The sequence below is a fragment of the Drosophila biarmipes genome, chromosome 2R (genome assembly GCF_025231255.1).
Source record: "Drosophila biarmipes strain raj3 chromosome 2R, RU_DBia_V1.1, whole genome shotgun sequence".
In the NCBI taxonomy this organism is placed as follows: domain Eukaryota; kingdom Metazoa; phylum Arthropoda; class Insecta; order Diptera; family Drosophilidae; genus Drosophila; species Drosophila biarmipes.
In genome coordinates this window covers 23647326-23719202 of record NC_066615.1, presented here as the reverse complement: position 1 = coordinate 23719202, position 71877 = coordinate 23647326, and the positions used below count along the sequence as shown (strand labels likewise).

The 71877-nt window shown below is 37.9% G+C and overlaps 4 protein-coding genes and 1 long non-coding RNA gene across 11 annotated transcripts; 3 read left to right on the top strand and 2 right to left on the bottom strand.

Moving 5' to 3' along the window:
* Positions 1-22854: 22854 nt before the first annotated feature.
* Positions 22855-46434, top strand: LOC108022910 (uncharacterized). Of its 6 annotated transcripts, none has more exons than XM_050887206.1 (7): positions 22855-22975; positions 41655-42442; positions 42559-43167; positions 44915-45038; positions 45101-45243; positions 45293-45640; positions 45691-46434. In XM_050887206.1, the coding sequence occupies exons 2-7, from the start codon at positions 41683-41685 to the stop codon at positions 46236-46238; spliced, it is 2532 nt and encodes an 843-aa protein (XP_050743163.1). In that variant the 5' UTR covers positions 22855-22975; positions 41655-41682; the 3' UTR covers positions 46239-46434. The 6 variants fall into 6 exon arrangements, with proteins under 6 accessions (XP_050743163.1, XP_050743162.1, XP_050743165.1 ...); XM_050887205.1 differs by lacking the exons at positions 22855-22975; positions 44915-45038; positions 45101-45243; positions 45293-45640; positions 45691-46434 and adding exons at positions 31640-31794; positions 43324-43456; positions 43511-43653; positions 43706-44050; positions 44115-44818; XM_050887208.1 differs by lacking the exon at positions 22855-22975 and adding an exon at positions 37149-37166.
* LOC127010961 (uncharacterized) lies at positions 28454-29365 on the bottom strand. Its single transcript, XR_007763934.1, has 3 exons — positions 29278-29365; positions 29064-29213; positions 28454-29012 (listed from the first exon to the last, which is right to left on the bottom strand). It is a non-coding gene; the product is annotated as an uncharacterized LOC127010961 (long non-coding RNA).
* Positions 46435-54554: 8120 nt separating the features above from the next.
* Positions 54555-55889, top strand: LOC108022224 (ejaculatory bulb-specific protein 1). The gene is made up of 2 exons (XM_017091081.2): positions 54555-54684; positions 54743-55889. Exons 1-2 carry the CDS (start codon positions 54670-54672, stop codon positions 55709-55711), a joined length of 984 nt encoding a protein of 327 aa, XP_016946570.1. The 5' UTR covers positions 54555-54669; the 3' UTR covers positions 55712-55889.
* Positions 55890-57790: 1901 nt separating this feature from the next.
* LOC108022265 (uncharacterized) lies at positions 57791-58519 on the top strand. Its single transcript, XM_017091122.3, has 2 exons — positions 57791-57933; positions 57991-58519. Exons 1-2 carry the CDS (start codon positions 57919-57921, stop codon positions 58177-58179), a joined length of 204 nt encoding a protein of 67 aa, XP_016946611.1. The 5' UTR covers positions 57791-57918; the 3' UTR covers positions 58180-58519.
* A 2488-nt stretch (positions 58520-61007) lies between these two features.
* On the bottom strand, positions 61008-63553 carry LOC108022187 (uncharacterized). 2 transcript variants are annotated; one of them, XM_017091040.2, is made up of 4 exons: positions 63019-63553; positions 61655-61846; positions 61320-61590; positions 61008-61261 (listed from the first exon to the last, which is right to left on the bottom strand). In XM_017091040.2, the coding sequence occupies exons 1-4, from the start codon at positions 63203-63205 to the stop codon at positions 61096-61098; spliced, it is 816 nt and encodes a 271-aa protein (XP_016946529.1). In that variant the 5' UTR covers positions 63206-63553; the 3' UTR covers positions 61008-61095. The 2 variants fall into 2 exon arrangements, with proteins under 2 accessions (XP_016946529.1, XP_016946528.1); XM_017091039.3 differs by having other exon boundaries at positions 63121-63553.
* Between the last annotated feature and the right edge of the window lie 8324 nt (positions 63554-71877).

Sequence of the window (71877 nt, the reverse complement as noted above, 5' to 3'; positions counted from 1 at the left end):
TGGGACAGAGACAGCCAGTGATACATTTCTATGCTGAAGCCATAGTTGACTGAAGTCCAATATTCGGTGCGGTTTTTTAAGGTGAGATGCTGGTGAGAAACATCTTTAGTTAGCTCAATAGAGGCTTTTATGACCTGTGCGTTTTTTGTCAGTCATAAAACTTAAAAAAATTAAAACTATGTGTTGCCCATGCCATAGAAGGGCATTAAAAACTTATTACCACTTCCGCTCTTGTTTTTTAGAGCCTTCATAAAAACAGCACTAGAAGGACATTTTAAGTGGAAAGGATCAGATGCGAACTATTTTAGGGACAGAAACAAGAGAACTCAAACGAAACACACTCACTCAAAACCGCCTTAGCCATTTCCCCTTTCAACATTCGAGTAGTATATAAACTAACTGAACTGGCGAAGGGGGATGAACGCCACGTGAGCCAAAAGTAAGGAAAAGAGATGCCATGGACGGGGTTGAAATTCAAGCGTGCGCTGTAAGAGTGAACAGGAAGTAAACAAAACATCGGCTCAAGGAGTGCCCAAAGCAGGAAAAGGGAACTGAGATGTTTTTATAACGTAGCCCGAGTGAGTTTTTTACCTTTCCTTGCCGCCTGTTGAGCAAAGCCACAAAAAGTGGAAGTTCAGTTTAATGGGTAACTAATTATTGGCACACGTCTAAAAAACAAATCGTAAATAAGGAACTAGTAAAAAACGTTATCAGGTAGAAGCATATACCAGTCAATCCCCATCATAAAAAGAGTCGAGAAGCTGAAGCGTCTGCTTGCATGGATGTTCTCAGTGAGTTTTGCGGATTGACTTTTAAATGGTTTTATGTAGATTTTTATGGCAAGGACATGCTGTGCTGAACTTATGTTGAAAATGGGTCTGATCGGTATTTTGGGTTTTGTAGGTAGGCCAAGGACACGCAAAACTCGCAGGGCGGTTAATGCGAACTACCGTGGATTTTTCGAAAGTGAAACCAAACAATAGCCGAGCGGGAAACAGATATCCTTGCTCTGCATAATGTTACGTAAAATTCGAATGGTTTTGTCATCGAATGAGCACAGTCGGCTTCAGCGAAAGATTTTCACAAATATGAAATTCGCAGAAGGCATTAAACAATACTCGAGCACCCAATACTGACCCTATTGATAAGCGTTTTTGGCGTTGCGGGCTGGACCGACCGGTTCCAGTACATCTTCAGATTATACCCATGTTCGAGGATTAGTCAGAAAATTTTTTGGCATGTTTGCTTGATAAGCAGTGTACGGCTTGATATTGAGAAAGCAACTTAAGCTCAACTGATTTTAATAAGATCCGGGCCTTATCTCTTATGACTTTGTCGGCAATCAGTAAACTACAATACTATCACGAGTGGATGAAAGTAGTCTAGATTTAGAATCGCAAAGCTGACCAAAATTATTCGACAATGACTTTCACACGTGCTAAACCGTTTATGTGTAAATGGGGCAGTAGTGCGTAGAAAAGTGCGTATGGTCCAGTCTGTTGATAAGGTCCAAACTGGGGTAACTAACCTCGGGTAACAAATTATTTCTTTACTTCGTAAAAAAAGTACCCACAATTTATTTTCCTAATGGTTAAATCTTTTTCGTATTCTGGTCTGTTTAGTAAACGTAAAATAATACATCATGCTTGACTTGTCCACAGTTAATCTAAAAGCGTCTAGTTTCATTAAGAATACGAATTAACCCTCGTGGGCCATAAAAAAAGAAATGCGAAAAAAATACGAAAAGAGACACAAATTTTGAACAAATATAAGAATGGAAAGCGAGGTCTGTCAACAAATACGCAATTATTATATAAAAAAGGGGGAAACGCGAAAAAATAGAGAGTGAAAATCTGAAGCATCGAATGCAACGCATGCACTTTGAAGCATCCCTAGGGTGCATCATAGGGGTTTTTTAATTGTTTGTGCAACCCATAAGTGTGCCCACAATTTTTTAACAATTTGTAACACTCGATCGGTTTTTGTATTATTTTTTTTGAGGGTTTGGTTTGTTGATTTATAGTAAGTCGGGTAGTACTGATAAAATATTGAATGTGGTTGGCGTATGCGGACACTAAGCGAAAATTAAACACTGCTCGTAAAATTCAGTATGGGCCTATGATTTATAAGTAATCCTTAGGAAGAGTGTTGCGACCAGGATTGAAATTGTTCGCAACTTACCTTTAACCACCCGCTAATCGTCTAACCTAATCCGCGGGTGAAAACTGCGCAATCTTAGCCATGGGTTCTTAAGGCGAAAACCTTTTTAAATCTAATATTCAATGCGATGGAAAACCCCTTTCAGATGATCTTGAGGGAAATACTCAGACTCTTAGAGCAGCGATTAAGAGTCCAGCAACTTGGATTAACAAAATCTTAAGCCTGTTGCAAATAAGCAAGCATTTCCTAAATAATCATGTTTGGCTACTTATACGTACATAATAACCCACCCTTATCTCCCTTTTTATAACGTCTTCAACAGCATCCCTTAAAGAAAATCTTCCGTTTTTTACGGTCTTGGCGTACTCGCGGCACGCGTTTTGAAAAGGGACTGGATAATATTTTATATCAACTTAATGAGTATAAACCTTTGGTTCGTGGCGTCATAGCATACCAAGCGCATGCCAGACGCAAGATCATCTGAACGGCAAGGGTTAATGGGGATCATGACTTTTATGAATTTGTCGCCTACAAGCGTATTCGGTTAGTCAGGGCAATATAATTAGGAACTTAAGATTTACTTAAGATCTTTTTTTAAAACGGAGACAGTCAGAAAACGGATTGAAAAGTACATTATAAAAACAGAAACTATTTAATAAGGAAATAGCCTTTTATAATGTTAACAAATTAAACGATTTTTTCTTAATCAACTCTTTTCTTGTGAATTCGGGCAAGTGAATAGTTCCTACTCATGAAGGATTATGTTAATCCGATGTGGTGCACATAACCAGGAAAATGCGTAGCCGAACACCTAGTTACGGTGAACCTAGGAATGCACGCGAACTATTAAGAATGTTTTTTACAAAAGCAACTTCATTCAGGATAGGGTTCGTTAAAAGATCCGATACCCAGGACTTGGCCACTTAAAAAACTCTAAACAACCATAAAACCGCAGGTAGAAAAACTTATAATAAAAAATAACTTTGAAAGCGGAAGTACTTCCTTGTAAAAAAACGCGACCGCTTGCATTTGTAAAAAAGTCAAGTCAGTGTTATAAAAAGGTGTGGGAAATAGTGAGACGGATTATCGAACTAGGTAGGATCCCATGCGGCGAATTCGTTTACGATACAGGACGGCATGCAAATGATCAAAATTGATGGCCGGGCCTTGTTTATGATGCAAGGATCCTTCGCCATGCGACATTCCTAATCCGGATTTAGTTCAGTTTCGCATATTTTTTGCATTGTTTGCATTTTCTTATTTTTTGTTGTTTTTAAGTGAAATTTGACTTCTTAATTGCCGACAAACCCAAGGCTGGTATACTTACTACCTGTGCCAACAACGAGTCTCGGGTTCAAGGGGCAAGGAAGGAACCCACGCTTACAGGTAGATCAAATTCTTGCGTTGCCGTCTGCCCTGCTTAGTGTATTTAGGAATTCCATAATTATGATCCTCATTCGGCCCATAGGCCTGCCTTCTTGCGAATTGAAGAAGATGAAAAAACAAAGCAGGCCGAGTCGCGAAAAAAATCGCGCCGCGCTCTAAGCCGGAGATTAACCAAGGGATTTAAGGAAAATCCGTCAATATTACGCCCCTTTGCAGGGGATCAAGCTTAATCACCGTGCTTAAGACAGGATTATTTGTCTGAAAAAATTTAATCCGTTTTTGAAGGTAGACATAACATTTTTTCTATCCTAATCCATGGCCCAGCTGCTTAAAAGAGGTAAAATTCTGGAAAAGAAAAAATAAATTGGAACAAACTTCTTTTTATGATCACGCATGGCGAAAAAGTTAAATCCCTGGATTAAGTTAAACCAGTTGGCAAGATCAGTTGACCTGAGCAGGTAACTCGCTCATTTCCATCCCGGAAAATGTTGCTTAGCTACTGATCCAGTGATTAAGCTGGGATTATAGTTAACTTAAGGAGCCCGATTAGACTTGATCCACGATAAGCGCCAGGAGATTTCGGGTCTGTGGCGCAATAAGAAAACCGCATTTCCGCAGATTATGATTAATCTCAGGATTACAACTTTAGGCACATTTGAAAACTGTTTAGCGTCGATGCTGCGAGAGAAAGGGTTTATAATCAATGGGATTCTATTGAAAATGGGTATTCTAAAAAGCCTTCTCGGGTAATTCAAAAATCCTTGTCACCAATAAAAATCTGAAGAACAACTTGACGAGTTTTTGCAATGTACTGAATAAAAATGACAAAGTACGTAAAAGAAAACCTATAAAACTCAAAAAAAATCAAGAAAAAATTCAGTTGTGAAAACATATCAAAAACGCCCCATTTATTTTTTTTTTGTTAAATGAGTCTATAGCCGCGCTTCACATAAAAAACAAGCCTCAATAGATGCTACAATTTTTAGCAATTTAAAATGAATTTGTAAAACCAATTTTGCATTAAGAGTTTTGGTTTTAAAGATGTGTGTATCATTTTTTGCATATTGAACTGTTGTCTATCCTTTTGTCTATACATATTGAACAAATTATTTTTTAAATTACATTTATTTCATTATTTATAATATTATGAACAGCACATTGTTAGAATGTTATGACATTGCGGGTTAAGTTCTCTCCACCAGTGTCCTTTTAATTTTTATCAAAAAAATATAGCTCCCAAATGTATAATTGGCAACATTTTTCATGTTTTTTGTCCCTGGCGCGGAATTTCTTATCATTTAAGTAGCGTTGCCCGCTGGGCCTGACACGCAACTTTTGGCTTATGAGTATTGGGTTTCTTATCAATCTCTGCTCCCGCTTTCTTTCTTGCACTATACTGCTAAGCTCAATTATATTAGGCAAAAATACCGACAACAACATTAAAGCTGTTGTGAGCAGCATAAATTTTGCGAGTTGAAACGCAGCGTCAAGATCAAGGATTTTGCTATCCTTATCAGTAGGTCGTACAATGCACCCGGAGCGCATTTTAGTCAACCAGGCTGTTATCAGCGCCAAAGCTATTTGTTTTTTAAAGAACTCTGCCGGAACCTCCTTTCGTTCATCAAAGAGTGGGGGAACGGTATAAATTCACATTCACATGGCAACAGAAATCGGCAGAGAAAGTCACGTAGGCAGCAATCGGTCAACCCATGAACTATGAATAACATATTAGTACACACTCAAAAATCACGAAATATAAAAAAAAAAAATAGAATCCCTTCACTCTACCAAGATTTTCCCCTGAGAAAGGTACACATTTCTGAAATTCTTATTTTTTAATAGTAAATAATAATAGTTATTTTTTTTTTATAAAAATAGTATATTAATTTATATTTCAGAAGCAATCTAAACTGTTTTAAAACATGGTATTGCATGTACAATGTCAAGTGCATATCATCTGTAGAAATATACATAACTCATCCTATGCTGGCAAAAACGCAATGGTCTTCATCGTATCAAGTAAATTAAATCTGCGGGAGATAAGGCCAAATTTCAGTCATGGCCGTTCATGGCAACGGGACGCGGTTAAAAAATTAGCGCCTAAAATGAAAAGGTGCTCTGAAGATGTTGACATGATGTCACTCACATGTTCGCAAGTCAATCCAATTAAACAAAGCCACGAATGGAAACCACAAAAAGTTGAGGCGTGTCAGGATAATCAGGCGGCAATTGTTCGGCAATTAGACAGTAGGGAAGTCGTAGAAAAGTTACCTAAAAACTCAAGACACGCATTAAAACTACAAAAAGTAGAAAAGTATCGCATTGCACATTGGAGCAGCTTTTCAAGTGAAAACTTGAGGGTTGGAAAAGTCCTTTGTTTGTTAGCATTACCTGTCAGCATGGCTGATCTAACTCTTGTCATTTTTTTCGAGTAAATTTGCAAAAATCAAGCTGTAAATTGCATTGATTTCATGTTGACAGCTGGACGACAATTGACATGACGAGGGGTGGGAATAACGACCACACGCATAGAGCAAGACCCCGAATTGAAGCCGGCATTTGTAAGCAAAGGTTGTCAACAAGCGCGCCAAATAGCATTTTTAACGGCCAATCCTTTTTAGGCTCTGGTCAAAATCAATTAATCATATAGATTGCCACCTACAACAAATAAAGTAAGTCCCCGGGTGTCATTAAATCAAACTACATGATTTATGGATGTCGCAGGAAATAGCTCCTTTTCTTTTCTTGCGCTTGAAGAATTGTATATTTCACAAGGCTCTGATGTGCATTTTTTCTCTTGTCAATGGCCTTTAGTTTTGCTTAGATCGGGAATCGGGCCAGACCATTAAAAATTTACAAGGACTCTGAGCCAGTTGGCTAACTTTTCTACTGGCAGATTCATTAATCATAATTTTGGCCTGGCCCACTTCAACAGACTGTTTATTTCAGGCTATTCGAGGTTACCCAACAAAAGACTAAATTGAACACTACAGTTGAACATATTCAATGCCTAAAAAATTGCTGGTGTTTGGTATTGCGGCACTCTGTTAAAAATTCTTGTCATGCGGCTTCGTTTCAGTTAGTCAACTTTTGAGAAAAGGCAGTAGAGATTTGACTTGCTTGTTATCTAAGCAAACGTCCCAGCAAGAAGCAGATGCGTACTTTTGTTTTATTATTTAAGCAACCTAAAAATTCTATGCCAACGATATATAAAATGATCGCAAGATCTCAAAAAATTTCAAACTGGCGCTTACATATAAGAAACCTTAAACCTTAGTAAGCTATTAAGGCTGCTTAGGTGTGAACGAGAAGGGGGTATAATGATTTCAGTCAGAAGTTTACAATGCAGTGAAGGAGACGTTTCCGACCGGCTATTGGGCTGAAAATTTCCCAAAAGTCCTATTTCTATTGTAGGTATTATATAAGTCGAAACCAGCCCGACAACTTTATCTTATAGCTCCCATAGGAACTATCGGGGGAAAAAATTAAGAACAAGAAAGGAGGGCAGCTTTATGATATAGTCGTCCGATTTTTATAAAATGTAATTCAAAATTCAAAACCAATTAAAAAATGCTATTTCTAAGCGTAGGAGGTTATATGTTAAGAAACACAGAATATATAATTTTTTCATATTATTTTACCACTAATTTTCCGATCGTTCCTAGGGCAGCTATATGAAATAGTCGTCCGATTTTGGAGCTTTCTGACATATTATGGAAAATAATTTTTTATATTTCTAAAAATTTCTAATTCAATTTAATACAAATCGTACTACTCAAAAAAAAAATGAAATAATTTTGTTTTAATATCACTGAAGTCAGCAACAATTCTTAGAAATTGTGTTACTTAAAAATTGTGTTACTAAAGTTGATTATTTCTTATAACTTTAAGGGTATCCAAACTTCGGCTTGCCGCAGTTAATTTCTTTCTTATTTTCTGAGTAAATCTGTTAAGTACTTTACTATTTTGTGTGAACACGTTTGTTCTATGTCCTAGGCAGCTAATTGACATGTCACCTGAATTTATTACATAAATTATCGATTTGCCGGTTGGTTCTTACGTGATATTACAGAAAATTAGCACCCCTAAATTTCAAGAAGATTATCCTTTTGATTTTTTTGTGTTTGATCTACCGCGCAGGAATATTTGAGCACGCATGGTACGTTCATACTGCCCTTTAGGTCTCCTTTGGTGACAAGTAGCTGAAATAGGGCATCAAATTTCGTTAGATCTGTACCGCAATCCTTTTTGTTGTTAAATAAGCACGTATTTATTGTATAGTTCACTCTGAATTATACCTTTTCTTATGTGTCATTAATGACACTTGCAAAATGTTTTATTATGCTAAAATACCGATCTTACCACGAAAGTCATGTTACGAAAAAGTGAGCTACAAGCAACGATAATCAGTAAAGTATTTTTACAAAAATGGATGGTAAATAAGCTGACGGAGTTTCCATGCGATTCGAGGGGAGCACCATGATAACCCGAAGTCAGACTGGTCAGTGATTGTCTGTCGGTGAAAGCAAATGCATTTCCGGCTATGTTTACTCAATTGCATTTTCAATCGGCTGTCACCGACTAAGCGACAGATAAGCAATGAGAAATTTCCATGGCGGTAGGGGAGACCGGGGTGGAGATGTATTTTAAAATATTGTCATTGAATAGGCAAATTAAAATGTAGCTGAACTTGGCCTCTTTGTGTAGGTAAGGTCAATGCGTGTCTTATCATTTTAAAACCACTCTAAAGTGACTGTCCATTTGGTGAGGTTATATGTATATTTGCTGTGTGGCGCCAGTCAAAAAGGGGACTAATGAACTTAACCTAGCACGGCAATGCCTACTTTTGATTGAGGGCTGTGGTAGTTTGCCAAAAGAAATTTTGTAAACCTCTTCTCTGGCTCACAAAGTCGTAACCAAAGAAAATCCTTTGCAATTTCGCCAATTGAAAATTCCGGTTACCTGCAAATGAAAATAGAATACAAAACTGACCCTAATCTGAGATGCCCCAGGAACCCACGCGAACCATGTTCAATCTTGCGCAAAGGGATAACAAATTTTAAGCACATGGGACGGCAGGATATCTTTTGCCGGCCTTCTGACCAGGGTGCCGCTGGTGAGAGGCGAAGACGAAGAATGTGCGCACTGAGGCAAGCATGCAAAATGTGAGGACTGCCTTCCTTAACAAGGAAAACAAGTTCATGCGGTAGAAAACACATATGCCTCGTTGAATTTTATTTTTCTACTTCTTGTTTGTTAAGCGAAGGTTCTGGTCCTTATCCCTCGAACAGAAACCCGACACTTGGGTAACTAGGACATAAAACACAAATAAATCAGAGAGGCGCTCGATAAAAGTAAAAACCATTTCCGGTATCAGCGTGTAGTCCAGGCAACTTTCGATTTCGATTGTGTATCAGGCGCAGGGAGATTTTCTATAATTTCCACGTCAAATCGAGCACAATAGAGGGGCGAGACACGCCCCTAAAACATTCAAATTTCATTTCCGCGAAGGCAGGTCCCTGGGCAACGATTAAACGATCAAATTTGTGGTTTGAAGAATGAAATCGAAATTTCCGGCTGTGTATTGTGCGTTCAAATAATGATCACTTATCATATTGCAAAAAAGGTGAAAGTAGATTTTATTAGAAAGTAATTTGCGGTTTTGCTGCTCTTCATACCGGAATTTCGTTGTAACCATTTTGTGAGATGGCCCGCATAACGAAAATGCTTGTTTGAATTAAGCTAGCATATCCGTAGTTACCATTCTTTAGGGCATTATCATTGTCATTCCTCCCCGAATAGCTAGACATTTAAATTGAATTTAACTAAATATTTCCGTCCATGGCCATTTTCAATCAATTAATTTTTACCACGGCTTTCGTAGATGCTAATTTACTGTAAGTAGGCAATCTGGGGAGGCCATCATTATATGTAAGTGGTTTCTGCGGCAAGAAAACATAAACTTCGACTTGTCGAAGCTGTTTTCATACCCTTGCAGAGGGTATAATGATTTCAGTCAGAAGTTTGCAACGCAGTGAAGGAAAGGTTTCCGACCCCATAAAGTACATATATTCCTGATCACCGTCACTAGACGAGTCGATCTAGCCATGTCCGTCTGTCCGTCCGTCCGTCCGTTTCCACGCATACTAGTCTCTCAGTTTTGAAGCTATCGGGCTGAAACTTTCCCAATAAATCGGACGACTGTATCATATAGCTGCCATAGGAAGATTAGTGGTAAAATAATATGAAACAAGAAAGGAAGTTAACTTTGGCAAGCCGAAGTTTGTATACCTTTGCAGTTATAAAAAATAATCAAGAATTTTATTAAATTGAATTCTAAATTCTTAAAAATATACAAATTTTTATTCCCAATATTACACCAAAAAGCCCCAAAGCTATTATTTGTTTCGCATTATTTCCCACCAATTATCCGATCGTTCCTATGACAGCTATATGATATAGTCGTCCCATTTTGATAAAATTTAATTCAAAATTCAGAAATAATTAAAAAATGTTATTTTCAAGCTTATAAGGTTATATGTTAAAAAACACAAAAGATATAATTTGTTAGTTGGCGTTGGAGTACTTCTACCTATTACAAACTTTCCGACGAACCTAGTATTCTCTTTTACTCTACAAGTAACAGGTATACAAATTGTATCCGCAATACACAATTGAATAAAAACTCTACAGCTACCCTTTCAGTTTATTGTAATTAAGTCACCGAATACGTATTATCATTTCATCAAGGTTAAAGTAATTTGATCAACACACCAACCGTTTCTCATTCAAACTTATTTTCTGTATTTCTTAATCCTGTCCTGCGGAGTAAATCAAAAAATATCGAATAACTCCTAGCCGTTCCCACAAAAAAGAACAAATGGGAAACTATCAATGAACCTGCTACCGATCTTATCTAGTGGTTTTGAGTCATTCCACCGGGAATTCCGAAACTGTGAAAAACATTTTTATTTTTTACTTATAATATAAAAAAATTTTATCTTTGGTGTTTTTCAAAATATAACCTCCTAAGCTTGGATATAACATTTTTAAATTGGTTCTGAAATTCGATTTTAATTTTATAAAAATCGGAAAACTACATCATTTAGTTGTGAATGAAGCGGTCAGAGAAATAATGAAATAATATTTTTCTAACACCACTAAAGCTAGCAACAATCCTTAAAAATTTAACATGGTGATACTAACAGTGATTATTTCGTACAACTCCAAGGGTATATAATCTTTGGCTTGCCGAACTTAATTTCCCTTCTTGATGTGTATATATATTTGTTAGGATTTTTTTTTGATAAGGAATTTTTTTATTTTTATGAGAGTACATTCAACTGATCCATAAGGCACACTTCTTAAATCACATAGGAGTCACCCGAACATGTTTTATTCTACGCCCCGAAAGTTTTCCCTACTGTAAGGAAATACAAACAGTAACTCTTTTGTCTGGATTTCAGCTAGTCTTCTTGTCCGCCCTGTCAGATTTCTAATGCTTTTGTTTGCTAACTACGTTGTCCAGTAAAAAGGTTTGAGTGTGCACTCTGAAATTTTTGCAACATGTTTCACATTATTGATGATGAGCCGGAAAGGGATTCTATTATATTCGTTGCATTGCAGCATCAAACTCATAATGACCATCGCATAAGGGATTTGTAGAAGATCTCTGCTTCGCCACAGGATATCGTTTAGCTCCCACATGGCTTGGTAAAATCTTCGCTTGACCTACGGGGTTTTTGTGTCGGAATTCTTCCAAATTAGTTCACTTGGTCAAGCATAAACCAATGATTAATTAAGGTGCAACGTGATTGGGTATGTGTTTTACCCTGCCTAAAATGTTATTATTTAATATGCATCGTAATGCACTGAATATCAATAGTAGACACCCATGGGATCTTCCTTCGAAATGTGTTGCAATCACTTTCCCATGACATGTACGAGCTGCAGCCCGCATCCTTGCAACATTATATCCTTTTTACATGTGTGGGAAGCAAACACTTTCTCTCGCCGCTGGCAACTCCTAGCTCGTCTCACGTTACACATTGTACATCCTGTCGCAATCTGCAAAGGATTGACAATGACTTTCAGCTGACAAGTGTCATTGTAGAATATGCGGATGCCCGCATCAGAAATGGGATAAACAAAAAAGACACCACAATATTGTGCATGTACTGGAAATAGTTGTGGAAATAAAATCCAAAGAATAAAACTTAGTTGAGTGCTAAAAAGGATATTAGGTCCTAAGTGTCGTCAAATCGTAAAAGTGGCCGCTTAGACCAAAGCAGACTTCCTTTTACGCCTGTTTAACGCCATTTATATACTCTTCAAAATAAAAATATTTCATAATAATAAATTATTTTTCTTTAATAAAGGTTAATTAACTTATTTTGTCTTTTATAAAACTCTGCTAAAATATACACTATTAAATGTTAAATTACTTAGTGTAATACAAAGTAGGTACGGCGCTGAATGAAGTGATAGAAGCTCGTATGCAATTATTTGCAGACCTCAAAGCAACTGTCTGTCCCTTATAATTTTTTTGCTTACACGCGCAATAAGTTGCGTTTATTTCACGCATCTATTTTTCCTGTATCTCGTTTTGTAGTGTTTTTATGGGGCGCATTGACACATTGTTCTATTTTGGCGCAAATTAGCTGCCACCCTTGAGTAAGTGCCGGTCAAGTCCAGCTTTTCGGCTTCATCTTCAATTTTTTGTGGCGATGAATGTTTTACGCACCGCGTCTGACATTAAACGCACTACTATGTGTGCGCATAAGATTTCTTTGAAATAAAAGTAAAGTTCGCCTATGGATTAAATGTGTAGTCAGGGTTTTTCGTATCTGGCTCTCAGATTTGCGGCGTGTTCAGAAGGGATAATATAATGTAAGTGGTTTTTTTGTGACCAGAATTTATTGGTTGCCTGGTGTCAATTTTATCTCCATTTAAAGTTGGGATCTCCCTATGGTATTATTCTACATTCCGCGTTTCAATTCAGAAGTGCTATTTTTGTCGACAATTCACTTTTTCTCTTGGGGTCTCCCCTCTCTGTTAAATCGAAATTCATATCCGACAAGCGTGCTCAGCGCCTGCTGCATTTCAAATGTTAAAAAGTTCAAATATTTCTTAAAGAAACCCCAAGCAAATGTCTCATTTCCTGCAACAATTGTCTCCATGTGCTCGTCATTTGGGGAAACGAATAATATTTTTCCTTGGCTGAGCAAAGGGGAGGAGCTAAGAAACGCAAAGAACTCTTCTTGGATGCGGCATATGCATATGTTTAGCTCTGCATATATTCACCTTTGTACGACCTTGAGTGCGTGCCTAACGTAAGGGGCCGGCCGAACTATTATTCATAAGGGAAATAAAAAGTGGTGGTAAAAATCGTATATCTTTGCACTTAATTAGTTGTAAATCAAAGCATTAAGACATATTTGCTTCTCCTATACACGGTTCGATTCAGTGAACGTACTCTTGTGGCTTTTACTATTTAAAACGCAGCATAGACTGCGGCCACAAACGGACTTTGCATGAAATATAATCTTTTGAAAGCCGGACAACAAACAAAACCCAAACACCTGAGCCGGAGAACACCTGTGAGAATGTTCAACAAAGCGCATAAGATGCGCAAAAATTGCATGAGTCCTGCAGCAAATAAAGCAAATACCAAGGTAGAGAATTTGAGACCACTTTACTCATAAGAAAACCACAAGGATGCTGCCGAGTTTATGAAACTGAGCTGAACAGCTCTATGAAGTGCATCTGTTTGCGTTTTCACTTTCCCAATGAAAACGAAAACCACAAAAAAAACACACATACATGTATGTACAGGATATGCGTTCGTTATGTTCTTGCCACAGAGTCCTTTATTTTAACGAAAACAATAAGCCGGACACTGCTATCAAATTGCCAAAGCTGATTTCATTCAGAGATATAACAACTTAATAATTCTTTTACATAATTTTGTTGGTATTCGTGCTAAGGTATTTATAATTTTAACCAGAAGTTTGCAACTTAATGAAGGAGATCTCTTACTCTTACAGCTCACCTTAAAGATTTTAGATTATCGAATAAAATAGTTGTAATCGGATGGAATCTGACAGTTTATCATTATGATTTTATCTATTGCTTGAATCAAATATTTTCGATGTCAAAAAGTTTGCCGAGCATTGAAAATACAGAACCGAAATGTAGCTTTCAAATACAACATTGCAGATGAGAATGACAGTAATCTGTTGCTATTGTAAGCAATAGCAATTGCTCTCACATTTAAAACATGATATACATGATGTTTTACGTAAATAAATGATCCCAACGAAGATTTGGAATCGGAGCCCAAAACTGCACATCTATGATGCATAACTTAAGGTATTGGATTCCGATATACAACAAACAAACTTTTTCGAGTTGGGTATTGTATTTCATTTTATTTCTTAAAATCTATCTTAAAATCTATTAGTTGATTAGTTACATTGATTCGCTGAGAAAGGGTTTTATGCTAGTCGAGGCAGCAACTGTTTAACATACATGTGGGAGAAATAGTAATACTGACTAATTTGGTATGGTTCGGCTTTCGCACCTCTGCTTCTGGTTTCGGCGTCACTCTTTAGCATCGATATGATCTGAACCGAAACGCATTCAAGCTACTGCTAAATCTGTGCGCCCTCGAGCACTGAGGACAAGTGTACAAGCCCTCGACCCTTGTTAGCGTTCTCATTTATGGGCGAAAGGAGAAGACTTCACGTGCTTCATTGCTGTGCGCCAACCCATAACAAACAAAAATGGCCGCCAAAACAGAGACTGAAAACAACACGCATGTGCTCCAATTTAACACTTTCGCTCTCTTTCGTTCGCACGTGTCGCCCAATTTAACCCTTTTAATGCCATCTCCGTCTGCTTAGCGTCTGTCGGCCATTGACTTGCTCTCTTTTGAGCGGTGGGGCTGCTCCAACCAGCTCTTTTCATCTTTTCCCAGTGCTATCCAACGAAATAAATTTATTCTCTCTTTACTCGTCATCGCGAGGGTACGCTCTTCGCCGCAACACCTCTTCGCTCAGAAAAAAGGGGAAGCACCAACATCAATGCTTTCTCCTACCCCTTGCTCATGTGCTCGCATGTGTATGTAATAGGCTTGAGTGAGTTTTTTCACTTCCTCCTCTCAGCGCCTTATATATTTTCAAGTGAAAGCGAAAGGATTTTGTACATTAAAAGGGTGAAAGAGAACGATTTGGGGTAGTTGCTTACTTTATCGATTTTTGAATTCATGCGCCAGTACATTAGGGCGGTGAACGAGTTTATCAATATTTCTCCCTGTTATTATTTGCATTTGTGTGTGTTGTGATGAAGGCGGAGTTTGCTGGATATTACCTACGAAATGGCGTTTGGTTTCAATTTTGATTCTATAATATGCACTTATTGGTGAACTCGCTCGAACTTTGTAATAAAATGTTTACCTACAAAATTCAAGTAAAAATCTTTTATTTCGCAAATGTACTTCGTTGCCGTAGGTATTTTTAAATTTGGGACCTTGGCCTATTAAAAAGGTGCTGCCACTACGACGAGTAAATCTAAACTTGTAAAACATTGTTGTTCTTATAATATTTAAATTCTTTAATTTTTAAACATTTCATTTTCTTCTTTGGTATTCAAGTCTCAGGTACCAATTACTTTATAAAAACAGCATTTCCAAAAATAGAGATTAATAATCTTCAGTTGGTGTTATATAAAAATAAAGCAATCGCAATGTAAATACCTTATACTGTAGACAAGTATTAACTAGAAATATAAGTCTTAATGCTAATGTTGTCTGCGATGCATTCTTACATGTGATCTATCGACCGTTTTTCATCCACCTTATGCATTTTTACCCTTGGTTTTCTTATAGCATGTTCATTAATAGCTAATATCCTGAAGCCACAAATAACATTAGCCCTGCGAGCCCCCAAAGCTTTGTTGTTTTGCTTTTGGTTTTCAGTTACATGAAGGAGGCAGCCGAAGCTTCAATGACAAGTGTGTACGGTCTCAGTGTGTGCAAATATCTGTCGATGAAAGTTTGAAATTAACACCAAAAATGGTTAGTCCTGCCTTGCGTAATTAATGAGTACCAAATGCCCTCGAGAAGTAAACAAGAAACTTTATCACGAAATACACTGCAGGAGAACGGACAGACAAAGAGATTGGGTTTTGTACGTTGCCAAAAGTATTATGTTCATTGTTCTGAAATGGTGATTTCCTCCAGTGCACTAAAGTTTCCGATGCTCAATCGGTCAAACTGTTCGAAATAGCCTTGTGGCAGCTTACACGAAAATGATTTTAGCTATCCTCTATCACCTTTCTCATATTTCTTACTCACACAATTTGTTTTAGTTTCTTGTGTTTTACTTAACAACATTCCCACGGACTTTTTCAATTCACACTCGATTTATTTAAATTAATTAGCTAGAAACTAATCGCTAAATTATGTAATTATGTTAAAGTTGTCTGGAAATCCTCTCTAATCGCCAGCTTCAATTGAAAGTAATCAGCGCATTTGCGTGCCAAGGGAACGGTTTTTCTTTAAAATGCTCTTTGCATGATATGTGATTAATGACAAACACAATTTCCTTCACTGTGTGACCGTAAGTGCCAGCAATACAATCCAATCCGACTACAGGAAGCGAGAACGAATCATCCGAAATCAACAATCCGTTGCGTTCTCAGCTCTTCTTTAATAACTATACATTCTTTAACCACTATACATTTTATAGTGGTATATTCAAAGCAAATCGTGTTTAATTTGTGTACAAAAGAATCATTTATAAAAATGAGTATATATTTTTGGCATCCATCTGTACAACGGATTGAGATGGTGAAACTTTTGTACTAAGTTTAAGTGGAGAGCTCATATAAAGTGTCGTGTGTGTGATGATTATGTCCCTTATATGGGTGTCTCTTTGCAAGAACCTGAAAAATATATAGGTTCCTCTATTTCAAAAATGAGCATGGACCAATTCTAAGGGATCTTAAACGAGACTCGTGTCATTAAATCCTAGGTCTCACAATGAGAATGTAGCTGCAGCTGTAATAGCCATTCGACATCGTTTTAAATGTAAGACAGTTATACAGCGTTGCATTCAAGTTGTACAATCGGGGGTGAACAGCATACCACTAGCAGCCATGATATGGTCCACTGAAACTAACGATCATCACATGCAACTTGTTAGAAGTAAATGAATAAATGTCTGGGCACTACAAAATATATTGATATTAATGTGCGATCAAACATAACGCATGCTCAGTTGATTGGGTTTTTCAGAAACAGGAAGTTCGATCAACGTCTTAATTTATGCTAGGAGGCAGCCCATGGGTTACCAATTAGTTTTAGTTTTTCGATTGAAATGCTTACCCATTTAGTGTGGAGAACGCCTACGAGAAAACCAGACGAGGCCAATTAATAGAGTCGCAAAACAAATTAACCCCAAGAAATCAACACGAAAGTTCTTATGTTCGCCGCAAGACTGACACACGTCAGAGCGTCAAGACGATAAACGCCATATGGCACAGTCTTAGCCCCGGTTCCTTAAATATATAAAAGTAGACCAAGCAAAAAAACTCGGATGCGATACAGCGCACATGCCGAGATTTTTGGTTGAGAGACGCGTGCGCCAGTGACCCTTTTTATTATTGCACGGGAAACATAGGCAAACTATATTGAAGTGTGGAATACAAACAGACGATGATCACTAAATTAGGGGTTAAAAGATCAAGACGAAGAATAAAAAAGGAGGCGAGAGAGTCAAAAAAGGGGTCCCATGGATGAGAAAAAAAACGGGAAGGGACCTCGATCTCTAAATACTTGATAATGAGTTCACATTTTCCGTTTCCCCGTTTTTATCCCAACCAATTCTTGTCCCCTCCCTTAGAGTTCAAAATTGAAATATCTTTTGAGGGTGCCTTGTGGCATTTTAATGTGCCTTATATGTCACCCTTTACTCCCGTCGAAAGAGTTCATATGAAGGACCGCCCAACGTTATGTTACGAGGTGATCCTCAAGTGGCCTCTTCGTTTATTCAAGTCGTTCCGATATCCAATTAATCATTTCCTGGACGTTTGCCGTAAATGCTGAGGTCTACTGTGACAGGTATTTGACTGAGTGTTTTAGATTAAAATCGTATTCCCTAACTTCTTAAAGATCCCGGAATTGATAATGGTAAGGTAATCTAACTTGGAATATAAATTTGGAATTTAAAAATTCCTTTGGAAAAGGGCTAAAGTAATTGTTTCATAATTGTTTAATAATCATTTATTTTCTTAAGTCCTTACTCAAATCAAAACATATTACCCCTATGGTCATGGAAAGACCTAGAGAGAGAGAACGCTATGGTAAACAGCATAGAGTATTAGATGGAGGTATTGTTTTTAATGAATGTTTGAGTTAGTTAGTGTTTGAGTTGAACTATATTCGGCGTGTAGATGAATAATTACTCTAATTCATTGAGTCGGAAACGCAAAATTCCGACAAATACAATATAGGATACAAATATATTATACTTTTATTATTTCCGAAAATCACTCTTCTAATCGTGAAAATATAGTACATACCGTTTTAGATCTCCCCCGAATAGTTAAGTTATGCCTTATATTTGGCTGCAGTTTTTCCCAGAAACAATAGCTGGCAAATATTAACTTGACACCATTTCCCGGAAAACGCCTAAAACTCAATTTACGTAAGCCCTCAAGGCTTATCAAATGGCTTCACCTGTAAAAGACACACACTAGCATCCTGTAATGGCCAGCAAGACAATAGATCGTACGGTCCCGTGACCAAAACTTATCTTTAATTGAACCGCAGGTCTTATCAAAAATCACACACAAAATTAATACCAATGCAAATAGAAAACGAGCGAGGATCGTCCTAAACAAATCGCACTTGGGTTTTAATTTTTATCAACCGCAGCGTTGCGTTTTCTTGCAACTAGGGCAAACATCCTTTTTGGTGGGCGACGTTATCCTTCTGTAAATATTGATGTCTACGCGTGCTCAAGTACTCATTGGGAATCCTTTCGTTACGACGCAATCGTCATTTGTAAGTCCGCCGACAGTCGCTTCGCTTTCATCTGGTTTCTGGGCTGCGATTTGTCTGTTAACCGTCGTCAAACATTTTCAGTTTGTAGATCATGATCCGCGGCAAATATTGACCAATTCCAATTATTCTCTTTTTCTGTTGGTATGTATGTGTCTAAAAGAACAAAACCGCACAATATTTGTAACCGGTAAATCTTACCTACATTATTATTTACATATGCTTTCAAAAAACAAAAACTAAATTTTAAATTTAAAAATTTGTTTTATTAAGTATTCATTTTATATTCTTACCATTTTATGTTTTAAGGAATTTCATCTCTGTTTTAAATCGCTATGAACATTTCCTACAAGGCGTAATTGAAGAAGGATTAAAATTCCAGCGAATTTCAATATTTTAATATCGAGATAATCGTCGTGACATCTGTTGTTCTTCTGAACAAAGAAAGTTTTTGTTCGTAGTAAAGGGACTAGACCGTTAGCAAGTGTAAGGTAAGTCGACTCTTAAGCGGCAGCACTCGGTGAGGTAACCGCAAGAAAGGTAACATTAATGAACATGTGTTTGAGTGCTTACCTACGCTAAAAGTGAAGGTGAGTAGCATGTTGTCGGAATTGATGCATTGAAGGAAAAGGTCTAGGAAAGGATGGCGATACCTCTTCAAAATGAGTTCTTTCGCTTACTTTCATTTTCTTGCTTGCAAACTACCCACTTTCTTTAATGATTGGTGTGGCGCATCTAATTGATGGCATGTGGACCTTCTTAGGTTTCCTAGATCTTAAGGGGTTGTTTCCTTAAATGCATCATATTATTGGGATAAGGCAAAAACGTCAGTTGTTTTCAGACAAGAAAAGTCATCAATACCGCTTTAGCGACTGCAACCATAAGTATAAAGATACCCAATATGTTGAAAAGGTTTTTCCTAAGGACTTAAGATACCTCGAACACACGCCATCAACAGTGCGTCCCCAATCCTAACTCCCAGTCAAACCTCCACTGAATTCCATTCGCCGCGTCATCAAATCAGGCACCAAAGGTTCACGGAGACAGTGAAAGCAGTAAAAAGTTGTAGCCTAGAAAGGAAATCAGTGTGTTGGCAAATTGAGATGACATTATTTGGTGTACCAAGAGTTCCATCCTGTAATCATTGTTGCCATACATTGGCCAACCCTTAAATCACAGTGTGCGCAATTTTGTGAATAATCCTCAAGACAATATCGAACGGCCGTAACAATATCCTTTTCATGATTATCGGTTTTCTTGTTTGACAGCAAGTTTCTAGGGCCTAAGACATTCCCGCAAAGCTCCAATCACAAAAGACTGCTTGTCTGTCTATTTTAGTTGACGCAACTGTAGTGTTGAGTTTATCGCTTGGGTTAAGATGAAAGGATATTGCGTAAATTATGAGACATTAAATTACGAATATTATGGTTTCATCGTTGAAGTATCTAATGCCGATTGCAGAACCTGAAAATGTGCTCTTTTCAGTGTGTAACTTGTTAATGTATAAAAAGTAATAACTTAGTAACTCGTATCCTTGTTTGGCAATCGTTTTTAAGCAATGCCTTCTCCCATACATCCCGTTTTAGGTCTTACATGTGTTATTTAAGATTCCATTCAAGTCTAAACGTGCCGAATTAACAAAAGTATAAAAAAGAGGAGAACAAAATGTAAAAACGCAAACAAAATATTGGACGTATTAAAATTTTAATGCAAATTGTTATTTTATGCAAGAATGTGAGCTCATGGAGACCCTGTCTCTGGTAAATCTCCTTTTGGAAAAGGACTGCCTAAAGGATTTCCTTGGTCAAACATAAGTCGGAGAAAAATGTTTTTGTGTGCTACTTTTTGCTTTTTACTTTATGTTATGCAGAAGGGTCGACCTTTGGCTTAGTAAGGACCTATAAATGTAGATGTGTGGGTGCCCTGAACTGTACGGCTTCTTTACATCACATTGCAAACCAGACCTTTTTCAATAACATACATAGTTCGCAATGAAAAAATATACAAACTTTAGCTCGCTCATACCCTACAAAGGATAATGGATTCCATTGTCTGGTATTTAAATGCTTTGCAGCTGCCCAGTGGTCTTAAATTTTAATAAGAGTTATTAATGTTTATATTATACAGTTTTTTTTTTTTTATAAATATTAGAAACTGTTTAAATTATTTTTTTCCTTTAAATTTGTTTTAATATGTTTATACATAAATTTATATACATTTATGTACAAATTTATGCACATAAGTTAATTATATTTTATTAGTATATGGTTTTCTAGCATTATTTTTTACTTTTGCAGGCGGACTACCACTGTTATATCAAGGATCGGTAACTTTTGACATCAAAATTTCAGTAACGTAAACGCCACTAAATATAAATGGAACATTATTTTTGCTTTATTTTTTCTTAAAATTTGAATGCCCTGTATGCTCATTGCTTCCATAAAAAATAGCTAATTTTTTGATAAAATTTGTTTTGAAAAGATACGCATATAAGAAAATAAAATAAAATAAAAAGCTTTTTTTTAGAGCTGAAGCGAATAAGGTAGTCACACTTTTAATACATACACACTTACATACAGTCACACTTTTAATACATACACTTTTAATCTTAATTATTATCATTTTCAATCATTATCTTCAATGTTGTGCAGAAAAAATTTACTTTATCCCCGCTGCCCCTGCTCTTATTAATCTGCGAGTTCGCTTAATCAGCTGATTGTAGTAAGCTAAGAAATAGTAGTCGTTCTACATATTTTAACTTTAAAGTTTTACTACGCTTTTCCACTGTGTATGTTCACTCACAAAGTTCGAAGGTCAAGATCTTGAAACCACTACTACCTAAAAACTTAAGATTTAAAATGCATATTCTGAGGGTGCCTGAGAAGGCACAGTGCCTATTTCTGTGAAATAATTTTATGAAGCCCAATTTGTCCTGTAAAGCATTTGATGCACAATCGAAAAATCTTTTAGACCTCTCTTTTACTACTATCCTAACACAGCTCGTTTACTGCCTACTGAGCTATGACCCACAACCGGACATGAACCAGTTCTAGGTTTGTAGCGAAGGTTAATTAAAAGTTAAGTTTGGGGCAACAAAAGTTAAGCGCTTTGCTCGGGCTACCGTTATGGTTTAGTCAATATGCTTTCGGTTAATTATCCATTTTGTGTCGTAGTTGGCACACAAACAACCCCAGTAACATAAAAGGGTTGCACGATGTCTATGTAAAAAAAATTAAGCGAAAGGGTTGACAGTTAGAAGGGAGTAAAAGAGTATATAACAATAGTTAAATGACCAATGGGAACGCAACGAGAAAATAATATGAAGAATATTGTATAACAATATTGTATTTTTTAACACGATTTTAAATTGTAAAATTGGGTTTTTACTGGAATTGGAGAGGCTAGGGGTCCCCAATCTCCGTTCGATTCCGAAAATCAGTTAGAACCATATAATTGCGGTTTTGGTTCTATTTCCGATAAACTTAAGTAAAAAAAAATTGTGTTTCAAACATATTTATTTTTGTGAATATTATGAAAGTTGTGTCAGTGCCTTTTCTCCAAACGAAACATGGTTATTTGTTATGCGCCAAACTCATAAATTTGGCTAACTTAGAAACAACGGCACCGTATTTAAAGCATTAATATCATTTTTATAGGAACTGCGGAATACATAACTAAACGACCACAATATAAAATGACCATTACGTTAATTAATGTCCTCTAATAATGGCCAGTAAAAAGCTTATGAACCTAAAACTCTATAGTTTTTAATCAAGAAGTGGTGTTAACACATATCACAGCGTGTTTCGCCATGTGCCATTGCGCCCCAATCCTCAGTTATAATCATGTTCTAGGAAATCATAAAAAATTAGCTTCCTGCTGCTAACTTTTGCAATAAAAAATCACTTAAACAACGATATATGAAGATGTGAAGAAATTAATTGAAGTTGTTATTAGACTGAATACTTTGCCATCTTGGAAGTATGGAGGAAAAAGAAAACATTTCCTTCATAATTACCTACTGTTTTCTTAATTTTAGTATTCTAATCTGGGTTGGATTTACATATTTTATTTTAAGCGAACATGTATTTATCTCCCACTATGTTCTTTGTGTACATACATTATTACAAATGTGATGTTTTATATTAGAAGTCGGGTATATAAACTTTTCAAGGCGCACTGACAGGATATTATTTTTATAAAATCTTATTTTCCATTTTCTCTTCCCATCTACAGAACGCAATTAATTAAAATTGCTCTTGTATAAGTACGTTGAAGCAAACATCCTTTACAAACAAACATACTGGTGGGGAAAGAGAAGTCGTTAACGGAATGAAACGTTAGGCGCCCAGGCCTAAGGCGTGGGTAAGTAAAAAGCGTTATCAATTCCGCGTTCTACACCGCGGCTATTTTGTCTTTAATTGCAAATTACATTTTTAGAAATTATGCTTCAAAGGCCGTCAAAGATTAGCCTGTGCTAGCTTAGGCATTTCTCCAGTGGCCCGTGCGCATGGATGTCCTTAAAAGGCGAGCGACCTTCGCCTAAGTAGAAAACAATTAGTATGCTTTTGATCCTTTGTTTACCCCAACAACAGTAAAGCGACAACGACAATACGCCCAGGCATCGTTAGCACCCAGCAGACCAGTCCAGCTTTTTTTCCTTTTTGAAGAATTTTTTAATTTTCAAAAGCGAATTCTGAGTCATGAATACCACCCACACCTTGCGCTTACGCTTTAGCTTGGTCATGATGTTTCATGCGATTGGTTGTTTCTCATATCCGTTTCATAAAATGCCTCCAAGAAGTTTCTCGTCGTCTCCACCTTTTCCTTGGTGTACAGTCGCGCGTTGATACTTAGCGGGCGTTTAATTTAAATGGTGAATTGGGGTTGGGACTGGATACAAAGCATGGCGCAGTTGTTTTCCCTAAACAAGCAACTCTAAAGATTAAAAATTTAGAGAAGGTACAATTGTTTTCTGTTCTTCCACTTTATTTAAAATATGTATTCATCTTGTTCAGTTAACAAAAAATAAATTCTTTTAATAGTTATTTTATATATTGATCGAACATTTTTTGCAGCTATCTAGAATTTCCGTCATTGCGAGAAATCAATAGTCAGTTTCATTCCTAGCAAATTCAGACACAGCCCGGAACCCTCTTCACCCACAAGTAACCCTTGTGATGGTGGGAACAACACCAACCCTATGCTGTCAACCCATTTGCTTTTTCGTTGCTTTTTCCCTTATTTTTGACAGAAAAAGCAGGAGTAACCGAAGACGACATGTGGCCAAGAGCCAAAACTGGCACTGGACCTGGCCAGACCGGTTAGTCTCGTCGAAGTTCAAGCAAATACAGCAAGAGCGCTCTAAACGTTATGGGGTGGGTTTGCACCAAGCAAAACATAAAAATAAAAAGTTTTTATACGTCTTGCGAGGGTAAAGCGGCCTCACTCATCCAGCCAGCCTATATACACTTGAAGGGTACGGTTGTGGGACTTTTGTCACATGTGTCTCAATGTGTGCTGCCTTTCATGACCCTAACTGGCGTTTTATGTATATACAATGTTGAAACGAACACTGAACTTGGGAAATACTCCGGATTGCCTTTCACCCTTTTTATTGCGTCTTGAAGTTATTTTATCTACCCTATGTATTGGTGATTTGTCTGTGTAACGTTTATATACAGATGTACATGTATATAGAGCGTGCGTTGAATAACCGGAAATATGAGACATCAAGGCTTTTATAAATGGCGGCCGTATATGTTTTTTCTTGATGTGTGATGGTTCCCTTAGTCAATGGGGGAGTTTGGGCTTTCGAAGTTCAGCTGCGAGATTAGGAGCGGGGAAAAAGAAGTCCTTGACGTATGCGTTTGACAGGCGCACATAAGGGGTAAATTGAGTTTTTTCAAGGGACCGAGGAAGAGGCAAAGCTACCAGAACTTTTCGCCTAGTTTGCGTTGACCAGCTAGAATCCTGCACAGAAAAAAAAGTTACATTTGTTTTTTTATTTTGGTAATGCAGTTTAAAAGTTCTATGTACCTACAAAAATATGCATTAGTTGATCTTAATAAAGCCTACCTACAACATATTTTTTTTTATTTATTTGATTTAAAAAAATTAAAATACTATATTTTATTTGTTAGTGCATGCATACTTGGCCAACGGGTGGCCCTTTATTTTGCGTTGGACAAGATGGTCAGAAGAGCAAATTTAATAAATGACTTTATAGTTATTTCTTGCCCTTTGTTCAACAGGGAAGACTATTTGTGGGCAAAAGTACCAACCCCTTACAAACCTCTCGATTTATAGGCATTTTATGCGTGCGCCTTTCGGTGTATGGTTGCTGTAGCTATTTGCCAACGGCTGCGAGGACTATCAAAAAATAATACTTTTGTCTGCGTCCCCATACTAGACCCTTAAGCAATTTTCACGTAATACCTCGCGAGTTCAACAAATAACAAAAGCTGTAAACATTTTAATTTGCCGTCAATATTTTTGGTGCGCCACATGCGATGAAAGTAAAAGTGATATACATGAATTCGGCACACAATGTATGAGCTTTCCCTTCATTTTTTAAAGGTTTTTTAAATTTTTAAAAATCGGTATATGCTTCTTATGTTATTATGCTTTGGTATTAGTGTTTGGTGATGCACTTGTATCCTATGAATAAAATTAATGATACTTTCACCTGTTACAGGCTTAAGCAACCAGTAAATTTAATTTAATAACAAGGTTCGGTGCCGTCAGAACAAGATCGGCCTTTTTCTTTAATCACATTTAAAATGACATGCGAGGCACGACCACACAAAGTCCATAAAAAGACGACAAAGAAAAAGACCTATCCTCGAAATAATTGGAACAATTTCCTATCAAATTTATGTGCCATAATCGGTAGCAGCAGGTTCAAAGATAAAAATCGAACGCATTCCAATGTAGCGAGAGTCGGCAGCCCTCGTGCACATGCTCGAACGTTTATAAGGACAGGTGAAAGTGGTCGCGACAATACAAAGAATGTGAATACCTCGGGGTCATCGGAGCCGTTTTTATTACCCCCAAATCGCTTTCTTAACAATGATTTTTGTATCCCACCGTTTGCCACTATTTTGTGGTTGGCTTAACTCCTTATGTTCCTACCGGAGTCTTGTTATCCTTCCCTTGAATGTTGTCTTCCTCAGCTTATCGCTGACGTGCCATCTCCACATAAAGGATACAAACGGGCGTTGTAACCAATAACCGTCTCGTTCGTTATTCTGTCAGAAATGTCTCAATCGTGGCTTCTGTAAATTGGCTGTGGTCCATAATCGAAATTTCACTGAAACGTAAAATTGCTTAGCTAGAAGGCCATCAAAAACGAAACCGATTTTAGCCATAGAAGTCTTAGGACGCCATTGTTGACATTAATTATTGTACCCTTTTTGCCCTTGTTTCTGGATCAAGATGAGCTGATAAAAAAGTTAAAATATCCTTCAATGAATATTTATGTCTACTTGTTTGGTAAATCGTGTTTACATAAATGGCCACCAAATGTAACTCAACGCACCTTGCTGCATTTGCTTGCCTGCTGCAGATGGACACCGAATCTAATCTTATCATAATAATGCTCGTCAGCCCCTGTCTGTGATCAAGCCGACCAGGTAAAGAGCAGGTGTAACTATTCGTTTCGTTACAATTATCCAAAACATTTATGTGGCTTACACGCAAAACTGGAGAGTGTTCCTTTAGACATTCGAGTACGACTTTGGCAAGTCGCTGATAAGATAAATGGCAGTATTGCTGCACATGCCAAGCTGATATCGATCTGGAACGGCCAAACGCAAGACCCTTGCTGACTCGCCCGCTGTGAGGAGTCAAATAGGAAGACGAAGGCTATTCAGGTCGACGAGCAGCAGAACAGTTTGTTACATTTATTATAGTTTGCAACAGGCCTTAGAAGATAGGTTGATTGATTTTCTGTTTCTGTAAAAGAGTTTTCCTGTGCAGCGTCTTAGGACTTCCCATAGAGCCAGAGCGCATCACAGATCTTTCACAGAGCAGGTGACTAGTTAATGAGTTATTAAACTTAACTTACTTAAAAAGATAATTTAGGTGACCATTAACATGTAGTACTCATAACTACTTTAATACTACGTATTTATCGAAGACCAGTTTTCCATTCAATTCAGTCCATAATTCCTTATTTTGAGCACCGCGCTCCCATTTAAACTCCTACTCCTAGGTTCACCTCCTTGGATTTCCATGTATTCTCTAATTACATTCTTCCGGCTTAGGAAAAAGGCGAGGGCGGGCGACTCGAACAGTTTTCGCTTTCCTTTCGTCATTCAGCGGCACAATTAGGGACCTTTGTCATGCCCCACCAAGGTTATCGTGCCCTTTAAAAAACCGGCCAAATTTCGATTTCGATTCGAAAACCGAAGACCCTTAATGGAGTTTCGATTTTATTGATACGAAAATTGGTTTACACCAAAGGAAATCGGCTTGGCAGCTGTCTTGCAGGGCAACACCTACAGGACGCACGTGGGCTTGTGCCCTTGTCTGCGTTTGTGTGCAGAGACAGACACGCGTTCACATACCGCCCTCAAGCGTTGGACCATTTTCACTTCGCATTTGAATTTTTGGTCAGCAAAAGATTTCAATTTTCTAGGTCAGTGGACAAGCTAGAATTCAACTAGGAATTGGAGCCGTTATCCTGGCAAGCGTAACCACGCACAGCGAAAGATTTGCCGCCTTAGGATTTGTTTGTCAAAAGCAGATAACAATAACAGCAGCGTGAAGGGAATTCGGCTTGGCTTTTTAGATGAGTTGCTCGTCAACGTTCAGCTTGGTTTATTTATTCTGCATATTGGACCGACTCCGCGTCACTTTATTCCCCCAGTAGGGGCGATAGTTAATTGAATATTTTTTGGTGTATCAATTAGACTGGTTCTTCCAGTTTCAATTGAATAACTGAATAATAAAATTTTCAAAAAATACCACTTAGTTATAAATTTGTATACCTTGTCCTTACTATGGTTTTTCTTAGTACAATTTGCTCGACCTTAAGCAAAACATGTCCTTATATTTTATAAGTTTGGCATGTTGCCAAGAAAGTGGGCCTTGGTTAATGCGTCAAACTCGGTGTTGAAAGTGTATTGTAGGACAGGGGCTAGCAACCCTTAGGTTTTATGCTGGTCTCGAAGTTGGGTTTAATGGGTTATTAAATAGCACCCTTTTATAAAAGGGTTGTTTTATTTGATTGTTTGTGTTTGACGCTGATGACACCGCTAATTGCTGGCTAATTTGGTAAATTTGTCTACGAAGGGTTAGACGAAAATGTTTGTTTCCTTGTAGGGGTGTTCTACGTGTTTATAGAGGCGTTGTCCATATTATTTGTAGTTTTTACTAGTATTTAGTTTTGTAAGGCTGATAAAGAATTTCTGGAGTAAAATTATGAATTGGTGTGTCAGGCGTCTGCTTTTTAAATAGAATTTATTCGAGTGAACTCATGTATAAGTTCCTTTTTTATTGTCAAACATTACAATTAAAAAACAAAGACTAGAGATAATGGGAGAGCAAGTCAAAGTTTGCTATGCAAATGACAGGACAATGAACACTTGCTTCCCGTCTTCGTCCTCATAACACATAATGGTCTGCGGCTAATTAAAGAAATCGTCAAGTGAATGCCATTGAATAAACAAGAAACGAAACGCCCAAATGGCAAACAAGAATTACATGCGACAAAAAGGCAAATCTGAACTGAAGTTAGGAACAACTAAGTCTAAATTAATTAATGTTACGCCACATTTATTTGAGTTTTAACTTAAAATTTTAATTTCAAGTCATTTAATATTAAAAATTTAAGGACATTTTGTTGTTAGGAGTTGTCACGTATTACTGTTAAACAAGAAATAAAAAAAAAAACTGTGGGCTCAGCATTCTGTAAATAAAATTTTCCACTTTCACAACTTTTTTTATCCCAGTGGTCATTTTGTTTTACTTTACCCCAACAGCACATTAACCCACCGAAAATGGCCACAAAAAACGTGGGCAAGAACAAAAAACCCAACTTGGCCGCAATTTTGTTTCTTGGTTCTATGTCCATTGTTTCATTTCACTTTTTGCTCATTTTTCACTTAAAATGAGCCGCCAGGCATTCAAAGCATGTTTCAGCAGGACTAGTGAATAACGGTGTCGGTTTATCGCCGCACGAACGTCAGCGCCTGGTTTTCAATTTACGCTACTGCGCCCATCATATCCTTTCCGCGCGTCCTTCGAGTTGAAAGCAGCTTAGACAACCTCTATACTTGAAATCTCTGTTTGCCTAACCATTTTTTCGACGTTAGCAGCATTTTCCATTAAAATTCCGTCACTTTTTTTGTAGCTGCAGCGGGACAATGAGAAGCCGGACGAAAATTTAGAAATAACGCTGGAATTTAAATAATAAAGCAAACGCGCACAAATGAATCTAATTTTTTACGAATGGCGAAGGATGAGCAAAGAGAAGCGCAAGGCTCTAGTATCCGAACGTCCAAGTAAAGTGCCTTCACAGTATGGTTAACAGCAAGTGGGCTCTGAGCCAAATAAGGCGCGGAGCGTTGCAAATGAAAATCTGTGAGCTGCTGAGTGGCTGTGGCAAATGAAAAAGTGTTTTGCTTTCTGGTGCTTATTTTTGTTAATTTTTTCCTACTTACACTTCTGAATTAATTTCCCTTCGTCTCTAGTCCCTGGACGCAGGCTAAGAATACGAATACAAAACTTTGAAGTATTCGCAATTGTGACGTTAACGAATAGTTTTGTAAGGTAAGGCTTGCTTGTTTCAGCTAGATCCACAGCTCCATATACCAACAACAACCCTCTTACACTTTAAATTTAATTCAGTCGCACCCCTTTAAAACACCAAACCTCTGATTGTTAGGGTGTGCCAATAATCAAGTGTGACACATTAGGGACACGTTTGCCCCTCGCTCCCACATCTGTTTCCAGTTTCATTATGAGTTGTAGTTCCTTTACCCCGTTGCAAACACAAGCAAAATTAAAAAATATATATAAAACTCCGAAAAAAACGTTTTTTATGTCACGCATGCTAAAGTGGTGCAAAAAATCACAACTTGAGGCACAACCCCGCACATTCACTAATTCGTCGGACATAATCAACGTTCTGCACAACCACCAATTCGACGAGTTGGTGAAAAACAACTTGAAAATGGGTGAAAAAATTGCAAATTGATACAAAAAAAAAACGGCATTGACAGAAGTACAAAAGAAGCAGGGATTTTGATGTGTTGCCAAAGGGAGAGATGGCCCACGGCTGATTATAGGGTTGGCTCGAGTATTAGGCACGTGTACGGAGAAAGGATTTAAAAGCGCACTAACGAAATTTAACAAAAATTGCACGCGTTTTTCGGGTTATTTCGATTTTTTACAGAATATGGGAGGGCACAGAGGGTGGAAGCAAAGGAACACCTTTTGACTGTGGTACATCCAGTATGAAGCTGTTGTGTAAGTATGCCTAGATAGGAACAACCCTTGACCACTGTACCGAATTCCATGTTTGAAATGTTAGTAAAATTCTAACATTTATTATAGTGAATTCCCCATTATATTGCATCACATTCTCAACTTAAGAATTGTGCATTTTAACCCCGAATGTTATGTGTGAATACACAAACGCAAGCCCTTTTGGCGGTTCCGTTGGTCAGTCTTCTCTATACCTTTTCGCATGACCAGCATATCTCTGGTCAACCCCTAAAATGGCAACTCGAGCACATGGACAGCTGGTCAGACCTAGGTCATCTAGTGCTCTTCAATTCCCGCCTAAAAAGAAACAATAACAGTTTTAAGAGGGCTTAACTTATGGATAATTTAATATTTTTTAACTATGGATGGTTAAGGCTGAGAGAGAACAGTTATATGTGTTCAAAAATACATATTTAGAACTTCTTTATTTAATTAAAGCTAAGAAAAATGGTAGTTTTCAACACTAAAAAACATGTTATTCAATATCCTCTTAAACGAACTAACTAGTACAGAGTTATTAGCCAATAACTCAGCTCTCCTTTCTAATTTTGGGGTATCCTTTAACGCCCTAACATAAAATTTAGAAACGACAGCTGAGTCGGTATTTGTCGCAGAGATGACCTTTGGCCCTAGGCTGACACACATATACGCATACAGATATACAAACCAAGCGTATGGAGAGAAACCAACTGGGTGACGTTTGTTATATTCAGGACAAAGGATAATACACAAAGGACCAAGCTGACGTAACAATGGCAACAATTTTTAAAAATGTTTTTGTACTGTACTTCGAACGGCCGACTACATTTTATGTGGAAACTATAGAAAAACGATGGAATAGGCCACGTCAGGACAGAACTCCCAGTTCCAAATACCAAACAAACTTACTATTCATTCACCGCGTAACTTTGAAAAATTTTTAAAATATAATTACACTTTAAAATGGTATTACGTATTTTGGAAAGAACAAATAAAAAGACTTAATGGCGAATTAACATTAGCAGTCAGAAAATGTATGCAAATTCTCTCTCGGTATTTAAGCCTTTATTGGAGTTTTATTTATATGTGAAAGTATGCATGTGTCATTTTATATTTTATATTTTACGTCCATACTACTCAGTCTTTTTTATAGATACGTGGTTGCATTCATAACATACACTGAAAAATTCACAGACCCAGAATCTATTCCTATACCTTTTACAAGGGGATATCTTAATTTTTTAATCGTGCCAACTGCGGCAGTGATCAAATGACAAATCAAACAAAAAATTGACAGTGAAAATGGAGACAACATTGAAATAAACAGCCGGGGGAGTATATGCTAGACGCGTGGAGGAGAATTGGGGATCCGCTTCCAGACAAAACCGCCCGACTGTCAAACGAAGTGTGCAGCACATTAATCCCCAATGGAGGAAGTAGCATCCAAACTCTGCCTCCGCCACCTTTAAGGAACAGCAATTAAAAGCCACAAGGAACGCGTCTCCCCTCAGATTTTTTCTTCCATTTCCTTGGCATGTTGACAATTTGGATATGTAAACGTGCGACTAATGAACACTTTAAAAATGTCGCCGCCCCACAATGTGGAATGCGCCAGTCGCATGGCAGCTGTTTCTAAAAAACCATGAGGGACACAAACAAAAACCAAATCGGGGAAGACAAAGTGCAGTAGTCGGGAAGAGAGCGGAACCCAGGTATGTCTGCCGAGCGAAGTAAGGATCAGATCGTCGCCACGTGCCACCCTCAAATGATCTGAGCACACTTTTTATGATCCTAAAAAGTTGCAGCTTCCTTGTTCCATGCTCCTTGATCTCGTGCCTGGCGGACGTTTCTCCTCTCGTCAGTTTTGTTCTCCCTATCATTTTGAATTTGTTCCTCCTTCCATCTGCAGAAGCCGTAACCTATTTTTTTATAGGTAAATCTCTTTTAATACGCTTGTGCCCCACGTTGTTTCTTGTTCGTTTTGAATATTTTTGTGTGTCTTTTAAATAGGATTTTGAATAGACCTCAACCTTTAGCCAAACAGAATCTTTTCATCGAGGGCTTCTTTTCAGCTTTCTTTGGTCGCGTGCTGATCATGTTCTTGTGAGATGGTAGTAAGTTTGATTTTCCTTTTGATTTTTTTTAACGAGCACTTGCAATATATATAAAATAGGTCCCTGGGCAAATATACTTGGAGAACCTTAGGCAAAATACGTGTTAGGTATTATCCTAAAAAAAAGTTGAACGGGGCTTACTTATACCCGTTTCCCTTAAATGGGTACCAAATTCGTCGGAAAGTATGTAACAAATAGAAGGAAGCGACCCCTCCGAATGAACGCTGAGATCTCGAGAACTGTAAGAAGTAAGTGAATAACTAGGTTAATATCAGAGGACATATGTACTATATCACCACAGGCATCAAAAGCTCATATTTTCTATATTTTTACTTGTATACTTTCCCTTCTCTTTACTCCATACCAATTGAAATTTCTAAAGTCTTGGTCCAATCTTCTCTCAGTGTTTCCGAACCATCACGACTAATTTTCGATTCTCCGGTTATATATAGATTCGACTTCGCACACTCTCCTGGTCCACAGTGATAGGAGTCTGATTTTAACTTTACCAGATTAGAATAGATTATGGTCAATAGTAACGAAGCTAAAATATTACTAGATATTGTTTTGATTATCAGAGCCCATATACATGCCAACAATGTTTTAATTTGGAATATTTGTTAAAAGGTTATTAGCAAATAAATTGTGTAATCTTGGATACAGATTGCGTGTTCCGACTTATATACCACCTGCAATAGCCCAAAAACTTTTCAGTAGGTTTCACCCAGATAGCTTTAAAACGGAAAGAATAGTTAGCGAACAAACAGAAAGACTTGTACTATTCGTTTCTTAAAAATTTGAAAGCCGAAGCATACAAATTCATTTTTAGCAAAATTCTACAATGGTTGGATTGGGTCACAGAAATGCATGGTTCATTTTTAAGTTGCTGACCGGTCTCGAATAATCAACCCTTACAAAAAGCGCTTTGCATAATGCCCTCCCCTCAGACAATGAACACCCACCATATATGCATAATGTCCACCCCTTTTTGGCAATGAGCAGACAGCCACCCCGTTAAAATAACAGCCCTCATTCAGAGGGGTTATATGAAAATGGCGAACGTTTCTACGTAAAGAATTGTACCCAGTCACGCAGTCCAGGGATTGGGATGCAGCATATCAACTTACGCAACATATGCAGATACCATTAAAGGACGCAGGAAGCAAAAAAACATCGGGGCGACTCGACAAAAAAGTATAGCGTAGAGGCTGATGCCACGCTTAATTCTTGGCACACTTCAAACCCTGCTCCTTAAACTCAACACATCGCGTGTCAGCAGCATCCTCCTTGAACCTTTTGCATGACCACAGATAAAAAATAGGTTTAAAAAGCATTGCAAAAATGTTCAGCATCCAAAACAAAAATTAAAAAGAATGTGAAAATGCCCAAAAGCAGGCAAAATGTGTATATATGAGTGAGTTGCATCCCTTGTCAACAATGGCAGGAAAATCCCGTTGCTGACCTTACGATGACCCCAAGCGGAGGTCCATGGTCCTCTTTCCGTTCTTGATGATTTTGTGTTCCCTTCGGCTTCATTCAATCCGCAAACAAAAGGCCGGCATTTCTGTGACTGATTACGTGTAACGGCAGCACATTCTTGCATGTATTTAGCTATGTGCTTCCACAAAACAATGATTCAGGCCAACGTTTTCTGCTTGTAGTTTCAGCGCGCCATTTGCATGTTTCCAGTTTTATTTTCCGTCTTTGTATTTTGATGCAAAATGTATACAAAATTGGAAATAAAAAGGGTCCTCTATTAAGGTTGCAGGCGCCCTGTCAGAGAGGCTCACGGCATTAGGCAAAAGGGACAAAACAGGGTTGGAAGTCTTAGATTGAAAGGGGGCTTCTTGAAAATGATTGTCGCTTAATAGGAAATTTTTTTCCATAAATAGCGCCAACATAAAAACAAATCAGTAGTCGTACCTTATTATTTAGCGCCTATTTACCTTATTGATTATGGTGAAGAAGGTTATGTGGACATATTTGTTGCGATGTGAAATGCTGTGAGTAACACTCACAGCCTAGCAGGGCAATTGTAAAGATCTGACTAGTACAGTCAGTAGACTCTTAGGTCTAGAGCTATCTTTTAAGATAAACAAATCAAATAGTATTTATAAGTTTTGTTGAGTCGCATACCTAAGAACTTAATTAATTAAGCTATTACATGACACTGCACATTCCCATGCCCATGCCCATTTAATTAAAAGCACAAATCCCATTTTTAAGACCCCGTAATTTAGTTTATTGAGAGTAGTGTATTTAAGGATAAAAAAAGTCATTAAAATACGAGTATTTTTTTAAAGAGACGTTAAGGCAATAAAAAAGGTTAAATTAAAGCTATTACCGCTTCTGATAACTCAATTCGCACAACAACAAAACACTAAAAGAAACAGAAAACGCAAGCAAATCGAAGGTAATTCAGCAACATGCTAATGCTCATGCTCCCAAATGACATACAAGGCGCAGTGTCTAAAAGTCTGGATTAGAACCAGAGGGTCATCCGGGTGGGGTTTGTTGTCATGTGCGAGAGTTTGTTGTTAATATTTTTATTTGCACCCTCAAGATGCGATGGCACACACTCAAATCCCTCCATGGCTTCCCTTGTAATAAAGTTCTTACAGGCGCAAAAGAAATTTGCCTAAAAAAATGGACACTTTCCTTATGGGGTTTGATACCCTTACAGAGGGTACTATAGCTTCAGAAAGAATTATAACAATTTTAAGCAAATTTATAAGAAAACCCGGATTTTTATATTACAAAAAAAAACTAACAATTAAGTTATACAAGGTGAAAAAATAGAGTTGCCACGACACGAGTTGAGTTGAGAGTTGAGAGTTGACACGAATCAACACTTTTTGTTTGGATACTTTTGAGGGTAACTCATGAATTGTATGTTTTAAAATCAGTGAGAAGGATAATTTTTTAAGAGAACTTTTTAAAGAGTGTTTTTCTTACATAGTCCTAAAATATGCAAAAACCAAAAGTTTTTAATTTAATAATACTTATTGGGAGGGTAAGATAAATTCTGTTTTGTAGTATTTGCGCTTTTTTTTATACATAGCAAGAGTGCGGTAAATGTCCAAGATATGGGGTAGTTGATTCTGGGTCCCTTTGAGATAAACGCATTAGAGCAAAACTTTGGTTCATAGTATTTGGCATATAAGTCAATTACATAGATCATTTATTACATGGCTAAGGAGTCTTTCGTATCTGTCCTTGTCTGTTGACGGCACAGTGTGTTTCTAATGTAATTTTTTATTTTGATAGTCTCCTTGACTTGATTTTTTTACCATATGGATTACGTTATCAAGAGCTATTATCGATAAAAGTGCTGTAGGGGCGGTAAGACAATTTGTCCTTTACACGTTTCAAAATTTTGGTTGAGGTATAAAAAATAAATATTTACGTATTAAGCTGCAAAATGAAGCAATACCTTTAGCACTCTTAAATTAAAAGTTTATTGCTTTTATAATTTTCTTAGACTATATGGACAAAAACAAACAAATCCTTGAAAATATATTAAAAATAGCCATTGTCCACCTATACCTTATCTTGCCTCTTATATTTTTTTATGATTTGGATTGTGTAACATGTAGACTATATTCTTTGTAAACCCTATTATTTCTCGATGAAAACAAAAACCACAAAATTCTCGTGACCGTTTAAACATGTGTAAGAAATTTCTCAATTTTCTCATTTCACTTTGGAAAAAAACGGAATATTCGGCTTGCCAATGCTAAAGACCGCATAGTAAATACTTATCTGTCACTGAAAGATACAAATACCCTTGTTGTGACTCCCTTTTCACAGGCTCCCATTGAGTGCGATGCTCCCGTGAGATTGTTTGATTAATGGCATGGAATACACTTTTTAGCTTTGTTGTTTTAGTAGTTTTAATGTGGTCAGGAAACTGTTAACGCACATGTGGGCTGGACTCTATTAACTTTTCCACAGCATAAACAAAAGAGAACTTTTTACCTACATACAAAGATTACTGTTTATAACGCAAAATCATCAAGCCAACATTTACGTTTGATTTATGGCGCGTTCATACGATTTAGGGCTACCAAAATGTATTGGTTCCGTTCAAATTTACAGCACGATAGGGGAAACACATCAAAACTTACCTGCTGCTGACAGTTTTCGTTAGTCACGCAAAGGCATTTAAACGCTGTTGTGCTTGGCGTTTTATTAATATAAAATGGTAATGGCCCCAATGCCGGAAGAAATGACCCGCTAAATAGAAAAATAGGTTAAATTGGCAAGTAAAATCCTTTGACATTCAACACATAGTTTCGGGTCTGATTTTGAAACACTGCATTTTTAAGGCATGAGAGACCGCTGTACTTGAATCCATCGTGTATTATATATATATATATATATATTACTTACCTAAGATGGTGCGTGGGAGATGAAGGAATGGTCCGATTTTAACAATGTTTAGTTTGTAGATGGATATTAATAATCATGGGCGGAAGAAAAACCAACATTCCCTAGAATCTGCATGCCAAACTTGTTGGCTTTTACAGTTTCCGATATCTCAGCGTTCATACGGACGGACAGACAGGCTAGAGCGTCTTGGCCCCGAGGTGTATGAGTATGAGCTCCTTTTTACATATGTCAGGACATTTTTCGTGTCTGTAGGGCTAGGCAGATACGTTTAACACTTTATAAAAAAATGGTCTTTAAATATTGATATGATATTATTAATTGAACCTAGAAATTCTTCTATTTTACAATTCGTTGGATCTTTAATGCTGAGTGCGTTACCTAAAAAGGGAAAGTTTTTTGTATTGCCACGTCCTGCAAGAATCCTGCACCAATCTCTTAACTTCTTAGCCTTTCATACTTTCTTTTAAGGGCGTTTATTTATTGGAATGTTTTAAGACATTGTTCGCAGTCATTTTATACAAGGGGTTGATAACGATTGTTCTTGCCGACTCTTTGAAGCAGGTAACTGAAGAAGAATGGTGAGTATCGTTCACCGTTTTTTTATTTTTTGTGTGCATAGGCAATAACTTATCGCAAACTTAGTTTATAAGAGGAATTTTAATAAAACTTAAATATTATTTAGTTTATTGAACAAATCCAAAGAAATCGGAGGAATGGGTCGGATTATACACGCCTCGCAGATCGTGGTGCAGACAACAACGATAATCCCTCCAGTTCACCTTTCACATTCAGAAAATCTTACGAGAAGGACATCACAGTTTTGCAAATAGCTTACCCAATTTATAAGCACCAAAGCAACTGAAATATAGACAAAGAACATGCAAATGTTGCGGCATCTTCTTTTGAAACTGGAGTCTCTTAAACCAGATCCTTTAAATCTGGACTATTTCTTTTCCAAGAAGAATGCCAAGCCTAGGGTTAAGCGGATTGCATCAAGCGGTAACACCGTAAGTAATTTATTTCGAAGGCTGAGCTCCGCAAAAATTCAGACTTACACTTTGTTGGCAAACATTTGCTATTCCGTACCATAAAAGTGAACCCAGTAAATTGACTATTATGCGACTATTCCTAAAGCTTACACATTCAATTTTATATAAACAGCACAAGACGTGTTAGAACCCAACCAAAAATCCTGCCAATAATTTAGAATGTCCGAAGTCCACTTGCAGAAGAAGCTTGTGTTGGGCTCATGAAAATTTGTTGGCCAACTTAAGCTAGGCATAAAATGCAGGGACTTTTTATCCCCAAATAGTATGCTTCTGTCAGTTGTTATAAAGGACACATGTCCATGTCCTGTCTCCTGTCAGGCAACAGAGCTAACGCATAAATTTTTTATTCAAACCCACACACAGAGGTAGTTATTGTTCTTTATGAGCTGGAGCTGCGACAATGACACACCTTGAAGAGTATGGGGAAGTCGCGTTAAGATTGAGAACGTGCGACATAGTTTGACAGTAGAAGATGTAAGAACAATTTATTTTATTTAATTTTAAATCTGAAAGTGGTATGGTTGTTAGAAAGCTGCCCCACTGTGAATTAGCAATCATATCGGTTCATTATAGGGCACACAGTACCACATACAGAATCAGAAGGATGGAGTTTAAAGGACTATACGTTTTTAAGGAAAGTGTTTTTCATTTTTATATTTCCTGACCGAAATTTAGCAACTTAGTTGTTTTGAGTGTTCTTCTCGATCTATAAAAGACACTTCGTAGAAAAACAACAAAATCAACAACCAGTGCAGAAGTGTTAAGATCGAAAGGAGCATAAAGAAAATAAAAAAGGATAGAGAACTAGTCTTCTGACCTGCGTGGGAAAGGCAAACTGGTTTGCTAAGGAGGAAAATACAATAAATTATGTGTGGTCACAAAGGGCAGCAGACAGGACAATAGAAAACAATTATAGATTGTGAAGAACAACGTTAGAGTTACACAGAAACTGCGCAAATTCGAAGCGAGGGGTTTAAAAGTGTTGGCAAAGGATTGTACATTCTGCTGGCCGTTGTGTAATTTACGGGCACCGAGGGATATGGCTGACCATCATTACAACAGCTGCAGTGGAACTCACAGCATGCCTGCATCGAATGCCTTTTTGCTTTACGTGGTCAGTGTCCATTTTGAATAATTCGTAAAGCAAACATAAGGTTAATAAGGTAGAGGTTAACTGTAAGATTCCCTTTTTGGCATTTAAATATATAATAAATAAAAATATTCCTATATTGGTGTACTGGTCTTAACCGTTTTGTCATTTCCAATTGTAGTTGTAATGAATGCATTATAACTAGATATTTTTTAGGCGCACTTCTAAAACATACACTGCGTCTATACTGATATTTTTTGTGACAAGAGTTTCTAACGCAAGCAGCTGACAGGAAGTCCGATGACTAATTAGTGCAAGGTTGAGTTCAAGTCGCGTTAGACACTGGGCTCACACAATGAAATTTATTTTTATAGTTGTTGAAAATTTATAATGACTTTTTAGGCCAGACGCAAAGGAAAAGGGGAGCATTTTTGGTATTGGGGAGCAAAATGAGTGTGGGAGAAAGGAGAAAAATTTTCCATTTAGGCAGTTTTATGTGCGTGCACGGTGTCCTTTTTACAAGGAATTCGGTTGCCAGCTATACACTCTGGCCTTAGGCATTACATGTGTTCTGTATGCGATGGGTCCTCCGACTGTTGCTTGGATTTAGGCCCACGCCCACACACTTCTATTTTGCGATACCATTTTAAGCTCAGTACTAGTGTTTTTTGCCGGACATTCTTAGCCATTGACATCCTTCATTGTATCCTCCAGCAGAATCGTCGCTAGGATACCCTTTATGCCTCCGTCATTTGATGCCTTGTTAACTTTCATCTGCGATACCGGCAATGGATGTAGTGAAGGGCAAGAATTTCACTTGTTTTAGATTGTTTTTCAATGAATGGTCTTTCCTTCCAGGATGAGGCGCCCGTTGGCAATGCTCGTTTTCTTATTAATGAAAAAGGAAAGCCTTCGTATTTCAAATTTTATACTTCGTTTTAGATTTTTGTGTGCCTGTTGTGTACTATTTTTTGCTGTATATTCCTTGGATTTTCACAGTTAGGTATAGGCTACGTATTTTCTTTCAAGTAATGCGAGTTTATTAGCTTTAAGAAGGAAGACTATAGGAATGAGGACCCCCCAATATTTTTAGGGGCCTTAGGTTACCTGGGTAGCCAGTCGGAAGATAAAACATTTATTTTTATTAAAATAAAACTTAAGTCCTATGGTAACGGCAAGACAAACTAGTTACGTTTCACAAAGAATCACTCATATACTACATATATACGTATTACATGTTAGCTAGCATGTGCGCAAAATTTAAAACATGCTACGATAGTCCGATCAACACGAGTATTACACGATCGAAAGGTATTGCGATTAACATTGTTAAATTTAAATAGTTTTTTCAAAGATATATGATATATATATATAAATATATATATATAATATATATATATAAAATAAAGATTGTTTTAGTGATCAACCGGCTTATATTTAAATAATTATTCAAATATATAATTTATAAAATAAACTATTATTCAAATATATATGATTTTAATGTAAAGACAAATTAGGGTGTTTTCTTAGGTTGAAACTATACAATTAATGGCTTTGTATAGTTTCAACCTAAGAAAACATTTATTCTTTATTTATGGTCTCAAAATAAAAGCGTTGTTTATAAAGAGGTTTTACTGTACATTGTTTTCGACATTACTCTGTTGCGACATCTAGCGGCCTTCATGAAACTTTATTGTGTTCACAACACTTAACGCTAGAGGGCGCTGCTTCAGTAACGAAGCGATTCCCTTTCGGCCACGGTGGCGCTTTTCCTTTTTCTACCTAAGACAGCAACCACTTTGGCGGCTTACTTTCACTGGGCGCCAATTCAAATGGATCCAATTATACCTACACAAATAAAACATTGGAACACTAAAGTTATTTATTAGATAATTATTGACAGCATCGTGACCACTATTTCTGAGCGTATAATATTCTTAAAATATTTTTAACACCACGCTACATAAACAAGTTTTTTGGCAAAACAGGTTCACGCCTATCAAATACCAACGAGCCATATCTTATCACTTCTGCTGATAAGCATTGTTTCGAAGATTACAACAATTCGTTCAGTCGGCACATGGGCGAGGCACAGTTCTAACTGGTCACTAAAGTTACCACACAGTACGAAAAAGCTAACGGGTGCATGAAGGTAATGCAGCAGGTGCGGTTTCCAACAGAAGTTTACAATGTAAAATTTACATTAATAAAACTATAGAAAATCAGTGTTCGTGATTTACAAAACGCAATCGTAAGGACCGAAAGTCTACAAAAACAAATTGAAGTTATCGAGGCTCTCTGTTCTTGGAAATTAACAATAAATACCTTAAAATTAAAGAATTTCAGGACTACCAAGTCGTGTACTTACGCCAAGCCTCTTATCTAATCACAGTGCCTTAAACTATGTTAGCTTAACCAAGTTTATAAATTAGGGCGCGGGTCCACGACGTTCTTCTGTGTGTTTTACACCTGACTCATTTTCCTATGTATCACCACTCGCATTATCAGTTTTGTGGTATTACCAATATAAATGGGACAAACAGCAGTACAGCGGATCTCATACAAACTGATAAACGATATCGAATGTATATTGTATACGAAGTGGACTTGACTCATGGGCATTTGCGAGTGACGTCACCCAGCTCCCAGTACCAGTTCTGTTCTATTGAAATAGTGTGGAGCAGTGTTTCATAAATATGATTACAAAGCGTAAAATGTTAATACTTCCCCAAAAATCGTCTTAAGTAAAAGAAACTAATGACTAATAGGTAGATTGTCACTGAACCAACATTGACAATCCACTGATAAGGCAGGGTAGGAGTTGCCGTGGTGTGTGTGCGCCTTTATTAAAGTAAACCATATAGGCGTGTCAGGGTCAATATACAATTTAAACTCATTTCTTGCTACCCGATCACTTTATTCTCTAGATTGCCAACAAAACCTAAACGCCTGATCATGAAATCTATACAACTGCTGGCAGCAGCTGTCTGCCTAGCTGCTACCCTGATCCTGGGGACACAGGCGCAAGAGAATGCCATGCTGCAAATTCCCCCCTCATTGGTCGAGTGCTATAACACTTCATTCTTCATGAATCGGGACAATCGTCTACCGGCCAATATGGACACGCTCATTTCGCTCATCGAGAAGGTGGAAAACAGCTACGCCGGAACTTCGGGTGTGCAGGCCGATATTCGAACCGTGGCGGTGTCCCTACTTCACCGGTTCCGACAAGATGGCATTAAAAAGGCCGCTGGAGTTAACCCCGCTGCTGGCGTAATACCGTACAGTCCAACAGGCTTTCAGTTTCCCAAGTTCAAAATTTTGCTGTCACGTTTAATTCCTGGAAACGCCAACAGCTTCCCCAACAGTTCGTTGACGAGAGTGGAACGATGCTCCCTCCATTTTATGCTATCAAGCACCTTTGACACGAGATCGCGCGGCGATGAAAACAACGTGTGCAACCAGCTCTCCCAGTATCGAGCCCAACGACTACCGCGATCCCTTAAGAAGAACTATGGCAACAACTTTATTAGCGACGTTGAGTGGCTAGACAGTCGACCAAAACGTGGACGGTCATCCGTCTCCGTCTCAAAATACGAACAACTGGGGGAGTTGGACTATGAATCCGACTGGGCATACGCCGGCTCAGAGGGAACTAGCCAATGCCCCGTGGAGGATGGCCTTGTTCGGACGCGCTGGGGAACGGTTTCTGCAGGTATTTTCAATGTCTGTTCACGTGTATGTTTAAACGCTTTTATGCTTTAAATCAATAGGATGGAAGATGATGGTTTCTATATATACATATAATGGTCGTACTTAATTACATTTCAGGTACCCTTATTGCCGGCATCGCAGCTGGCGTCCAACAGCAGACAGTCCAATTAAGAACCCTATTGGCCCTATCCTCCCAGCGACGTTCGCGCGGTCGCAGTCAGTCCCAAACAAGCAGCGGCATTGACAATAGGTGGGCGGCCACTTTGGCTGGGGACTTGGCGGAAGTCACGTTGGTCCAGCTTCCAGTGTCGGGCGGATCAGCTTCTGTTGGAGCTACTGGGGGGTGGAATGATACAGTTCTGCCACATTGGTACTTCTTGTCGCAGCGAAACAACCTTGAGGCCACTGACGCGGAGATCCGAGGCGGCCTTGATGGCTTAATTCTTGCAAAGAACGTGGCCAGCTGGAGAACCCAGGCATCCAGCCTTAAACTTTCCCAATTGCTACGCATGTACTACTCCACCAATGGAGTCCTTAGTACGGGCATCAATGCATGCAGTCGGCAAAGCCAGTTTACAAATGTTGCGCCATCACAGGAGCTGGAGGACCAGACATACGCATTTGCCTCAGTATTGGATAGTGAAATGCAGTTGCGCGTCACCCTCACGCCGTCCGTAATTTCCCAGTATGCCGGTAACGCCACTGCTTCGCTGGTGACGTATGTGCGTAAGTGACTTTTTCTTCTTTACTATCGCGGAACCACCTTGCATTTACTCGAACAATCGGAAACTACTTGTATATTTTCTGAAGTATTTTTAAATGCCATGTTTTGGTGTTCGCGTGCATTACGATTTGCCTTCCCTCTGATTTCTCCTTCAACAGCGCAATCGTTAAACGATGTCTCTTGTACGGCAACTACCAATCTTGACTTGACGGACATCATTACTCCCATGACTAACCTGTACATTTTCTTGGATACGTCTTGGCAGTACAGCACTATCGTTGACTATGTGGCGTGAGTTTTGTTAAACCCTTTGCATATCTTCGTATAAGTAAAATTGTTTTTCAGTTATGTAGTGCAGCAGCTTAATGTCCACCCCTATGCCTCCACAGTCACCATGCTTTCGGCACAAGATGGGTCCATTATCGTGAACACTACTAACTATATTACCGACTTCTATCAGCAATGGAATGTCACTACGCAGGCGTTATGTAAGGGCTAACTAACGAGCTGTTGGCTCTATCTAAAACATTGTCTCTGTAGATACCCAGGGATTTAATCTTCCTAATGTGCTGCGGACGATTCAAAACCTTACCCAGAACCTAATGAATGAGGAGAAGACTAATTCGAGTTTAGGCGTTCACTCCTTGGTGGCTCTAATCATGCCAAACCAGCAAACCGTTAATGATGGCGACTCCAGCTACGCGACTACAGAGATACAGTACATCCAAGAGCAGATTCCAGACCTGCGTTTTATTTACTACGGCGGAGGAAGCATTCAACGCTTTTCGAGCTTTGTCCGTGACCCCTCCCAAGATCTTTTCTCCCTCACATTGGGCAGTACAGCGGCGACGTCGGCGGGTCCAGTAGCAAAGCGCATTATCCAAAGTAAAATAAGTTACCAATCCTCCTGTTTTAAACATTTATTTATTAATTTACTTAATTCTTTCAGTTCCTCGACGCGTTATAAACCCGCGCTGTGGATCGAATTGGTACACAAGTAGCTGGGGCACTGATCAAACAGCCCAGTACGTGGGGCCTGGCAAAGTCAACTTTTACAGGGTCTCTGCTAACTATTTCTTTGGAACTGGTGCGAACCGGTATTTGACCATTCAGTCCCAGAATGGAGGAACTTACACGATATGCACTTCACGCACATATTCGTGGCCTCAGCAGAACTCAACAACTAGCTCGTCAGCAACGTCCATAGATCAGAGTTGCTCGCAAATAAACGGAAATAGTTATAGCTACGATCTTTCAAGCGCCTGTGAAGGCTACTACACTATAACCCAGTGTCCAGACTTGTATTTGTCAATCCAGGCCACATCAAACACCACGTCCTGCACGCAGGATGCCTGCCAAACTCCTGACCAATGGCGTTATATTATGTCAATGGTCAACATGGGCTGCTACAGCGGTGTCTCGGGCCTAGCAGCCAGCCTTGTAACAATTCTGCTCGCCTTGTTGGTTCAGAGGCTGATTCAGTGATTGGTGGCTAGTGTATGGCAGTTCTTGTGTTACCTTACATTCCCGTCCCGTAACAAAAACCATTAAGTTGTCCCTTTTCTATATTCCTAAATACGTTACACAAATAATAATAAATAAGTTGTATGTTTCAGTTAAAAAGTTGTGAATAAATTTCCCACTTTAACTGCACTCTCTCTTCGTATTTAATTTAAAAATTGGTTCCCGATAGACTATCTAAGCGACTGAACGACAAAGGCACTAAGTTGTACTCTTTTTATGTTTTAGCAATTTTTGACTACTTTCCGCCTCAAGAATGGGCTGACATATCCAATCGAACTACAGTAATGGCTGATATATTTGTATTTGTCGACACTTACTGGCCATATAGGTGTGTGGTCGATTACGTCGCGTAAGTTGGCATTATGGAGAAGTTATTAAAGAACCTATAAACTAAGCACACATTTTTTACAGTTACGTCCTTCAAGATCTTAACATTCATCCGTACGCTAGTAAGGTAACCATTTTCGCAGCATCTGATGGGTCAGTCATTGTTAATACCACCGACTACATAATCAACGTCTATGAAGAGTGGAATTCCACATCACACTCTTGGCGTAAGAACGTGGTTAAATGATTGACACATGTTAAAAGTATTTCTTACAGATCCAACTGGTTTTAATCTTCCGCTTATATTAAACTCATTAAGCGTAAGAGTTGAAGATTTGCTCGAAGCAGATCGGGCTATCGACAATCTTGGAGGCCGATCCCTAGTCGCTCTTCTCATTCCAAGCCCTCTATCTTACGTGGACGAAAAAGACTACGACTATTGCCAGCGGTATATGGAACAACTGCGTTGGCACCTTCCCAACTTGCACTTCATTTACTACGGAGGTGGAGCTTTGGTAAGGTTCCACGATTTCGTAAGAGACCCAAGCAAAGATTTGTTCCTCTTAAACACGGAAAAGCCACCAGAAATCTGTGGGGACCCCGTTATTACACGGGTTCGGCAAGGTAATATTCTTTAAAATTGTTTAAATATATTACATTTAATATTTTTAAAGTGCCCCGTCGACTCTCCAATCCACGTTGTTACGCAAACGGTGTCATAAGTGAGTTCGGAATTAACTCACTTCAACAGTATGCTCGTTTGGGCAGCATTAATTTCTACAGATTGGATTCACTTTATCTCCCAGCGAGACAGAGCATGCGCTACCTTAAGATCTCCCCCATAAGTAAAATTACTTTTACCGTTTGCACATCCCGGAGCATCGAACGCCCATTCCGGAACCTCAGTGCGCCGCTAAGGGCGGAAGAGACCTGCGAGTCCACAGCCTTGGGATCTTTTAGCTATGATCTTACCGACGCTTGTGTTGGCTATGACTTTGAGCCTTGTCCCCCTTTATTTTTCTCAGTGCAGGCGCAGGGTTTTGGTGACATTTCGTGTGTGGTCGAGGCCTGTCAAACACCAGATGAGGCACAGTATGTCGTTAGTTTAAGCAATCTGGGCTGTAATGATGCTACCGCAATAATCTCTAACGTGGTCCTAGCGGCTCCTGCATTTCTTATATCCCTAAATGCAATTATAAGTCCATACCTCTATAATCTTTAATGTGGTCCTCGCTGCTACAGCTAGTCTGTTAACATACTGTCTCTACTTTTCTACTTCTAGTGTTCCTACTTCTTCTCTTAATAACGTTTTTGTATTCTCTTGTTTTTTTTTACCTACTGAATATATAAAGGTAAATCTTATGTTGAATGCACCCACATCTCTGCGTTTGGCATTAGTGGATACAATTAAATATTCATATAAATCAGCATATAAATAATATCAAAAATAAAAACTAAGTTTAATAAAAAATCAAGGAAGAACACTATAATAGAGAGTTTTGAGTGTTTAGATTGAAATGCGCACTGTGTGCATTGAGGGGCAAGCTCAGGGACAAAGCTCAGACTTGAATCTTCTTCAGTTCCTGAAGCTCCAGCCATTGGAGAATTGCAACCACATGGAGCTGGCCATGTCCAAGCAATGGGCAACGCCAAAGTAAAGCAATCGGCATCCTAGTAACACCCAAAGCCTGCCGTGCAAACAGTCACCTTGTTGGGATCCCTTTCTTCGCCTTGAGTCAAGTGGTGGTTCAGCACCTACTTTAAGTGCTTTAGGTGGGTTTGGAAAAGTCTTGTATCATTCAAAGGGAATTTAACTGACTATTTCATTATTCCCAAAATATACATAAAGTAAGTTCAAAATATAAGTAACTTTATTTTTGTTTTGTGTAAATACTTTTGACCATCCCTGTATTGTGGGGATTGACTTAACTTTATTGTTATTAATCGCGGCCCAACTAGATTCTGATCCCTGGATTTTCTTCTGCGGCCGATAGATATGTATGTTCACATATTTATAAAAATTGGTAGCCTACATGTGTTTCTTTGTTAGCGTATGAATGGTTGGTTTTCGGGTTGGTTAAACGGAATAAAATTGATTTTATTTAATTCATTTAGATCACTTTATTAATTTTTGAAAGCTCATTTTTTATAACTTTGGCGCAGGGAAATGCAAATGCAGTAAAATTGCTAATAGTTTAGTTCGAAATGACGTTTAAGTATATGGTGTGGCATCACTGTCAAGAAACATACTGCTCAACATTTTTTTTAGTGTACTGTTTTTTTTACAAGCAATATTACATTTTGTTTACATTAATTAAAATTGTAAGAACGAAAGCTTCACTGCCCCTAGCGGACGGTGGCGTTACTACTGTTCTGACTTATTCAGATACAAACCTAATTTTGCGCTTTTGTGTGGATGGTGTCTTTTTTGAAATGTAAATCTTTTACATAGCGTTTACAGAATGGAGACAAATAAAATGTAAGTTTGCCTTACCTTACTTTACTTTACGGCTTAAACGCTTAAAACTGTCTGCCGCCCACATAACATATACCAAAATAGCCGGTAGGGGGCGCCCTAAAATATCGCGTTGCTGCTTATATATCTCCATTCCCCTTTGGCTCCATTAAGCTGAGTAATGGGTATTTGATAGTCGAGGAACTCGTCTATAGCCTTCTTTCTTGTTTAAACTAAAAGAGGGCAAATTACCAAATTAAATTTAAATTCCAAAAATTAATTTAAAATATACGTTCCGTGTACGATAGAACAAGTATATTCAGCTGTAAAGGTGCCAAGAATAAAAAGAAACGTCGTTGAAAACGTGTACAGGAGCAAGTCACTTCAATTTAAGAAGTGTTAAAATATTCCAGTGCTCTGCAGACAAACTCCCATTGTTACATATTAATAATCCAAACCTTTTTCGAGGTCCACACTACCTTCAAGCGTTAGAAATTCGGAACGGCTTTGCAAAATAAAACATCAATTTTAATTTTTTGCTTTCTGATGCAATCCTTTTTAAGAGCGCTCTGACAACCACCAAAGAAGGCAAAACAAGTTTGAGGTTTATAAGGCCCTCCTTTTGTTTAGTCGAAGAGAATAGGATATGATATTTGGCGCTTTCTAGTCTTAATCAAGCGAAAGGATAAACAGACAGAAGGGGTGAGCTGTAGGGAAAATCCAAAATAAATTCAAATTTCAAGAGGGGGCAAAATCAAAATGCAACCCCATCTCATGTTATTAGATGTTTACCAAACATAACTTTAACGGGACTCTGGATTAAATACTAAAATCTCTGCCAAATAAAGTTCCACAGCTCCAAAGCTTTGCTGAGCTCCTTCGCTTGTCCTTAGATTTTGGTGTTATTAATAATATTATGAATTATATTTAAGCCTTACGTTTAGGCTTTTGAAATATGCTAAATAGTTGGTATTATTAAGTTTAGAACTTTAACTCAGCTATCCCATTCTGGCGGACAGACTTAATCAAATCTGTCAGAAAAACCGCAGCCCAACTCAACTTATTTTACTTTGGCGTCTGACAAATGCTGCCCCAAGACACAGGAGCTCGGCTATCTATATGCACTTCGCTGGAGTCCTTAAGAACCCGCACATGCTCAACAAAGCCACCGGCTGTGACCGCAAAAACAGTGCCCGAGACCGACCTATTTGCAGTTCAGAATGTGTCTAAGAAAATATTATTGCTGACTATGCATCGGAAGTTGATGAAATTCTTAAATTTCATAAGGTATAGAAAGGGGCTGAGTCGCATATCAGTGTCCTGACAGGCAAGCTCTGAACATGCAAAGGACAAATCCAGGACGACCGCAAATCAAACTGGCTGCTAAAGTTTCTGGCTCGGGGCAATGGGTAACATGTGATAAGTTTATTGTCTTGCCGGGTGACTTAAAACCAAAAGAGGAGTGAAAAAGGACCAAGATGTTGTATCGCATTTCATAGGGGAAAATATGTTTTCTTTGTAAATAAATTAAGTTGTCTCGCCCACAAATATTAATTGCTTAATTAGCATATGCGTCTGGCGTGGCCAAATAACCCCAAAAACCCTCTTTGTGCAAAATTTGTTGGGAGTGGACAGAAAAGGATGGACAGTGACACTTTGGACAGAAAGTCGCCTTACGAAAATTTTTCTAAAGGGACACGTGTCTATTTTTCTTTTATGGTGTAACTAAATTGGTATATCAATATATCAATTATCGAGCGTGGAGGAAAAACTGTGTTAACTGTATTCCCACTGTTAATTAAATATTTTCCTGGACGTGTGCTTTTGGCTTAAAATTCTAATATAAAAATGGCTTGGTTGAAGATGCAGAAGACAATAAGTCGTCACAGTTTTCTTGCTAAATTCTAACTGAAATTTGAATTTTTTCAACCTAGGTAGACATCATTAGTTTTTTATAAATAAAAATACTTTTAAAAAAGAGGCTAGAACTGTAATGTAAATTTTAAATGTTATTGGCTTCAAGTTTGCAAGCCAGTACTGAAAACCTTGTTGACTGGTTGGAATAAATTTCTTTCCTTAAAATTTGGTCGGTGCAATTACAAAATGTAATATACCCTAGTCCTTTATTACTGTAGGGTATAAAAACACGTATGAATGCCGCGCATAACATTTCGTCTGACGAATCGAGGGTTGTTACTCATTTTAGGACTTTAATTATTGTTGTTTCTGCTTTGCTCATCAGCTATTGTTCCACGTTTTTTAGATGCTTCAGATGTAGGCTATCGATTTTTGCATTTCTTACAATAACATAAGATATTGGGAGACGCAAACGAGAAATCATTATTTTTAAAATTTTGAATTACTTAACTGAAAATCAATCTCAAATTCAGTGCGCGTGGTAAATTAAGGAAGTTTATTAAAAACTTAATGTTATGAGGAGTAACATTGTTATAATGGAAAAAACTGGGCCCTTATCAGTGTACTGTGGTATTAAGTATATTCTGAGTAACAGACACTTGAAACACATTTTTATTAACATTAAACGAAGGACGGAAGGAAGCAAGAATCCTTAAGGAAGGATCCCCACATCCTCGCGCTTTAATTGCAGATACCAAGGAAACCGCAAGCTAACAATCCATTAACTTTTTGCCACTCAACTGGGAAAACTAAAGGAAACGGGCACCCAAGGCAGTTGCCTTGCATGCAGAAAGGAAAGAGAACTTTTTACACTTTTTATGCTTTGGGTTTCCATTGCAGCTGTAGTGGGCTCTTCATCATCAGCAGCAGCAACAAACAGACCCGCAAATTATGAAGGATAAAGGACTATACGGCTGCAGGCAGACATACGCGTGTATTATTATGTGCTTAAAATATGTTTTTTCTTGCTTTTTCCACTTGAGGCAAAGCAAGTTTTTCCGCTGTATGAGTTTTTTGAAGTATTTTTTGTTTGCTTTTTATTTATTTGTTTCAAATTATACATCCTCTGTATTTACAAAAAAAAAAAAACTAGTGGAAATTTAAAAATGAAGTGTAGTTAATGTTGCTCGAATACATGCTTTGGTGCGTGACATAATGCTCAGATCCACGGTGGATTTATATAACCCACTCGGGTTAAAAAGGAAACACTAAAAGAACATTAATAGGGTATTACAAATAAAGTGTGTACTTTGTTTAAAATTCTTTATTTTTACTCAATACGATTACATTCTATTGCAATCTATTCAATTGATCCAAAACATCAACCTTCTGCATCAGCTGAATTTGGATTGACGTGCAAGTAGGCTATGATGTCACGGTCAACAACCCCAAGTTAAACCCTTCCGCTATGGCTCTCACCCACCTTTAGAAATTGGTAGCTGGAATAAACAGCTGTTCAGAATGAATGCCGAGGGCTCGTGATGTTAATTTAAGGATCAGTGGAGATGTGAATTTGAATACGAAACAAGGCACAGCAAAGCATCGAGGAACTTGCTGGTTATAAGGGTAAAATCCCGAAAAGGATGCTGCGTGCGTGCCATGAAAGCGACACGGCATTGCACACCCAATTTTCAATTTAGCGATAAGCATCTAATAAATCTTTAACACACACGCACATGTCCTTGACCACAAGACAGAAGAACTACGTGTGCCTGGCCGGGTGTGATTAACGAAGTGTTGACCAAGTCAAAATTAATGCAAAACTTTGATGGTGATAAGAAAACTGACCCAAAGAGAACCCTTTTCTAGGAAACATATGTGCGAACGTCCAAGTTGAACCGGGATGTGAGTAGGTGGGGTTGGGTGATTGGGGTCGGGGTCCGTTTGCCAAACCATGTGCTAAGTGGCATGTGGTCAAACGGCCACAAGTTTTGGGTCCATGGTCAAGAATAGTTTCAATTTACGCCTTATGAGCAAACATTCATCAAATGTATTTCACAAATTTTAAATGTCAAGAACCCCGGAGCGCACCCCCGCAACTCCTTTTCCACAGCTGTGGGTTCAACCCTTATCGATGCCGAAATGGGTTAACTGTCCGGCTTGCGAGTTTGAGTGTCCGGTTTTGGAATAATTAATCACACACTTGCATGCGATTTGTAAAGTTAATTACCGTGGCGAAAGCTCATATTGGGGAGAGGGCTTCTCTCCGGTTGTGTGAAAAAAGCGTAAGTGGTGGGTGTGAGGTGGCCGTGTGTGTCTAAGTGCTCGGTTGTCTCCAATTACTGACGGCTTAGCATATATTCCAACTGGACGGTACTGGAGCATTTATTATTCATGCCTGCCCATTTCCATCTCTGCTCCTGACTCCTAACCATTCGGCCGGGTAAACATTTGCCAGTGACAGCGCCGTTGACTGTCCTTCGAGTCTTGCGTCTATCTTTGGTTGGTTCTGTAGCAGTGTTTGCTGACGGGCTTCTGTGCTATGACGGGTACTGCTATCTCTGTGCAGCCGCACTAGTCCAAAGCTGTGTTGCTCAAAAATGACCATAAAAAATTCATGGCTGGGCACCGCACTGTGATGCTTAGGTAAGGAGTAACATCATGCATTGGGTTGCATACACACTTCTTTCAAATGCCAATCTCTTGGTATTTGTATTCAAAACGCTTTGCGATTTAATAACAAATTTAAGTGTGGAACCCAAAACTTTACTGTGCCCAAAGCAAAACAATGGATAGACAAGTTCAGAAGTCATCTATTGATTTTGTTATGCGTCTTCGAAACTTTTGTCAACTTTCCTTTGGAAAGGGAAGATTTTAATTCCAAAGGGAAGCGCAGTGTTCAGAGTGGAAAATGTGAGCGAATGAGCATTTGATTTTTGTTGTAATTAAATTTTGGAAATAGTGTGCTTGGTTGCTTGGTAAAAGCGATCCTGTAAACCGATCTAAAAATAAGAATAGGCCAGTTTAAAAATGTTCCTGCAATTAAAAAGCCCTCCAAAATACAAATTAAGATTTAAATACCTAACTAGTCCACAACACCCTTTTCGATCTTTATGGTACACTTACAAACGATTGATAACGTTACAAGTAATTACTGAAATGAACTATAATTAAACTTAAACTTTTATGAGCGACACGCGATGTAGATCCATGAGGGCATAAATAAATACAGAAAACAAATAATATCACACGAAAATTCATAAATTAATCAAGAATATTAGTTGGTCGCAAAGGGAGGTTAGTCGCAATTGTGCAGAAGACCCCGCTTACACGCGACAATTGACCCTTTTGTTAATTAAATATCCGGGACAATAAAAGGACGTTTTGTGTGTGTGCAAACAAGGAAAGAAATTGGATTGGGAAACGAGTGAAATGTTTTTCTTGATTATATAACTACAATGTATGGTTCTGATAATCAGGGTCGACCATATATATTTCTAAGAAGTGATATTTTCATTGTGTTCGTGGGTGTGGAATACTCAGTGGTCGAAGGACAATTAAATATGCCCATACATTTTCGGGTGATAGGAGGGACAAAGGGTTGACGATGACACAGCCCCTGCGGGTAGTGACACCCTTACAGTCCTTCAAACCGAAGTTACGATAGATAGATGTTCAGATAGCTACCCGGCAGGATATGGACTCCCTGCATGTGATATATATCTTGTCGACTATTAGCCCACATAAATTATTAACGCGCATTTGGAATGTGCATGTAGTTTATTAGCACTTGAAGACTCGGACTCGAACTATTGCGTGCGCCCTTTTGATGTCCTTTGCATGTTTGGATCTTTTGCCAAAATCCCACTTCTCCATTTGTAGTAATTTACATACGACACGCATTCTCGCACTTTGCCCATCATCAGTAGAGGGCCTAATGGGTTGACATTTATGATATATTTGTGTGGCCAACTGTTGGGTCGGTTTAAATTAGACGGCTAGAAAGAACTCCTGAATGGAAATACCACTAGTTATGGGAGTTCTTTAAAGAGCACAGAGGCTTTTTCTACATCAATTTGATTTTTTCCTGAGTTTAGCGCTTAGCAATTTCTGTGGCACCCCGTTTATGACATTCAAAAGTGAACCAAATCTAGACACATAAAATCTTCTGTGGTAAAACGGCGTCAATAAAAAAAAAACTAACATTAACTTGTCAATCAGCATAAATTTAAGCCAATAAAAGTCCACAGTGAGTAAAAAATATTATCAGATAAAATATATAACGTCTTCCTTTGATGCGGGCTTCGTGGCAACCCCAAGGACCAAAATCGAATCAACGGCCGACAGAAAACCAGAGATGGAGAAGTTCCGACAACGACGAAAAACATCTATAACACCGTGGGCTGGACAGCGACCAAGGCTCGTTTTGCCGCTGCCGCAGACTCCTCTCCATAATTCAACTTATCACCGGCGGATATTGAAATGAAAAACCGAAAGGACAACACATCCGGGCAGCCTCGAGGCCGCGCCAATAAAACACATTCGAATGATGCAGTTTTAAATATTCAGCAGCTGTGCTCTTATTGAAAGGTGTTCGCGCCCATCGACAGGGGGGTAGTGAGTTGAGATGGTTTTTGTGCGGCGAAGTGTTCAAATACTTCAACTCTAAACTTTGTGTGTCACTTCTTCGAGTTGGTATTTTACATCTTAAAGGTCCATCCACCCTCCTTTTCTTTTTGAAAATAAAAATCCTTAGAAAAGCAAACCAAAAACTCACCACCCAGTCGAAAAGCAAACCGTCTATTTACCTTCGTTCACTTCGATTTGGTTTTAAGTTTTTCTTTACGTTTGGTTTTTTGTATACTGTGAAGCATCCTTTAAAGTGCCAAGGTGCTTGTAAATATTATCTTAAAACCAACTTGACACTCTTGGTGTAGCTCAAGAAACTGAAACATTTTTTGCGTGGGAACCAAAGATTGAAGTAAAAAGCAAACTCAAATATCCTAATATGAGTTATTTTCGTATTTTTATATCATTCATTTCATTACTGAGGAATTCGTCGGTAGGGAGTTGTCGGTTGTGAAAATTAATTCGTTTTTTCTAGCATACTGTTATTTAATTCAAAGTTTGAGCTTTTACTAAAAATGAAGAAAAGAGTGCACTAAATTATTTATTTATTTTGACCTATTTATAGTAGTATAACTTCCACCTGGTCTGCTGCCTGAACTCTAAAGTCTACTTTTGCATTAAATTTCTCATTTATATTCTAATTAGCATGAACAACGTCTATAAAAACCAGATTTGCTAAGAGCAAAATCATCAGTTGTACAGAGCTTTTGCTATGGTGCGACAATTGGTAAGAAGTTTTATAATAACTTTACTTGGAACACGCAGTCTTAGTGTCCCTTTTGCAGATTCTCGTCCTTTCGCTGATCCTATTCTGTGGCAGCTCACATGCTGTTATCAGTGAGTTGGCCCGTCAGAGCCAATCTGCAATACAGGGCTTGGCAGACATCAAGATGGCTCCTCTACGCTACTTAGATGTTCTGCTTGGAGCTAATACAGGGGGAATTCGGGGACTTAGAGGGCTGGACGGTGGAATTTATGGAGCTGGAGGTGCTTTATCAGCCGCTGCTCTGTTACAAGCAGCTAAAGCTGCCAATATTTTGTCTGGAGGTGACATTTTGGGTCCCGGATATACTAAAATTTCAGCTGGTTCAGGCCAGGGGAACGACTTGATTACCATCATAAAAAACCAACGCGCATACGATCCATACCTCATTCCTCCAGGCATTCCAGGATATAATTATCCATTAGGATTCCCTCGTCGTTTTCCGTTCAGCGGTCCTTACTTGCCAAATCGTCCACCTTGGATACCTGGTGGTCCCGGTCCGGGAGAACCATTCCCAGATGGAGTTTTACCTAGTGGAAGATTCCCGGTCGGCTTAGTATCCGTTCCTAGTGGAATTTTAAGAAGTATACTAAGCGGTTCGGTAGGAAGGGAAGGCTTGGCAGAGGAAGGCGGTTCAGGAGGGGGTGGCGGTGCTGGAAGTGGACGCGGTTCATCAAGTGGAGGTGGCGGAATCTTTGGGAACGGAGGACTGTTTGGAACGGGAATATTCGGTCAAAGAGGTCTTTTCGGAACTGGATTCCTTAGCGAACGTTCATTGGACCCCCTTGGAATTTTCACGCCATTTGGAAATTTGTTTGGAGGGCTAGGGAACTTGTTCGGATTTTCGGCATCAACTAGGCAAGGGCTTTCGAACGTTGGTAACAAGTTCGGAGTTCCTGGTCGCGGCGTGCAAGGTTCCTTTAGCGTGGACGTTGGCGTTCCATTGCCATCGCCAAAAGGTGTTTTAGGTGGACTGATGCCCCTTTTTTAGGCGTGCTGGGCTAATACCCAGGAATCGGATTGTGCAACGGAAAAACGAATATGGCAGCTAAACGCGTAGATTAAATCGTTTAGTATTAAAATAACACTTGTCTTGGCCAAGCTTTGTAATATTATTATAAAAATTAATAAAATTAAGCAGCATCCCAATATTATGCAATTTAAAAGGACTCTGGACTGTTGAAATCATTGTACTTTGAAAATTGTGTAAGCCCACACATGCCCATAACGCTAACAGCTGTCTGCGGTCGTCTTTGAAGATTTTTTAAAACTTATAATCGCATTACAGTGTTACAGTGTGAATTGGTTGCTCTGCCGTAAAGTATCAGATTTCATATGAGATTTTCATATTTTGGTGACCTTTTTTTTGTAATGAAAAGTTCTTGTTAAGTGAAAGTTAACATTTGGGTTTAATACAGGACAGCAGATTCTTAAAGAACTTAATTTGATATTACAAAACAGTGGTGTAAAATCATGAAATTCATCTTGAAATAAAACAAATTAGGCAACTTGTATTAACATAATTATAACCTTGCAGAGGGTATAATGATTTCACTCAGAAGTTTGCAACGCAGTGAAGGAGAAGTTTCCGACCCCATATATTCTTATTCAGCGTCACTAGACGAGTCGATCTAGCCATGTCCGTCTGTCCGTCCATTTCTACGAAAACTAGTCTCTCAGTTTTAAAGCTATTGGGCTGAAACTTTCCCAATAGTCTTCTTTCTATTGCAGGTAGTATTCTCGTATAGTATACTATATTTTATAGCTCACATAGAAACTATCGTCGAAAAAATTTAAAACAAATTATATCTTTCGTGTTTTTTAACATATAATCTAACATTTTTTAATTAATTCTGAATTTGGAATTACATTTTTTTGAAACCGCCATAGGAACGATCTCGAATTTAGTAGTAAAATAATATATAAACAAAACTATTTCTTCCCTGTTTTCCAAAATATAACCTCCTACACTTGGAAATAAAATTTTTAAATTGGTTTGGAATTTCAAATTAAATTGTATCAAAATCGAACGACTATATCATATAGCTGTTATAGGAACAATCGGAAAATTGGTGGAAAAATAATAACAAATTATAGATTTGGTGATTACTGACATAGTGCACAGTGCTTGGAAATAACACTCTTTAATTAGTTCTGAATTTCGAAGTATATATTATCAAAATCGGACAACTATATTATATAGCTGTCATAGGAACGATCGAAATTATTGGGAAAATAATATGAAACAAATAATAGCTTTGGGGCTTTTTGTCATATTATCTTATAATATTGTTTTTTTTAATATCACTGAAGTCAGCAACAATCCTTAAAAATATCACATGGTGTTACCAAAGTTGATTATTTCGAAGTTAACTTCCTTTCTTGTTTTAATCTGCATTTAAATTTTGAAGAGCTTACTATATAAATCTGAAAAGAAATATGTGTACCTTTTATATTTACGTAAATTGTTGACTTGAGGCTCTACTATGATTCTTTTCTTATTAAATATACGGAATTCATTACCGACACATCATAACTCAAATCCCACTTTACAAGTTTAAATGATTGCTTTGGCTGTGATGACTGATGAGGCACGTGGATCTACCGAAACGTTGATGCCAACTATTTCCGGTATATTTTGAGCTTGAACAAGTTTTTTGATGTTCAAACCGCCGTCTTTAATAGAAGTTGTCATAATTTCGACAAGCGACAAGATCATTTTTTGATTTTGGTTTCCCACGCCGCAAAACACTTGAAAATATGGATTGCATATTAACGTATCTACACATTAAGAAATACCTACTTTAAGATTTATTTCACCTCCCGACATGTATCTGTTTAAAGATGTTTCGTTTGTCTTTTTGGTTACACAGAAAAGAACTTAAAAATTTTGAAATCCTATACGTCACTTAATAGAAGGGTATTTTCAAACCTGTATTTTTAGTTATATTCGATACAAGTCTACAATTACCTATTTACTATGAAATTAGTGTTTGTATAGCGAGATGATTTCTGTGGCAATAATAATGATCTATTCAAATTTCAAATTAACCTTATTTTTTATGATGTACGTTTGAATATTTAGAATCTTAAAAAGTTATTGCATGTTTTCTATATAAAGGAAGGTTAACAAATACCTGTTATCATTTGACAAACTATTATTCATCGAAGACAACTTAGTGGAACGAATTTTATAGAATGTCTCGGCTTTTCGTAAGTACCTTTCAAGTATTTCAGTGATATTTAAACTGTGTATTTTGTGACTTTCAGATTGTAGCTTTTATTTTGTCGTTGTTGACTGCTGGCGCTTTTGGAAAAATTGAACAGCTACTGCAACTCATTGCCAGTGGATTTGGTGGAGGGTCTAACTTCGGTTTAAATGCTAATCTCCCAAGATCTGGGTTTGGAATAAGAACACCAAGTAGCGAATTTTCTATCGGATATGGGCTTGGTCGTTAAATCGTCGGACTTGTAAGTCTAGCCGTCAGCATTATGTTCAGGGCTGTGAGTCTGATCATTAAAATGGAGTTGATTTTCGTATTGGAAATGAAAAATTATTACTAAATTTAATGATCTTGAAGCGGTTAAATATAAATAATATATATTGTCCTTAGAGGAAATTTAAGAACCTAAAGAACCGATTACGTTTCAAGGCTGGAAAATACTTTAAATTTTTAATGTGTTTTAAGGATCTGAATGTGACTTGTAAATTTGACTCTTAAAATTAAAGATTCTCGTTTGTGGCCATTTTCATTTTTGGCCTCCGAAACCGCCAGCACGCGCTAGACCTCTTCCCATACTTTCGTTTTCCTATGGCACCCTTCCCATCCGCGAATTGTTCGTTTTCCCCCGGTCCTTTGTTCACCCACTTCGTTAGTTATGTAAATGACTTTGTTTAGTCTTCTTCTTTGGCTTCCTAAGTAATTCCTCTGAACGGCTGGCAACGCCGTTTTCACAAACACACTCATACACCAACAGCTCACGCATGTTTGTGCCTTTCGAAAGGCGCTGATTTTAACCCTTTGGAAGCATACCACCCCGAAAATTGGAAGCCTTCGCTTCTTCACTTATGTAGTAGCTTTATGTACAGCCGAAAAGGGGAAATTTCCCGCTCATCACGCATGAAAATCGCGCTTATGTACAGGACTTCGTGTCTATGTATGTTAATTGTGTTTGCATTGGTTCTGTGTGATGGTTGTGTGCGTATCCTTTGGATTTTATTATGCGTATCTCTCTTTGGACATTTGCGGGAAAAGATTGCGACTGAAAAATACAATTGCTTCTAACAAACAAACTTGCCTTTAACTATCGCTTATGAGTATGTGTTAGGTTTTATGAATTAAAATGAAGTAAGCATCTCTAAAAAGCCTTTTGAAGTTCCTTAGTCAATAATGGAAATTTCGAAACTTATCTCAAGTCCGCTGCTGAGAAAGCGATAATACATATTGTTTAAAGCAAATTTAAACTGAAATACTACAAGAAGAACAGTTGTTATACAGAAACTTTAAGTCCAAAGAACTCTAATGGAATATTAAGTTCTTAAAAATAAAATGATGTTTGTGATGATGTAGCACATCATCGTTCAGGAACCCAAGTCCCTAATTCCAATCCCACACTTGCTCAAAGCAAAATATAAAAATGTAAAAGAAATTAAACCCCAAGGACAGCGTCCCTGTCCATACGGATTTTTGGCATTTTTCTATATTCTGCTTTGATTACCATTCGCTTATAGGTGGAGGTAGACACCGTCTTCGTCTGGGCCAAAGGACCGAGAGTTTTAATTACTTTTGGGGGTAGTTTTTCTGCTTTTGATTTTTTGTATTTTTGTCGTCTAAGGAAAAACCGTCTGGGATTTAACTTTAAGAAAATAAATGTTCCTGCGGAGTCAGGCATACGTGTCTAAACAGTGAGCATGCATACAGCCATTTCCCACTGATTAAACCCGCCTGAAAAAGTATTCTATTCAAATACCGTCCTGTATCTATTTTTATTGCATAATCTGGTCAAGGGAAGCCGAAGAATAACATTCAATCCGGTTTACGGCCTGGGGTAATTTTGCCACGGATTTAACCACTTGACCGTGATATAAATATTTATCCCCTGTTGACCACATGAAACCGGAAATAACGTAATTGACCCCAGGGAATGGACAAGCACTGAGGAAAAGGCGGTATCGCGGAAAATCGCATCAACTGACCAGTGCCCTAAGCGGTTCGAGGCATACCTGTTGCGCTGGGTAACGGACAACCAGAAGTGAACAAAGAGGGTCGTCCTGCTAGCCGTTTCGCCCCTCTCCATGCTACGAGTTTGCCCTGTGGGTCAGTTTACGTATCTGTTTATGCTGGATGGTTTAACAGGGGATGGTCAGTAGGATGGTCAGTTGCATGTGTGAGTGTCGCGTGTCCGATGTGTAAACAAATCAATTACAAGCGCTAAAAGAACTTTATAAGCACTCACTCACATTTGCATTTTAAATTAGGCTTATGCTGTCGGAGGGGCTTGATGGTCAGCTTATGGCTCACACCTTTTATTCAATGACCAGGGGTCTTTTTATTGTTATTTAATTGGATTGTAAACTATGGTTCAAATGGACTATTTAAGAGATGTTTGGCAAAATTTCCGGTTTAACCTTGTTAAAACGCCAATAATAAAGAGCGCTAATATTGTACTTAAGTACTTGACATGCAATGTTACCGGGTCTGCTCCTCCTGCATGGCTTTTTATTTGCATAACATTTGAATGCATCAGCCCAGCCCGTGTTTCCATGTGCCGTGAAAATACGCTTTTATTGCACAGCACTTGACTGAAGCTCGACTGGCATTCAGAGCAGTCAAGTGCGAAAAAATACTCTACCCCTCCACTTGGCACGGGCTGTCGGTTGTCCTCTTGCTGCAGCTACCAATGCGGACTGCATCCTTGCAGCCTAAAAGTCCTTTATTACAGTCAACTGCCAGTCAAACGAAGTGCAACAGTCAACGTGCTTGTGCATATGCATTTGAATGCTTAGAGCGCCCTGCCCGTCCTCGCTCATCGAGGTGTTGCACATGCGGTGCAGATGCAGCCTAAGGTTGCATTATCCTTTACAAATTGTTGGCTGTGTTGATTTCCCCTTTTACTTTGTGTTTTAATGGGCTGCTGCAAGTGCCACTGGAAGGGGAGATCGGGTCAGAAGGGTTGCAGACACGTCATTTTGCAGTTTTCGCACTTGAAGTTTGGAAAGCTGCATCGCCACAGGTGGAATCTCAGCTCAAGTAATTGGGCAGTCAATTTGATCTTTATAAGCCGTGTTAAAAAGAGAGTTTTGTTTATGTTACTTTATAAGTATGTTAGCGTTACATTTTGAAATAAATTAGTAAGTCTAAGCATGTAAAGTGATTAAGCGACCATTTTTTCTGCTAAACTGCGGACTACATTCTCATCGTAGTCCTCGATCTCGTCGTCTCCATCATCAATATCAACATCGTTTGGTCTCACCGGATAGCCTTGCTCTGGGGGGACGATCTTAACTCCGTGGTCACCAAACAAGAGACAGTCAAAGTTTCTGAAATCAACGAGATGTTTCCCAAATGAGCGTATGATTCATACGCCGGTTATCTTACCTTTCGAACAACTCAAAGCCCTGGAATTCGCCTGACATGTACATGCAGACGTGCATGTTGCGCCCGACAAACCAAATGTCATGAAACTGAATACAGGCCTTAGCAAAGTTAAAGCGGGGCGGCCGGAAGCAGAATGGAGGTGGATTCTGTCCGGAGACCTTCTGACGGAACCAAATGTTGTTGTTGACACGCATGCGCAACTCAAATGAAAATTCATCAGGACGGTACGCCACTTCTGTGCAACTATTCATGCCAATTACGGAAAGAAAGCCTGAAACCGGACAAGATACTATCTGTCTTTTGCAATTTTATTGAGGAAAATGATTTTAGCTTACCAGCACAACATTTGCACAGTCCAGTATCACAGCTACAGGGTATGCGGTTTACGAGGTTACCTAGGGTTATGTTTGGCAAACTAAGTTGCCTAGATTCTTCCTCATGGCTTAGTAGATTAAGGCGATAGTTAAGTAAGCCAAGCTGTAAGGCCGCGTCGTAAGCCAAGTCCTCGGATGGTGGTTCAAGTGGCACTACGAGAATCGTGGGATTGAGCAGCAGAACAAAACACTTTCGGCAAAGAAAGAAACGCTTCCATTGACACTGTTTTGTTAATTCTATGGTGCTTAGACTCTTAATTACGATCTTTCACCAAATACTTCCTTCTTGAATCGAGATTAGTAGCTCAAGTCTCTCAATGCATTAAAAAATGAACGAAAAAGTAACAAAACTATAAACAAAAAATTTGCCCAATCATCCACCACGAACTTCCGCGTCTTATGCTAATCAGTTCCGCATCAAGCCAACTGACGTAGCCGGCAAGCCGAGAGCCAGGGCGATCGCCTAACAGTTTCAACTATTAACCTTGTGGGCACAAACGAGTTGTCTGAGCCGAGATACGAGCAAATTTTGATGTCAATGAAACCAACGGAGCAAACGAGTTAGGCATATTGATCATTAGGTGGTCAAGATCATGGGCAGCAGAACGTCGGCAGAGAGAGACCGAAAAATGTGGTATCACCCGAAAAGTCTCTCTTTAGATAGCTACGAAAGCATTGCGAGCTTATGAGTTCTAAAGAAAAGTATTGTTACTCTTTTCCTTCTATTAAAATAACACACGTCAATAAATGCCGTGAGTCTTTAAGTATGTGATTCAGTTTTATGAGATTTGAGAGACCCTACAATTAAGCCTATCTGTTTTACATCAGGATGGCATTGAATTGGAGGCACGCCTCCTTTTGCAACATGCGACAGTTTTACAATTTTAATTGGCTCAAGCTAAACGGCATTTGACATTCAACTTTTAGCTAAGCAGGTTTTTTTTTATTCAAGGGTAACCATTTATATTTATTCTTTTTGAAGTAATTTTTTCATATATACAAAATTCCATTCCGTTTTTATTATAAAGACCAATCCGAGTTGTTAATAATTACTAAGTAACAAGAGAAGTAAATATAACACCATCACATAAAACATTGTTTTTATTGTACAACTAAGGAATAGCACATAGCCTTAAATTTATTATCACAAATTTCTTCAAAGCAAAGTTTCCATTGATATTTCTGGAAACCATACCTCTTTTAAAATCTCAAGCCTTAAATATTTACAGGTTTTTAAAATACACACATACCGAGTAAATTATAACATTTTTAAATCGAGAAAATTTACAACTATTTTATATTCTGTACAAGGTTTCACGTAAGACAAACATTTACAAAACGATAAAATATCGGCATTGCAAAGGGATTAATAAAGTTAATTACTAAATAGTAAAAGTAAGACATAAAGTAAGAGTTCTTTGTACTACCGGTGTCCGATTTCGAAACGGCCAAGAGTGAGGCAGCACATAGTAAGTAGAAGAACAAGCGTGGATGTGAATTGGCTGCTGGCATCTTGGCACGACGATCAGTTCAGCAAACGTAATTGACACGAAGGCTGTTATTGACCCGCTTGTTAGTCGGTGATTTCACAGGCTTTTGATTTTCGGTTCTTTTTAAAAGTTCGAGAGGTATATTTTTTACAGTGATCGGCTTTATCTTCTGCCTTTCCTCTGTTTTTTAGTATTGTGATTTGTAAACAGCAGTAATAAAGTCGACTAAGACACGCAACTTTCGCTTTCGTGCAAAAACCGACGAAAGTGTGTTAAACACCAACTTCAAATTTAGTTTATATAAAGTTGAGTTGCGTTTACTCGCATTTATATGTTTTCACACTTGGCAAAGACTCAAGGCTCGGGCGCAACTCCGTACGTGCTAATGGCCAAAATACAACTGGCCAAGAAAACGGTAGCGCATGCGCATGCTAAGCGAACGGGCCAGAAACGCCAAGCGATCCAATATCTACAATCGACAGCTCCAACAGCTCGACTCCAATACACATCGTCGAAGCCAAAGACGGGCCCCAGACGACGATGACAAGTACGAAGTGCGACAAAGTCGGCTGCCTATGCGGCTCTTTAAAAAGACATTTCTACTCTTTGACGGTTGATTATGGCTATGATGTAAGCCTTGTGATCGGATGTAAATAATATCTCTAACAATGCTTGTTTATACTGAGATGCTACCGCTTCTCTTAGTAGTTATTAAACTTATTATGACCAAAGCACAAGAGCCATAAATTAGCTTAATTTTATAAATTTATAAATGCAGAAATGTGTTATGTTTTTTCTCAGGGTATGACTAGTTCGGTGTCTTAATTCTGTAGTATAATATTACAACTTGAACCAAGAGAAAAAACCAGTATTTTATGCATAGCTGTCTTTATCAGCTTGGGGTTTCGTTGGGCCCTGTTATAATTTCTCTCAGATCACTGGGGACTCTCACTTTTCTCTGTCTGGATCATTAAGGCGCGCTAAGCGTTGAAACTTCAATAAAGTTGTTACCTTAAATGCTTTTTTAATCTTTTGTTGCTTTTGCACTTCGTTGTATAATTTTCTGCGCTCGCATCGAATAGATTACGTCTTTCTACAGAATTATTATTGGTTGTTTACGGTTCTAACTTTACAGTAGTTACAATATATTTATCACACCTTTCTAATTTAATGTGATCTTTAGAAATTGAATCCGTGAATATAGCACACTTTCATTGCCTGGAGATATTTCTCAAAAGTTGGCGACTTGTTTACCCGGCCGATATATTTCAGGTTTACGTTGGCTACCTTACTGATTTTGTTCTTGCAAACTGGTTTGCCAGTGATCGAGCAAATTTTTTATGTCAGCATGATATCCGATGGGTAAATTAAACGATATCAAATCATTTTTATTATTTGTTTTACACAACTCAAAGGTTTAGATGGGTAAATTTTTTAATAATCTGCGATAAAGATAAACTTTTATGCAAGGTGCACATTTTATAACCATTTACATGATACATTTTTTTCTTATTTCCAATGGGCTTCAGAAGGGGTACACAAAACTGATCTTCTAAACTCCATATCTCGAATTATTGGATATGAATTTAGTTGTGGGATACAATTACAAGTTCGTGGTTGAATTCTCTAAAAAAAACACATTTAAAATGTAATTCTTTGCGCCGTCCAAAATATAAACCCATATTCATGTTTAATTTTTCGGTGTTTTTAATGTTTCTCAGAATGGGTACCCAAAAATGCACTTCTATACCCTGTTTTTATACTTATTGGATCCGATTCAGATGTGGGATACCTTTTCTGCTAAATTCTCTAACAATCTGCATTCAAGATTTATTTTTTGGCGTGGACCCAAATTAAAACACATTTTCTTGTAAAATTTTTCCATATTTTCAATGGGTTGCACAATGAGTACTCAAAACTGCACTTTCTCATCCCATATCTTGAGTTATTGGATACCGATTTAGATGTGGGATACCTTAATACATTTGTGGTTGAATTCTCTAATAATAATCATTCAAAATTTATCCGAAATATTAGCCCATTTTCATGTTACATATTTCCCGATATTCAATGGGTTGCACAATGAGTACCCCAAAACTGCACTTCGCAACTCCATATATTGACTTATTGGAACTCGATTTTGATGTGCGATACCTTTTTGAGTTTGTGGGTAAATTCTCTAATAATCTATATTTAAGATTTTCTTTTAAACGGGACTCGAAATGTTAACTCATTTTCATATTAAATTTTTCCATAAATTCAATGGTTTGCACAATGAGTACCGCAAAACTGCTCTTCCAAATCCCATATCTTGACTTAATGGATACCGATTTAGATGGGGGATACCTTAATATGTTTGTGGTTGAATTTTCTAATAATCTACATTTAAAATTTACTTTTAAACGGGATCCGAAATTTTAGCCCATTTTCATGTTTCATTTTTTCGTATTGACAATGGTTTGCACAATGAGTACCCCAAAACTGCACTTCGCAACTCCATATCTTTACTTATTGGAACTCGATTTTGATGTGGGATACCTTTTTGAGTTTGTGGGTAAATTCTCTAATAATCTATATTTAAGATTTACTTTTAAACGGGACTCGAAATTTTAACTCATTTTCATGTTAAATTTTTCCATAAATTCAATGGGTTGCACAATGAGTACCCAAAACTGCACTTCCAAATCCCATATCTTGACTTATTGGATACCGATTTAGATGTGGGATACCTTAATATGTTTGTGGTTGAATTCTCTAATAATCTACATTTAAAATTTACTTTTAATCGGGATTCGAAATTTTAGCCCATTTTCATGTTTCATTTTTTCGTATTGACAATGGTTTGCACAATGAGTACCCCAAAACTGCACTTCGCAACTCCATATCTTTACTTATTGGAACTCGATTTTGATGTGGGATACCTTTTTGAGTTTGTGTGTAAATTCTCTAATAATCTATATTTAAGATTTACTTTTAAACGGGACTCGAAATTTTAGCTCATTTTCATGTTAAATTTTTCCATAAATTCAATGGGTTGCACAATGAGTACCCAAAACTGCACTTCCAAATCCCATATCTTGACTTATTGGATACCGATTTAGATGTGGGATACCTGAATATGTTTGTGGTTGAATTCTCTAATAATCTACATTTAAAATTTACTTTTAAACGGGATCCGAAATTTTAGCCCATTTTCATGTTTCATTTTTTCGTATTGACAATGGTTTGCACAATGAGTACCCCAAAACTGCACTTCGCAACTCCATATCTTTACTTATTGGAACTCGATTTTGATGTGGGATACCTTTTTGAGTTTGTGGGTAAATTCTCTAATAATCTATATTTAAGATTTACTTTTAAACGGGACTCGAAATTTTAACTCATTTTCATGTTAAATTTTTCCATAAATGCAATGGGTTGCACAATGAGTACCCAAAACTGCACTTCCAAATCCCATATCTTGACTTATTGGATACCGATTTAGATGTGGGATACCTTAATATGTTTGTGGTTGAATTCTCTAATAATCTACATTTAAAATTTACTTTTAATCGGGATTCGAAATTTTAGCCCATTTTCATGTTTCATTTTTTCGTATTGACAATGGTTTGCACAATGAGTACCCCAAAACTGCACTTCGCAACTCCATATCTTTACTTATTGGAACTCGATTTTGATGTGGGATACCTTTTTGAGTTTGTGGGTAAATTCTCTAATAATCTATATTTAAGATTTACTTTTAAACGGGACTCGAAATTTTAACTCATTTTCATGTTAAATTTTTCCATAAATTCAATGGGTTGCACAATGAGTATCCAAAACTGCACCTCCAAATTCCATATCTTGAGTTATTGGATACCGATTTAGATGTGGGATACCTTAATACATTTGTGGTTGAATTCTCTAATAATAATCATTCAAAATTTACTTTTAAACAGGATCCGAAATTTTAAACCATTTTCATGTTTTATTTTTTCGTATTGACAATGGTTTGCACAATGAGTACCCCAAAACTGCACTTCCAAATCCCATATCTTGACTTATTGGATACCGATTTAGATGTGGGATACCTTAATATGTTTGTGGTTGAATTCTCTAATAATCCAATTTCAAAATTTACTTTTAAACGGGATCCGAAATTTTAACTCATTTTCATGTTAAATTTTTCCATAAATTCAATGGGTTGCACAATGAGTACCCAAAACTGCACTTCCAAATCCCATATCTTGACTTATTGGATACCGATTTAGATGTGGGATACCTGAATATGTTTGTGGTTGAATTCTCTTTTAATCTACATTCAAAATTTTAGCCCATTTTCATGTTAAATTTTTTCGTATTGACAATGGTTTGCACAATGTGTACCCCAAAACTGCACTTCGCAACTCCATATCTTTACTTATTGGAACTCGATTTTGATGTGGGATACCTTTTTGAGTTTGTGTGTAAATTCTCTAATAATCTATATTTAAGATTTACTTTTAAACGGGACTCGAAATTTTAGCTCATTTTCATGTTAAATTTTTCCATAAATTCAATAGGTTGCTCAATGAGTATCCAAAACTGCACCTCCAAATTCCATATCTTGAGTTATTGGATACCGAATAAGATGTGGGATACCTTAATACATTTGTGGTTGAATTCTCTAATAATAATCATTCAAAATTTACTTTTAAACAGGATCCGAAATTTTAAACCATTTTCATGTTTTATTTTTTCGTATTGACAATGGTTTGCACAATGAGTACCCCAAAACTGCACTTCCAAATCCCATATCTTGACTTATTGGATACCTATTTAGATGTGGGATACCTTAATATGTTTGTGGTTGAATTCTCTAATAATCCAATTTCAAAATTTTCTTTTAAACGGGATCCGAAATTTTAACCCATTTTCAAGTTAAATTTTTCCGTATAGTCAATGGGTTGCACAATGAGTATCCAAAACTGCACCTCCAAATCCCATATCTTGACTTAATGGATACCGATTTAGATGGGGGATACCTTAATATGTTTGTGGTTGAATTCTCTAATAATCTACATTTAAAATTTACTTTTAAACGGGATCCGAAATTTTAGCCCATTTTCATGTTTCATTTTTTCGTATTGACAATGGTTTGCACAATGAGTACCCCAAAACTGCACTTCGCAACTCCATATCTTTACTTATTCGAACTCGATTTTGATGTGGGATACCTTTTTGAGTTTGTGTGTAAATTCTCTAATAATCTATATTTAAGATTTACTTTTAAACGGGACTCGAAATTTTAGCTCATTTTCATGTTAAATTTTTCCATAAATTCAATGGGTTGCACAATGAGTATCCAAAACTGCACCTCCAAATTCCATATCTTGAGTTATTGGATACCGATTTAGAGGTGGGATTCCTTAATACATTTGTGGTTGAATTCTCTAATAATAATCATTCAAAATTTACTTGTAAACAGGATCCGAAATTTTAACCCATTTTGATGTTTTATTTTTTCGTATTGACAATGGTTTGCACAATGAGTACCCCAAAACTGCACTTCCAAATCCCATATCTTGACTTATTGGATACCGATTTAGATGGGGGATACCTTAATACGTTTGTGGCTGAATTCTCTAATAATCTATATTCAACATTTGCCTTTAAACGGGATCCGAAATTATAACCCATTTTTATGCTACTTATTTCCAAATGATTCGGTCGTTCACTAGGTGCAATTGATAGCGCTTTGGTTGCGGTAGTGTCAATTACCTGGAGATTAAATTTAGATAACAAGCCTAGAGCTCTGATGTATGATTACCTATAGTGGTTCAAAGAAGAATTGATTTGTGAAGCTGAAAGGGCCACCCCGAACAGCATCTACAGCATGAAAAGCCACCTTATTTTTAGCTGGAAAAATCTGCACGTAAATCATGTGAACTCAATTTCTCTTGCACAATTTTCCACTCTTGGCAAATATGTCAAAAAAGCCCTGAGGGGCCTCCACCAAAAGTCGTGAGCAAACATTCGGCTGCATAAGGCTCTCTTTATCCGTTGCTGCTATTGTTTGGTAGCATCTTGTGGTCTAATAATACCATGCTCACTCTTAACATGCTATCAATCACTCAAAACTTGTACCTGCTCACTGTGGTAACAGATAGTTTTCGGATGCAAGTTTGCCGAAGGAGAGCTGTGGGCGTAGCAGACGAGAAGTGGAGAGTCCACATTGTAATTCGCATGTGAAAATTTGAAGATCGTTGTTGGCGGAGTCTAAGCCTGATTCGAAATAAACGATGCATGCATGATTCAAATATGAAAGCAGACGAATAAAATTAGTTGAATCTTTCTCGGCGCCATGTTAAACATTAGCCAAAAGAACCTTCAAAGAAAATATGTTGAAAAACTCAATATAATTGATGACTATTATGTAATGTATTAACATTTATTTACATTTATTATAGTTTAATTGGCTTATTACCTAAGATTTACCATTTAACCCGCTATTTAAACTGTAAGTATCATATTTATTTTTGCACTTTTGAATTTAGGAATTTTCATATTTAATACCTATTATAAATTTCAGTGAAGTGAAATGTTAAGCTGTTAATTTCTGTATTAATTGTATTAACTGAATTTTTTCTTTATTACATATTTGAAAAATATAATTGGTCTTCTGTTTTGACACAACTTTATTCAATACAATTGATTAAAATTTTAATATTTATAAATTATTTCATGCTTATACCTAAAATACAAACGAAAAAAAAAATGTTTCAGGGAAATAAACTACTACACTTTCAGGGAAAGGTACAACAACATATTTATACGGCTCTGCAATTTGTAGGCTACTTTAAAACAGCAGCTTTTTTCGCCAGAAATATCCTCTTGAATTCCACTTGAACCATCCTTCGTTAGCAATCATTTGGGGGTTATAATTAACCCTCTTGCATGAGCAACATGTAAAAGGTTATTTTGGCATCTCCCCTTTACCATGCCAAGCACTTCATACCATATATCTGAAAATGAAAAAATATGAGAACAAAAAGTCGGAAGAACAAAAATTAGTTTTTTCTTTTTTAGATGAAACTGCCGAAAAATGAAAGAATTGCAATTTGCAACCATATATTCTCTAAGGACACTTGACTTTCGGCTTCTTGTGCCTTTTGGAGCTACAGCCAAAAAGAGGGAGCGCCACATTGGCGTTGACAGCTCCCTTGCGTTACCGTGCCGGATCCACAGACTTTTTATAAACTCTAGACATTTGGCGGTGCCAATTAATTAAGCGAAATAAAAGCCAAACAAGCAGCGAGGGGAGTAGGAAGCGTTCATTAGTAGCTGCAGTGGGTGGCGGTGGTAGAGAGTGGGCCCCGGGATGGTGTAAGACTTGCACGGATTCTGCAATTCAATTTGAAACTCATGCAATTTGTTTCCTTTAAAATTCTGAGCTTTAATTCGCAATTAGTGCAATTCAATCAGGGTAGCGCCGCTTTGGGGGAGAAGCGTTCGTGTGTCTGCCGTGGTCTTGCCACAGACGTGGACGGGCTGAGGTTATCCACGACGCCTTTTACCACCTGCGGCTTGCGGTGATTACGAGCAACATGAGCATAAAAATTGCTTACGTTTTGTAGACAAAATCTTAGGCACTGGAGGCGGGCGCCTGCCGATTGCTCGGCTCGGTGGTGTCGTTCATGGAAATCGGAGAATAGGAACAGAGTCTTCATCTGCATCTGCATCTGGACCTGAGCGTCTGTGATGCCGGACTCTTCAACGAATCGATGGGCGCGTGACAAGCTCGTGAAATACCAAGTCCAAGTTGACTGTATAATTTAAAACTTCCATGTTCCTCCCCACTAGTTCAACCACAAAGGTTTTGTCACGGGCCCATCACTGACTGAACCTGAACTATAGTCGGTGCCTTACAACTTGCTTATGACACATGATGCAGTTGATGGAGATTGCCGCTCGAGCAGCTATCGACAGTGCTCTGAGAGACTGAAACTGGTGCTTAATTTAGATTAAACGACTCACTGCACACAATTTATTGGCGTAAACTTTAATTTAACTACAACAAACTGGAGGAGGGGTCCCGAAAACAGATATTTGTAGGTGGTCAGTCTTCTATCTGGCACTCGGGGATGGTCCATGCTCACGACTCTTTTAACGGAAGAAGTTTTCTTTGCTTTTTGTCTTTTCCCATCTTTCCCATTATACACATTTACTTTTGGATCTAAGATCAGTCAAAGACGCTTAGAAAGAACGATCTCAGCATTTTCAGTTAGCTTGTTCCATAATTTGCAAAATTGAGTTACTTGTGGGTTGAACAATCTATATAGTATCTGTGTTACATGTATCTTTGAGTAGGAGCGAGCACAGCATACAGCATGATTATACCACCTGTAGATCTTCTAGAAGGGGTCATGTCCACACCGGGGCGCCTTGTGAAGTTATCGCTGTAGCTTGTTAACCTGGTGCTGCTCGCCTGTTTAATCGGACCTCATTAATATTTAGTCAGACCAGCAATCTACAGCCATCCCAGTCGGAGCTTCAATTCACTTCTTGTAAGCACGCATTGAAGATTACCCATGTCAAATATGTAAGGAAAAGTTGATTACACCTATCCTTTAAGAACAGAAACCAACTCATTTCCATGCGTAGTCAGGACTTATTCTCGTTCAGACCCCCGACTACCTCAACGCAGTCACGTCCCATATGATGCCGATGAAGTCA

Excerpts from the sequence above, each read along its gene's own strand:
- LOC108022910 (XM_050887205.1), top strand. The coding sequence starts at position 31,682 with ATGTGGAATGCGCCAGTCGCATGGCAGCTGTTTCTAAAAAACCATGAG. Across the intron at positions 31,795-41,654 it reads GGGAAGAGAGCGGAACCCAG|ATTGCCAACAAAACCTAAAC; the intron begins GTATGTCTGCCG and ends TTTATTCTCTAG. Across the intron at positions 43,457-43,510 it reads ACTATCGTTGACTATGTGGC|TTATGTAGTGCAGCAGCTTA; the intron begins GTGAGTTTTGTT and ends ATTGTTTTTCAG.
- LOC108022187 (XM_017091040.2), bottom strand. The coding sequence starts at position 63,205 with ATGCCAGCAGCCAATTCACATCCACGCTTGTTCTTCTACTTACTATGT. Across the intron at positions 61,847-63,018 it reads TTATCGTTTTGTAAATGTTT|TGCCACTTGAACCACCATCC; the intron begins GTCTTACGTGAA and ends CGATTCTCGTAG. Across the intron at positions 61,262-61,319 it reads GGCTTTGAGTTGTTCGAAAG|AAACTTTGACTGTCTCTTGT; the intron begins GTAAGATAACCG and ends CGTTGATTTCAG.